Source organism: Callospermophilus lateralis, chromosome 8 (genome assembly GCF_048772815.1).
Source record: "Callospermophilus lateralis isolate mCalLat2 chromosome 8, mCalLat2.hap1, whole genome shotgun sequence".
NCBI lineage: Eukaryota > Metazoa > Chordata > Mammalia > Rodentia > Sciuridae > Callospermophilus > Callospermophilus lateralis.
The window spans coordinates 804,737-874,920 of record NC_135312.1 but is presented as its reverse complement, the minus strand read 5'-3'; the positions used below and the strand labels follow the sequence as shown (position 1 = coordinate 874,920).

General features: G+C 50.1%; 2 protein-coding genes across 2 annotated transcripts; both read left to right on the top strand.

The window, feature by feature from the left end:
- The first annotated feature begins 2,441 nt into the window (after positions 1-2,441).
- On the top strand, positions 2,442-19,211 carry LOC143406426 (transmembrane emp24 domain-containing protein 11-like). The gene is made up of 5 exons (XM_076865141.2): positions 2,442-2,565; positions 9,187-9,287; positions 17,427-17,552; positions 18,142-18,288; positions 19,062-19,211. The coding sequence occupies exons 1-5, from the start codon at positions 2,442-2,444 to the stop codon at positions 19,209-19,211; spliced, it is 648 nt and encodes a 215-aa protein (XP_076721256.2).
- Positions 19,212-22,350: 3,139 nt separating this feature from the next.
- Positions 22,351-66,531, top strand: Rnf212 (ring finger protein 212). Its single transcript, XM_076865120.2, has 11 exons — positions 22,351-22,459; positions 34,423-34,484; positions 35,223-35,297; positions 39,680-39,736; positions 41,920-41,978; positions 43,202-43,254; positions 43,346-43,397; positions 44,632-44,677; positions 48,655-48,718; positions 63,953-64,025; positions 66,267-66,531. The coding sequence occupies exons 1-11, from the start codon at positions 22,351-22,353 to the stop codon at positions 66,529-66,531; spliced, it is 915 nt and encodes a 304-aa protein (XP_076721235.1).
- Positions 66,532-70,184: the final 3,653 nt, after the last annotated feature.

Below are 70,184 nucleotides of genomic sequence, written 5' to 3'. Positions count from 1 at the left end.
CTCCCCTCCCCCTCCCCTCTCCTTCCCCTCCCCTCTCCCTCCCCTCCCCCTCTGCCTCTCCCTCTGCCTCCCCTCTCCCTCCCCTCCCCTCCCCTCTCCCTCTGCCTCCCCTCCCCCTCCCCTCTCCTTCCCCTCCCCTCCCCCTCTGCCTCCCCCTCTGCCTCCCCTCCCCCCACCCCTCCCCCTCTCCTTCCTGGTTGCCATGTCTTGAGCAGTTTCCCTCCACAACAGTCTTCCACCATGATGTTCTGACTCACCCCAGGCCTAAAGCTATGGAGACAGTCAGCCATGGACTGAACCTCTGAAACTTGAGCCAAAATAAATTTCCCTTTTCTACATTATTCTTGTCAGGTCTTTTAATCACAGTGATGAAAAAAGATAACCAGAACAGAAATTGATACCAAAAAGTGGGGTCATTGCTGTGACTAACCTGACCATGTAATCCAGAAAAGCCTTTGGAGATGGTTGTTGGTGGTGGGGGTTTGAGAAGTCTAGAGATGCAAGCTGGAATGGCTTCAGAATGTTGTGAATGAAGGTGAATTGGCGATTCTGAGGGGTGCTCCTGAGACCAGAATGCCACAAGGTCAGTGGATAATAAAGACTGGTCTCATGAGGTTTCAGAAGAGGAGGATTATCGGGAATGAACTAGAGGTCATTTGTGTTATATTCTGACAAAGATGTTGTCTACGTCTTACCTGTGCCCTGAGATTTTCTGTGAGACTTAATTTAAAGATAATAGACTAATTAGTCTGGCAGTGGAAATGTCAAGGCAGCATAGCATTCAGACAGTGGAAGGGATATTGTAGTGCTTTTAGAAAAATTAACTGTGATTATAAGGAGCAAAAGCAGAGCAAAAAGATTTGAAAAACTTGCAGTTTGGCCAGAAAAGTAAGTGGAAAACTGGGGCTAAAAAAAAGTTGTGGTTCTTAAAGAGACTCTCGCCACTCTTAGTGATCCTAGTACTTTACTCAGAAACAATAGGAAATAGTTTGAAGGCATCTGAGGAATTGGCAAGACTCAATTCAGTCTCAAGAGTGTAAAAATAAAAATTCTTTTGAGTTGGGGAGTGATACAGGCCAAATTATATTGTTATGTTTTGAGCATGTATTGAATATGTAACAATAAATTCCATCATTATGTATAACTATAATGCATGCATTAAAATGTGTAAAGAAGAGGTTCCTTTGAGAGGAGACCAGTGGGGTACCCTACTTTCACAGTGGGGCCTAGGAAGTTGTTTCACCATGCTCAGTGACCCAGGCACTCAGGGCTACTACAGCCTGAGTTCACACATTTTCCACTTGTTTCAAGAGTGTTTGCAGTTGCTTACTGAAGCATTCTTACATAGTGCATGTACACACTAAAAAGTAGCGTGTGTAAAAGCTGGTGGCACCCACTCAGGTCTGTGGCCAGGTCACTGCCCTGTGCCAGTGCCACAACCCAGTTTCTGGATGCAGCTATGGAGTTGCCTCGTTCATGCAGGAAGTTGCGCTGGGGGAGTGGGGCAGCGGTCGCAGGCCCTCTCTGCTCTTGTGGGACTGGAAGCCAGTGGTGTGCAGTCTTCAGCTCTGCCTGGCATCATCAGGAAGGTGGTGAAGGGTGGCTGGTGGAGCTGCAGCTGGACACTCCCAGAGCAAGGCAGGGTTACAGGCACACAGGCCTGTTCTTGCAAATTTCTGAGAGTCTACAAGTATTTCAAATGCGAAGAGGAGACATAGGTGCAAAAACCAAGAGGACCTAGTTGACTGCTGAGTGATTTCACTCCTCTGCCTGTGTTTTTGCTGTTTGTTGTAGAACGCGGGCTTCACCCTTGCCAGGAGCACTCTACCCCTGAGCCCAGCCCCATCCCGATGATGTCACTCCCTTCCTTACAGGAAGCCGACAGCCTCCTCAGCGTGAGGCCTCAGTGAGGTTCTGGCCTCTTCTCCAGTGTCCACAACACTTTCATTGCAGAAGCCTGCTCCTCCTGCTGCCCGAATCACCACAGGCTCCTCCCCGCCTCCTCCCTCCTCTCACCTCCAGCCGCCCCTTCACTCTCCCTCCCCCGCCTCCGCCAGGCAGTGGAAACACCAGAAAATGACTTTTTCAGGTGGTTACCAAGGCCTGCTCCTGGCTCTCCGCCACGGGGTGCTGGGCGCCCAGACCCACCTTCTCCCAGCGCTTCTCCCTGGCCCTGGCACTGCCTCTCACCCCAAAGAACACTTCCCAACCTTTGAAGAGCAGCGGACTGAAGCTGATGGCACAGAGCTTGGAGAGGCCTGAAGTCCCAGGCGCCTTTTTATCTTGTCCCTGGGACTTGCTGGAGTCACAGACACATGTGTCCCTTCTCACAGCAATCAATCTTACTTACAAGGTCACCCAAGGAAATACACGCTTGCAAGAAGCAGTCAGGTGCCTCTGATCCAGGCACAGAACGCTCTGCTGCGGCTACGGAGAGGGCCATGCAGGTGCTCGCAGTTCTGCTGTGTCTCAGTTTCCCACCCTCAGCTGCTTTCTATCTCCACGCAGGGGAACGAGAGCAGAAATGCCTCATAGAAGACGTTCCAGGAGACACGTGGGTATCAGGTAGGTGGCTGACTCGGTCTCTTCGTGGCTGCCCCTGGGCAGTGAGTGTGATACTGAGTGGCTCCCTCCTCACCGTCTGCCAAGCGAGGCAAAGCTGATGTGGATAGACGAAGGAGGGAACTGTATGATTTTTAAAGCAGGAGACGGGACCTGGCATCAAGCTTAATCTGCTCTTCTGGTGGTCAGGTTCACTTGAGCCAAGAAAATCTGCTGCCGTTCAACATGCTAATTGTGGCTGAGCAGTCCAAACAGGAGAGGTCTTAGGACTGGTCCAGTAAAGCAGGACACACACCAGGAGTCCATGTGCCTTCTGGAGACCATGGGCAGGAGCATCCCGTGCAGACCCAGGACTGCCTGCCAGGCAGACTGTCCTTAGATCCTGTCAGTGCTGCAAGCACATCCTCACACAGGTGAGCTTGGCCCACCTTCTGAGAAAGAAAGAAGGGCTTACTAGTCTCAGAATTGTATGGGAAAATCCAGCATGCTAGCTAACGTTCAAGTCAGAATCAGTCTCCAACTCTGATTTCAATGCAAAAGGGGGGGAAAAAAGGTGAAATCTAAATCTAGAGGCATCCTAAGTCGTGTTTTGTATTTCATGATTTTGTGCCCCCTCATCCCCACCAGGGGGAGCTGAGCTCTGCCTTCAGCCTGTCTCTACCGCTGGGCCTCAGGGTTCCTTCCCAGAGTGGCCCAGCCTGCAAACATCCAACACAGCAAGCCAGGAGGGGAGGGCCAGGACGTGGGCAGTGCTGGGGACCACAGGCGGCCAGCAGACAGGCCAGGCACCGGCAGTGCTGGGGTCTTCCTGTTGTCAGGGTCAGCACCGGGAGCAGCACTGTTTCCTGCCACGGGCCACGGCCAGCACGCTCCTCAGCCTCTCTGTGATGGCAGGTGATGGTGGCGCCTGCTCCTTCCAGCTGTGGGGATGTGTGAGAGCTGCAGGCCTTTCTAGCCCACCCACACACAGAGGGCACCAGGCTCTGCCCGGTGTGTGCCCAGAGGAAGCACTGCCCGGGGGAGTCCTGGGCCCTTGGTCTCCTTCGGGGTAGCTCATGGATTTTCTGCCTTCCTTTCAAGGGGCCACGAAGGAATAAGAGTAGTCCTGCCCACCTGCTGCCCTTCAGACACTGGCTGGACAGACCTGGCCAGCAGCATTTCGTGGCAGTGGGCTGTAGTCACAGAACCTGGAGGTGCCTGATGTGGGCTCCAGCAGCTGTGTGAGCAGGGGCCTCTGTGTGGCTTGACATGCACCCTGGCCGCAGCCTCAGCCCTCAGCTGCAGTGAGAGCCTCAGGCCCTGCCCGCCCCCCACTGCTGTCAGCCTCTCCCCCTTGCCACTTGCCCTCTCCTCCCTGCCTCTGCACCTCTGAGCCAGTGACCTCACTCTGAGGTCTCCTTACCTATCACCCCTGCATAGCTCTGCGATTCAGGGCTCAGGGAGCAGGAGCACCAGGGGAGCTCTGGGCCCACGCCGAAAGTAGCCACTCAGAGGCCAGGGACAGAGCAGAGGACTCATCCCTCGCACGGACCTAGAGCAAAGGTCCAGCCCCAGCAGGGTTGGGGGAACTGTGGTGGACACCGCAGAGGGCCACCACCTAGGAGCAAGATCAGGCCCAGGGTCAGGATGGAGCTGATGGCTGGGGAAGTGGCCGCCTGGAGGAGGTGACTCCACGCAAAGCTCCCTGGTATTCAGCATGCAGTCAGCAGCTGTGAGGCCTCGAAGGACAGGAGGGCTGAGAGCAGGAGACAGCCCAGCAGGAAAAGCAGGGACCTCAGGCGCCAGCATGCTGAAGCCAAGGAGCGATGGGCGACCGCGGTGGAGGAGGAGGCTGGTGTCCAGGAGGAGGCTGGACACCAGTGGATGCACTCCCACTGCAGGGCACTGGGAGGCCTGTGGCTCGCACCTGGCACACCCGGCCCTCACCTGCTCCCTGCAGCACCCCAAGACTCAGTGTCCACTTGCTCACGAATGCAGTGCCAAGTGCCACAGGTGAGAGGTACCGAGAACGCACCTTTATCCACTCACGAGATCACTGTTAAAAACAAACCTAAAATCTTCATGGGAGTCTAGGCCAGGAAGCCCCATGCCCACTGTCCTGTCCTCCTTCCAGCTCAGGGCCATCTGGAAGTCCAAAAGGGGCGACTTTTGAACACCTTCAGGCCAAGATCTGCCTGAAGGTGCTTCTCATCAGGACTGACTGTAGGCGGCGAGGAAGGTGTCCACCTTCCCTGATGGAGGTGACTCAATGCCACAGAGGAATAAAGAACAGCTGGAGAGAGAGCTCTGGCACCCACCGGCACCCACCGGCACCCACCGGCACCGCCCCATGCTGGTGACTGTGGGTGTCCCACCTGAGCTGGAGGCGGCTAAGTCTGGCCTCCAGTGCCACAGGTGCTCCATAAAGGGAGTCCCCCACCCACACTGCCTCCAACCTCTCTGGCTCGGCCTCCAGTTATTCGCCCCGCACCTCTGGAGAAGCGGGGTGGCTTTGGACCTAACCCTCCCCAAGAAGCAAAGGCTCCCACAAGAGTCTGAGTGGGAGATGAGGAGGGGCTCGGGTGCCTGGGAGCTGCCGGCCACGGCACTGCCACCAACACCAGGGCGAACCCCAGCACCGTGTACCTGCAGGAAGCCCCAAGCAGGTGTTTTGTGTCTGTGACCTCACTTCCCTCAGTCCTGTATGACTGTCCCTCCACAGTGAGTTGCGGGCCATCTGGAGTGGGGAGGGCAGAGCACCTTCCAAGTGAGTCTAAGGCGCAGGCCAGGCAGGGTCTGCTGCTGAGAGGGAGAGCCTCATGGTCCACCCAGTTTGCTCCTGGCTGCACCTTCTGGCCCTACACGGCGAGCCCTTCAAGCACATCTTCCCCGAGACCAGGGTCAGCAGGAGAGGGCTCTGCTCAGACGAGTTCCGTCCTTCAAACTCCCACAGGGAAACAGGCCCTCCTGGAGGCCACACAGCCCTCTGAAGCAGGCCTGAGCCAAGGGTTCAAGTGCCAGGCGTCCACCACAGAAACGCCCCAGACAAGGGGAGAAGTCCAGAGGTGCTTTCAGCTGCAGGCTCATCCCGGGCCCCGGAGCTCAGGAGCACAGGACAGTCACAGATTAGAAGTCCCACTCCTAGGTCCACACCCTGGAGAACGGAACCAGGCCTCCCTCCCACACCCACGGTGTTTATGGCGGCACTTGTCATTCACAACAGCCAGGTCTACCCCCAGACCCGTGGACGGCAGCGGCTCCTGGGGGATGAGAAGTCCGTGGCTTCCTAGGGATGGATGGCACATGGAGGCCGTCCCGCATTCCTGGGTGGGGAAAACAGGCCAACCGTGAACAGACCCGCTGCCTGGAGGGTCTGCAAGACAGGGAGCCCGTCAGGCCACAGTGACCTGGGCATCCACCAGGCGAGTGCAAAGTGGGCCCGTGGGCATGCTGCTGAACGCCACCAGGTGCCCAGGCCCCCTCCTGCCACGCAGCACACGAAACGCACACCCCTGGTGCCCAGAGGCACACATTCCTGGAGCAGCCCTGCTCGGGGGCCAGCGGACAGCCCAGGCATGGCAGACGCCCCTCCCGGTCCCTGCAGGAGCTCAACAGTGGCATGGGCATGCAGCACAGGGCAGGACCACAACTGTCTTGGACATCAGTCCTGCTGGCCTCTGGGCTGCTGCTGGTGTTCTGACAGCAGCCGTCAGTCAGCACTGGTGTGAGCTCCCCAGGGAGGGCCTGTGCACAGCCCTCTGCTGATGGAGTCCCACCAGGCCCTCCAGGACCCTGGAGTGTTTCCAGAGATTAGTGTGTTCACAGCACTCTTGACACGACTGCTGTCCACGCCCAGGTGCCTGCCCTCAGGCCCTGGGAGCACCTCGGCAGAGCCAGGTGCTCCCAGGGCTGAGGGCCCCAGGCCACTGCAGTGTGTATCACCGAGAGCCACTGGGACAGGACTGTGGGTGTGCCCGGGCCCTCCTCCCGGCCTGTGGGCCTCCTCCCAGCGGCCTCCTCCCAGCGGCCTCCTCCCAGCAGCCTCCTCCTGGCTTGGAATCTCACTCTACATGCCACTTGCCCCTCCTCACAGGCCCTGGTACTTCCAAGATAGGAGCAGGCAGTGTGGCCAGTGAGGAGAAGGCCAGGTCTTGGGGGATGTGGCACGTGGCCTGTGTGGGCTTCCTCCTAAGAGCAGGGTCATCAGTGCATGTGGAGCCTCACTGTCCACTGTTGTGGCTGCAGGTCTGGATGACCGCGAGGGCCAGCCGTGCTCTCAGCTCTGCTGGCTCCTCTCCCCTGAGACCACCCCAGGAGCTGGAGCGTGACCTCCATGCCTGGCTCCCTCTGGAGGGGCAGATGGCTTGTGAGTGGGGGTCCAGGTTGGCCAGACCATGTGGCCTCCAGCCACACACCTCGGGGCTCCTGTTCCATGGTTCCCCCACCTGTCCTCAGAAGGCCACCTGCTCTCTGCCATGCTCTACGCTTGGCGCTGGGTCGTGTTCTCTGAATAGACCTCGATTTAAGGTTACAGAAGAAAATTTAAGACATTGTAAACTGATCTCAAAAAACTAGGTTGGAAAATCAAGGCACAGAGAGCATACATGTTCTAATCTCTCTCTCTTCTCCTCCCCCCCCCCCCCCCCCCGGGGGATTGAACCCAGGACACTCAACCACTGAGCCACATCCCCAGCTTTTAAAAAATATTTTATTTACAGACAGGGTCTTGCTAAGTTGCTTAGGGCCTTTCCACAATGAGGAGGCTGGCTTTGGACTCACGATCCTCCTGCCTCAGCCTCCCCAGCTGTGCTGGGCCCCAAACTCATTTTGATAAACACATACCAGGTACTTATAGGAAAAAGGCTAGACGGCTGACACAATACTAGGAACTCCTGGAGGGACTGCACCTTCCAAAATTCCTACAGTGAGTGTGTTGTTCCTATAATACACTCTAATGACCCACAGTTCCGTCTCAAGGACGTAGTCTGGAGGAATGGGATGACCATCGGTGGCTCCAGGCACCAGGAGAGGCCTGAGGCTCTCGCCCCACAGTGCTGGCCTTCACCAGGAGCCAGGAGGAAGGCTCTGGCAGTGAGTGCCGCAGAGGCCCTGTGACCGGCCCAAGTGTGACTCTGGCTTGGTGGCACGTTGGGTGGCTGTGGGCAGTCCTCTTGCTCCTCGCCTGCTGTGGTCAGCTGATAGAGAGGTGCTCTGCTCAGGCCCATGGTGGCTCAGGGAGCTGCCGATCAAGGCCTTACTGAGAGCCTTTGGTGTGCTCAGGTCCACTCTAGGGAGAACACAACCCTGACTTGCTGCTCTCACACCCAAAGGGAGGAGTACCATTAGGTTACCACTGTTGGTGTTGGCTTGGGGTCCTGGGACTGCATCCAGGGGCGCTCCACCACTGAGCTGCACCCCAGCCCTTTCTATTTTTAATTTTGAGACAGTCTCCCTAAGTTCTGAGGCTGGCCTCAATTTGTGGTCTTCCTGCCTCATCCTCTGGAGTAGCTAGGATTATAGGTTGTGTACCACTGTGCCTGGCTGATATAACATATTATCCTTGCTTTATCAGCGGGAAAACTGAGGCACCCGCAGCCCAGTGCAGTGCCCAAGATGGCCCACCTAAAGTCGCATCCCTGTTCCTAGCCAGTGAGCCCTCCAGCTCCATGGCCACGTGGTGAGAAACTCCACGGGGCTCTGTGCTGGGCAGCACGGGTGTCTCAGGACTGCTTCACCCACAGGAAGTGACCCTCTCCAGCTGACTGGCCCATGAGCGGTGCTTCTCTTCTGCCATCTGCTGGCCTCCCTGGCCATGACTCCTCCCTCTAAACCGCCCTCCTGCCTAAAGGGCACCTTGGGGAGGCCTGTGCTTGAGGCTGGAGAACCCCACAGAAGCAGGCGGGGTCACCCTGGCCTGTTCTGGGAACTTGGGCAGCATGCCAGGAAGGCTGTGTGGCAGTGGCGTCGGGATAACTGGTGCCCATTCATTCAAGTCCCTTGTTGAACCTGAATTGGGGGACCCTTTCACTTATTCCATAAACGTTTATTGAGCCCCCCCCCCACGGAGCCAAACACTTCCCTAGGCTCACTGCCAGACCCCAGAGGGCTGCAGGGAGGAATGGAAGGTCTGAGGCTCTCTAGCCCCTCGCAGTGCGGACGGGGGGCACCGGCACATGCATGCTCAAAGAACAGATCTGCAGGGCCTGTGAGGGGCCCCGGGACTCGAGTGTGCTTGGGCAGGAGTCCTGGGGACAGGCCTGGGGCAGAGCTGTGGGGGAGCATAAAGGCGGGAGGGCCACTGGGGATGCTGAACAGCAGGGCTCACCAGTAGGTGGGACCCTTCCCAGGCTTTCGGCTGGCAGCCTCAGCACCCTGGGGTTTGAGCAGGGCACAGCCTGCCCCACCTCCAGTGTGGGGGACCAAGGCTGGGTGGTGCAGCAGCTCAGCAGGCCACCCAGTCAGCACAGCCCTGCTGCCTGCCCAGAGTTGTCCTGCGGGGTCACACAGGCCCCCAGGGCGGAGGCTGTCCCAGGCAAGGGTCCTCATGACACAGACAAACAGAGAAAGACAATTGGCCTAACCTAGAGGTCATCACCTATTGATGCTTTCCGCACACACAGTCACTGCCTCCTGCTTATGACACAGGGACTTTCAAGATCCAGCAGTGGGACACAGGCAAACTTGACTTCCGAGAACCGGGCCCTGGTCTGGGGATGTTTGTGACTGTCACAACATACAATGATGAGGTGAGCATGCATCTGTGCTGAGATACTAACTGCTTGTGCAGGAACCACCTGGCCCTCGTGCCCATAGTGTTAGAACTTCTGCTTTTGCATAACTGAGCACCTGAGCACCATCAGCCAGCGTTTACACTTTTTTTGTTTTTGCACCAGGGTTTGAACTCAGAGGTGCTTTACCACTGAGCCATGTCCCCAGCCCCCACCCCTTTTTTTCTTCTGAGACAGGGTCTTGCTAAGTTGCTTAGGGCCTTACTAAATTGCAATCCTCCTGCTTCAGCCTCCTGAGTTGCTGGGGTTACAGGTGTGTACTACCACACTCACCGGCAGATTTTTATTTAGGACAGTACCTCACCCTCAAAAACCTGTGGTCTAGATGAGGAACAGAAACACTCTTCCCATAGAAAGTTTCAAGAGAAGTCACGTGGGGGCTTCTGTGGACACAGAGGCTTGCAGATTTTGCCTGGGTTGGGCCCCGTCTTTGGCAGAGCCACGGCTTCCCCAAAAACCAAAGGTCAGAAAAACCACTGCTTATCTCCTTCCTCAGATTCTGGCGGAGGCTTTCTCAAGTAATTCAGAAGCCCCAGATCATACAGAACCTTGTCGCCATGGGGCACCAGTGAAGGGGCAGAAAACTCGGCATGGTCAAAGGGACAGAGCGCAGATCCAGGAGGTCAGACAGTTTCCAGCACACACGGTCATCTCTGAGGGCAAACCCTGGTCAGGTCATTTGACTGGTTCGTCCTCGGTTTCCTCGTTTGTACAATGGGTGTAACGGTGACATCCAGATCCCACTGTACCAGAGGTGCTCTGGCATCCTGAGTCCAGGGCCACAAAAACGGAGGTCCTAGAAATCAGCTCATGGGCAGCAGGTGCTGGTGGGTAATCCCTGGAGAGTGACAAGGACAGGGTTCTATGTAGGCAGGAGAAATTAAAACCTATCTGTTGTCTTCAGAAGACACTTAAGTCCTTAGAACACACACTCGCCCACTGGGTCAGTTACACACTGCATGGCCAGCCCCATGAGAGGCAGAGGCAAGAGTGTCACCTGAGTCCACGGGTCAAGGCCAGCTAGAAAATGCAGCATATATTGTCTCTTAAGAAAACATAAATACACCATTGCCTGAGAACGTTCCCTTTTAGAAGTGAGACATGTTTTCGTCCATTCTGTAGACACCCAGCAGACACATCACGTGTGAAGCATGCCCGAGCCTCTCTTGGCCTAGGAGAAGGGCAGAATCCCTCCCACGGGCCTTATTCTCAGGAAGGGCTTCTCCACATAGAGATGGGGTGACAAGAACCAGCTCTGGGGCTGGGGATGTGGCTCAAGCGGTTGCGCGCTCACCTGGCATGCGTGCGGCCCGGGTTCGATCCTCAGCACCACATACAAACAAAGATGTTGTGTCTGCCGAAAACTAAAAATAAATAAATATTAAAAAAAAAAAAAAGAACCAGCTCTGGTGGTATCAGTTTGGATAGACCAGTCCCTGTGTACCCTGCTTCTCTTGGTCAGTGTCAGAGCTCGGGACTGTCCACATTGCCAGTCTTGATGAGCTACCCATTCCTGCGCCAGTGAGGGACAACCCGAAGGAATGAAGTGGCTGGTGGAGTGGGCAGAGCAGGTGGTGACCGTGGTGTACCACACGGACCTCTCTACCCCATCCCACTTTCCACTTCCAATATTCTGTTGGGCAGAGGCAATGTGGCTTGAAGGTTCAATGACTTACAGACTGTCATCAAGTTGAAGCACTGAGATTCAAACTCAAGTGTGCATTTTCCCCAGCTCACCATGGGAATGGCATTCAAAGCTGTTTGGTGAATTTCATGTTCAGTGAAACAAGACAACGAAGGCTTTGGAATACAAAAGTAAATCTCAGGAATGTGTTAACAGGTAGTGAGTAGTCACTGAACATTTCCTCAGAGAAGAGAAAGGTTTTGCTATTCAAACAAAAATAGGAAGTAATAATAAACCTCACCCTTGACCGCAGACTTATTGACAAACTTTCCCTTTCAGTGGTCCTCTTGAAATGAATAAGGTACGTGACAATCTTCTTCATTTTCTCTAGATCAAAACTGAAAAACATTTACAAAGCATCTTTTAAAAAAATATTTATTTTTTAGGTGTAGTTGGATTCAATACCTTTATTTAATTTATTTATTTCTATGTGGTGCTGAGGATCGAACCCAGGGCCTCATACGTGCTAGGCGAGTGCTCTACCACTGAGCTACAACCCCAGCCCTACAAAGCATCTTGACTGCATTTTTCTGTGTAATATGTTTTTAAGACTTTGCGATTGTAGAGCAGTTTTAGGGTCACAGCAAAACTGAGCAGAGCACAGCGAGTTCCCTGCTCTGACTCAGGCATGACCTCCCCAACTACCAGCAACCTCCTGGCCCCTGAGGATTTTTGCCACAACCCATGCACCCAGGGTCCGAGGTTCACAGCGTGCTTCTCTTGGTAATGCACGTTTCGCGGGTCTGGACAAATGTGGTGTCGCAGGGCAATTTCTCCACCTTGAACATGCTCGGTGCTCCAGTAGAACCTCCCTTTCATCAGCCCTTGACACCACTGGTCTTTCTGTCCCTGGGTATCATGCCGCTGGAACCACAGCTCTCCCTTTAGCGTGCTCCACTTGATAATGCGCCCTTAAGGTTCCTGGCCTGGTTGTGCTGGGGAACACTGCGTGTCCCTTGTGCCAGCTTACACATTCCCCCCGTGCAAGGACAGTGTGGTTGCTTCTAAGGTGGGGCAATCATGCCCAGAGCTGCTATGGATACCCACCTGCAAGTCTCTGTGTGGACCGACCTAGGTTTCCAGACCACTTGGCAAATGCCAAGGACATTCTTATAGACCACACATACACTTAGCTCTCCAGGGCAATGCCACACTGTCCCTGAAGTCTGGGTGACATTCGACCCCCCTCCACAGTGAACAGGTGCTCCTGCAGCTCCATACCCTTGCCAGCACTCGATACGGTCAGTGTTTTGGATCTGGGTCATTCTAATAGGTGTGTGGGGACATCTCACTGCAGTGCCCTCCACGTGCTTTGAGTCTCTTCTCATATGTCTATGTGCTACCTGCATTCTTCTTGGCCAGGTGTCTTTTCAGATATTTGCCCAATTAAAATCTGGGCTGCCTTCCCCTTGTTGACTTTTAAGAGCTCTTTGTGTAGTTTGAGCAGTCATCCCTTGTTAGATATGTCTTCCAGAGACTCTCTCCCAGTCTGTGGTTCGTCATCTCATTTTCTTCTTCACAATGTCATTTTCTTTTTTCTTTCTTCCTTCCTTCCTCCCTCCCTCCCTCCCTCCCTCTCCCTCTCTCTCTCTTTCTTTCTTTCTTTCTTTCGTACTGGGGATTAAACCAGGGGTGCTTAACTACTGAGCTACATCCCTAGCCCTTTTAAAAACTTTTTGAGACAGGGTCTCACTAAGTTGCTAATGCTGCCCTTGAATTTGCGGTCCTCCCACCTCAGCCGCCTGAGTTGCTGGGATCACAGGTGTGTGCCACTGCAACTGGCTTGAAATGTCTTTTGCAAGGCATAAACTTTGAGCTTCCCAGGTCCAGCTTATCAATGCTCCCTTTCTTGGATCAAGCCTTTAATGTTCAACTAAACAATCCTTCCTGGACCCAAGTCATCTATATTTCCATCCTGGAGGAGCTGAACAGTTCTACACTTTGCCTCCAGGTCTCTGGTCCACGTGGAGACGATCCTCACAGAGGTGTAAGGTCCACATCGAGGCCTTTGCACACACATGTCAGTGGTTCCAGCCCCTCTTTTATGAGACTGTCTTCTCTCCACTGCACTGCTTTCTTCCCTTGCCTAAGGTCAGGTCACACATCGATGTGGCTGTATGTCTGGACTTGGTTCGGTCCTGGGCCCACTGTCTGCCCACCTGCCATTATCACCATGCTGCTGTGATGATGGAGTCAGGTAGCGTCAGTCCCAACCTCGTCCTTCTCCCCCTCCCTTTCCTCCTCGGCCTCCTGGAGACTTTTACCTTTGCATGTAAACTTGAGAATCAGTTTGTCCGGCCACAACACAACTTGCTAGGTTTCATTGGGATTGGGTTGAATCTGTAGATGATATTGGAGAGAACTGACATCTTGACAACACCGAGTCTTCCTACCAGTGAATGTGGACTCGTCTCTATTTACTTGGTTCTTAGAATTCACTCATCACAGTTTTGTAGGTTTTCTCACATTGTTCTTGTACACAGTTTGTTAGATTTATAAATATTTCATTTTGGGGAGGGTGCTAATGTAGACAGTATTTTTCACATTAAATTTCCTCATTATTCTTATAGAGAAAAGTGATTTAGTTTAATATATTAATCTTATTTCTGCCAACCTTGCTATAATCACTTATTCCTTTGTTTGTCAATTCTTTTTCTTTTTCTTTTCTTTTCTTTTTTTCTTTTTTTTTTTTTTTTTTTTTTTTGGTACTGGGGATTAAACCCAGGGGTGCTTAAAATATTTTTCTTTTTCCCTTTTTTTTTTTTTTTTGGAATTGTGATTGAACCAAGATGCTCTCCCATTGAACCACATCTCCAACCCTTTTTGTTTTTATTCTGTTCTGGGGTCTTGTTAAGTTGCTGAGGCTGGCCTTGAACTTGCCATCCTCCTACCTCAGCCTCCCAACTTACTGGGAATCGGAATCCTTTTGCATTTTGTATGTCATCATATCCTCTGTGAGTCAGGAAGTTTTATTTCTTCCTTGCCAGTCTGTTTTTCTATGGTTTCCTTTTCTTGTCACATTAATTAGACCTCCTAGTAGTATGCTAAATAAAATGGTGAGAGATGACATCCTGTCTTCCTCCTGACCTTAGTGGAAAAGCCTCTGGATCCTCACCATTCAGTACACTAGCTGTGGGTTTTCTGTAGACAATTTTCTTTAAATTGAATCAGTTCCATTCAGTTCTTGATTTAATGAGTCTTTATCATGAATGAGCAGCATCTCTTGTCAAAAGGCTTTTCAGATGGTGCACACATGGTTCTTCTTCAACCTACTGATGGGATGGTTGTAGCACTTGGATGTTCAGCCAGCCTTGCGGGTGTGCAACAAGCCCCACTTGTTCACATGTATGATTCATTTCGCATGGTGTTAGATCTGCTCTGCTCCTGTGCTGGGAAGGATTTTTGCATGTATGTTCAGGAGAAAGAAGCATCCATAGATTTTTCTTATAATGTTGTCTGGTTTTGTATTAGGGTAATGTTACCTTCATAAAATGAAGTAAGACTTAGGCACAGTGGTGCATACCTGCAGTTCCAACCCTGGGGAGGCTAAGGTGTTAAAAAAAAATCAGGAGGTATTTTTTCTTTTCTTTTTTTTTTTAATATTTATTTTTATTTTGGGTGGACAAAACATCTTTGTTTGTATGTGGTGCTGAGGATCGAACCCGGGCCGCACACATGCCAGGCGAGCGCGCTACCTCTTGAGCCACATTCCCATCCAAAGGAGGTATTTTTTCTGCTTCTATTCTTTAGAAAGAGATTTTAGTTAATTGTCATAATTTATTTCTTAAGTGTTTGGTAGAATTCACCAGTGAACCCATATGAGTCTGATGCTTTCTGTTTTAAGAGGTTATTCATCCTTTTTTTTAAAAAAAAAATTTAGTTGTAGATGGACACGATACCTTTATTTTATTTATTTATTTTTATATGGTGCTGAGGATGGAACCCAGTGCCTCATATGTGCAAGGCAAGTGCTCTACCACTGAGCTATAGCCACAGACCATGTTATTCATCCTTGATTCAATCCCTAGATACAGGGTTATTCCGATCATCTATTTCTTCTTGCATGCATTTTAGAAGATTGCCAAGAAGTTGGTCCATTTCATCTATGTTAGTCAACTTTCACACTATGACAAAATAGTGAGAAAACCAACAAAGGAGGAGACATTGATTTTGGCTCATGGTCTCAGTCCATGTTTGCTGGCCCCTCCTGCAATGTCTGGGCCTGTGGTGAAATAGAATGTCACCTCTGGGATCATGTGGCAGAACAGAGCTGCTCATGCATGGCAGCTGGGAAGCAGAGATCGAAGCAAGGAAAGGGCAGGAACGAGACCCACCCAGGAACGAGATCTATCCACCAGGACACCCAGTGAGCTTCCCCAGGTAGGCCCACCTCCTACCTTTTCAAAATGGACCGTCCAATGGTCCCTTCACTTATGAACCATTATGTACTCATCCATCTACTGGTGAGGTCATGTTGGGTTCCCGGCGACTTAAACACTCAGAACTTTTGCCCAACCAGGGACGCCACTGCCGGGTTGCTCGTGACTAAAACCCTCAGGGTCACTCCAGGGGACCTGGGCTAATTGGGCTGTGCGAAATAACCACACAGAGACAGACATACCTTTTTCTTTGGGGGTGCTGTGATGGCTCCTCTGATCTTAGGGCCGTTACCTGTCAGTCAGTTAGAAATGAGAGAAGGACAGTCCCGCTACCTCGGCGTGCTCTACTCTCATGCCCTTTATGAACTGGAGCTTCTGGCTACATCATCTTCCTTCTTTCTCAGGATCTTATTCTAAACATGTCTGGAAAGGCAGTACAACTGGTAACAATCTTCCTCCGTTCGTTTTTCTAACAAAGTTTTTATTTTTAATTCTTAAAGGGTGCTTCTGCAGGACACAGGAGCCTGGCCTGGGGGTCTGTCTTTCTCTCCCAGTACAGTATTTCATCACTTCATCTCTTCCTGTTCAGTTTCTGAGAAGTTAGATGTGATTCGAGCCTTTCCCCCTTGTTAGGCAAGGTTTGCCTCGGCTCATTTCAAGGTCTTCTTTAGCTCTGACCTGCTGTGTGACATGTGTGTGTGACATGCCAAGGTATAGACTGTGGGAAGTACTGTTTGTTTTGTTTGGGTATTTATCCTGTAGGTGTTCTCTGAGCTTCCTGGTCTGACATTAACTTGGGGAAAACTCTCAGCCATTATTGCTTCAAGTGTTCCTTCGGCTTTCTCTTCCTCCTCCTGGTCTCCCCATCATGCCCAGGTCTGCTTTCTGCCATGCCCTGGTTCCTGGGTTTCCCTCCCTTCCTCCTGCTTGGCATTTCAGTTTTGCGAGTTTCCATTCACAGAGACTCGAGCTCAGAAACTCCTTCCTTGGCTGTGCCCAGTCTACTAAGGAACCTACTGTCAAAGACATTCTTCATTGCTTCTACAGTATTTTAAAATTTCTATAATGTCTTTCTTAGAATTTCCATTTCTTTGCTTATATTACCCATTTTTTCTGGCATGTTGTTTACTTTTCCCATTAGAGCCTTTAGTATGTTAATCAGAGTTGCTTTTATTCCTGACCTGATAGTTCCAACATCTCTACCATATTTGTATCTGGTTCTGATGCTTGCTCTGTCTCTTCAAACTGTGTTTCCTGCTGTCCAGCATGCCCTGTAACTTTCTATGGAAATCCTGAAATATTTATTTCACTATAAAATATTCTAAGTAGGAAACTAAAGTTTCCTAGCAGATGTAACCACTGTTTACAGCTTGGTGAGTATTCTCCGGCATTCTTTTCTATGCATATAGGAACATATGCGTGCAGGTATACTTTTATAAAAAAATATTTTTTATAAAACAGCATCCTATATAGCTGTGTGAGGGACACCTCTGGTGGAGATATGGGTTTAGTATCCTTTTCACTGACACACAGTGCTCCTTTAGGGGCTTTCCTAAATTTACCTAATCAATTCCCTACTGAAAGGTATTCGTTATTTCAAGAATACAATTTTGTTATTACAAACATCACAGTGAATATCCTTTTACATGTAACTTTGTTTTTTATGTATTTTACTAGAATAAGTTTATATAGGCAGAATTTATGAGTCTATGATTTAAACTTTTAAATTTGTAATACATATCACCTAACTACTCTCTACAACTGTTGTTCTGTTTACATTCCAAATATGGAGAGTTCTTATGTCTCCATATTACCTGAGTAGTTTTAAATCCTTATCAACCTGATAATACACAAGGAATGCTTTATTCTAGTTTGGATTTTTTATTACTTGCAAGGCTGAATATTTTTCATGTTTATTAGCTATTTGGTCTCTTCTCTGGGAACTGCATTATTTTGAACAGATTTATGTAGGGAGATTTGTTTTTTAAAATGTAGAGAATGATAATCTTAAACTATGGAAATCCTTAACCCTAGGTATTACTATCAAAATTATTTGGTCCAGAAGGAACATTCTATTTTACTTCATATTCACCTGGTGAACACATCATTTGCTTAGAATCTAATTCAACAAGGTTCGTGTCCGTTGGAGAGAGAAGGCTGGTGAGTGTGCACCTCTGGAGGCCTTGCTGACACCTTAGAGAACCTCGTGAAGTCCCTTCCGGTCTCTAGGAAGGCTTTCAAAAGGGAGCCATGAAGCTGACTGAGGGGGAAGTGAGAGCTGAGGGAAGGTGAACAGAACCGTGGTCCCTCAGACTTGACAGCAGGGGAAGGCTGAGGGGGAGTTAGTAATGGATTCCAATAAATGAAACTCGTGCAGGAGGATGGTGGGTGGCTCTTCTCTAAATGTGTTGAGGACAGATGAAGAGAATTTGTACTTTAGTATAAAAAATTCTGTTATACATAAAGAAAAGTTTCCTGAGAGCAGCCATCAAATTTTCTCAGCACCTCACAGTAAATCTGATTTGCAGGAAGCTATTAATACACCCTCAGGTCATTAGGCTGGCACTTACTGCATCATTGTTAAAAAAGGCAACTGAGTAGAACAGGGACAAAAGGGAGACCAGGCACGAAGCGGCACCCCACTCCCCCACTCATCAAGAAGGGAAGGGAGGTGGAAGGGGGGAGCGAGGATGCAGGAAGCACTGAGCTGTCTTCAATGCCCGTTTCCTCCTCTTCACTGTTTAAGCAGCGCATCCACTTGGATATTCGAGTTGGAGAACATGACCTTGATACTGCAATTGCTCAGGCAAAGGACAAAGTTAATGAAGTTACCTTCAAGCTTGAACATCTAATGGAACAAATTGAGCAAATACTCAAAGAACAAAACTATCAAAGGGTCAGTCTGCCTTCTCAGCTTATTTGATCTCTTCCTGCCGGGAATTCATTTCTCAACACAAAGCCCCTGGACCAGGGAAAGAAGGAACTGCCAGTTGTTTCCTGGTGTCCTGAGTAGAACCCGTGGGCAGGCAGTGTGGAGAGAGGTGTTGGCTGGGCTCTGCTGGGAAAGGCACTGCTCTCTTCCTATCCCTGTACCAGCAAAGCACCCGCAGCAGAAGGTGGGAACTTACGGAGGGAATGAACGATGCTCCCAACACACTCCATATGTCCAGGGCCAAGTGGGCCCACTTTCTAGATCAGTCTGTCATTCGACCCTGCTTCCTGAGTCACTGGGTTCAGTGGGCTCAAATCTGCTCTACCACTCACCAGCTTGTGTCCTCACTAAGCTTGGGTGTCATGATCTGGAAAATAAGGACTGGAGTGAACTTAAGTAAGGCAAGCATGTGGCACAAAGGAAGAGCTCCAACAGGGGAATCACCCCAATTGGGTAGGCAGTGTTTGCTCTGCTTGATGGTAGCAAATAAAATGTATGAAGTCGTAGATAAAATTCCTGTATTTCACACCAAAATGCAGTGTGTTTTATAAGGTTGATTTTTACTCTTTTAAAACCAGTTAAACAACAGATTCAAGCTCAGGAAATCACAGTACACCTTAGTATAATATATTAACTGGGTAATATCAAATATCTTGAACACATACAGCAACCTTCCCCTCCAAATCACACATTAAGTTCTTTAAGAAACTAAATCCATCCATCTCTCTTCTGCATAGGACCGTGAAGAAATTTTTCGAATGACCAGTGAAGATACAAACAGCAATGTTTTATGGTGGGCTTTTGCACAAACGTTGATCTTCATCTCAGTTGGAGTTTTCCAAATGAAGTATCTTAAAGACTTTTTTATAGCTAAGAAGCTTGTTTAAAACATTAGAGGTAAAGGTAAATAATCTGCACAATGTTTGAATGAATAAACCAAATACATGCATAAATGTGTATAACTTTTTTTTTTTTAATGATGCTGGGGCTTGAATGGGGCTTTGTGCATGTGAGGCAAACATTCTACCCACTGAGATAATGTGTATTACTTATGATTTCAAAGATACCAGTGGTTGAAATTAATGTTATAGATTGCAACATTGATAAAATATTACTTTAACAATGTAGCTTCTGAAATTTATAAAGTAAACACATTATCTTATTTTTTTAAACTTGGTTTAAATCAGCACTGTCTAGTAGGATTACAATGTGAGCTACAGATGTGACTTTAAGTTTTCTGGTCACCACAATAAAAAGAGTGTTTAAGAAAAGTAACATCAACTCTAGTGACATATATTTAACCCAATATATAAAAATATTACCAATTTAAAACATACTCAACATAGTTACTAATGAGATATTTTATCTTCTTTCAACCATACAACCAGCTTATAGGCTGCACTCTTAGTATCACTGATTTGGACCAGCCACCTTCCAAGCACTTAGTGGTCACTTGAGGCTCACAGCTACAGCACTACCGAGAGCAAATACACCCTGTCCCCAGGCCACATCCAAGAAATAGTCACCCTTCCCTTCCATTCTGCTAGTTCCTAACTCCCTGAGAGGCACCTTCCCCACACAAACAAGGCAATTTTCCTGAGCCACGTTTTCTCACTAGGTCTCCACCAGTTCTTGCAGACAGCATAAGCCAAGGCAGGTCCAGCATTAGTCAAGGAATGGACCTCTTATTTTAAAAGTAATGTTTGGGGGCTGGGCCTGCAGCTCAGTGGAGAGTGCTGGCTTAGCATGTCTGAGACACTGAGAATGGGATATGGGTTCAATTCTCAGCACTGCATATATAGTTAAAAAAAAAGTCTATCAACAACTCAAAAAATTTTTTTAAAAATTACTTTTGTGGGGCAGGGGTTGTGGCTCAGGGGTAGAGGGCTAACCTAGCACATGTAAGGCCCTGGGTTCTATCCTCAGCACCACATAAAATAAATATATAAAATAAAGATATTGTGGGACTTGGGTTGTAGCTCAGTGGTAGATCACTTGCCTTGCATGCATGAGGCGCTGGATTCAAATCTCAGCACCACATAAAAATAAATAAGCAAATATATTGTGTCCATCTACAACTAAAAAAATTTAAAAAAAAAGGTATTTTGTCCAAATACAACTAAAAATATTTAAAATAAATAACTTTTTTGTGTTTTTAACTTTTAATTTTGAAATAATTATAATCTCATTAGAAATTGCAAATACAGTTGAGTCCCTTCCCCCAAATACTATTTTAAAAGGGAAACAATCTTCTCAAGCCCCTTCATATGCATATGCTGGAGGCAAGCTGAGCTTCTGCCCCATCCCAATCTGCTTCTGTCCCACAGCCCAGACAGTGGGCCTGTCACTCCCAGATCCTGGTTCACTCAGTCCTCCTAAGACCAGACCTCCTGGTCCCCTGGCCTGACTCACTTTCCTTCCTCTTTGTCCTGGTAATCTTCAGGTCTCCCACCATTTCAAGGCTAGGACCCTGTAGCTCCCTCAGTCTCTCTGGTCCCCTAATCTCCTGCCCCTTCCCATTAGGATGGGTGTGGGAACAGGTACATGGAGTACTGCAAACATGGCATACCTTAAGGGCGTCTGAGTGGCAGGCCATTCCCCTTGAGCTAGGAACATGAGACCCAGGCTGGTTACCTCATAGGGATAGCCCTGTGCCTGAGGCCATGTGTTGCAGTCCCTGCACTTGGTCCATGGCCCACTCCTTGATTGGTTGCTGCAAGGACAGTTAGCAGAAATTGCACTGGTGGCTGCTTGTAATCTGCTTAGCTACTGCCTGAGTATATATACAGGTGCAATAAAATCAGATCTGCTTCCTGCTTGGTCTCCAGAGGTCTTGATTAGACACTCCGCAGCCATACTCTCCTCTACCCTGTTCCCATGGACCTCCTCCCTGGGCGAGAGAGCCTCTATCCAGATGGGTATAGCTAATTCTGGTCCCTGATCAGCCTGATATCCACCCCTCATGTACCACCCTCAACGGGATACAGATACCCCCCCCCCCCAACTCCCCAACTTGGCCAACCACTCTTCCTCATCCACTCTCTCACTGTGGGCATGGAGGGCTGGCCCACTGTGCCACCGCCATGACCATCTACCCCAGGTCACAGTAGGCATGGAGCTCACGTGTGCTCTGCCTTCTGGCCAGTCTCTGTGGTTGTCACCCTGTCCACTTGTTCCCAGTGGGCATGGAGACAAGGCTCCATGCCCCATCTTCTGGCCATCCACCTATGGCTATCCTCCAGTCATGGTGACCATGGAGACCAGGCCCCTTGCTGCTTACCCCGCAATGGGACAGGCTGATGGCCAGAAACAGAGCACTCAGGCCCCGTTGGCGCACACTGGGGGCCACCCCGGGAGGACGCAGGGCTGCAGGGGGCACGCTCCACCGCAGTGGCTCATTCTGAAACCGAGGGTTTTTCCAGGAAAGCGAGACGCACATGTCCCCTCCCAGCCTAAGCCACCTGTCCTTCGCTGCCCGGAAGAGCCCCAGCACCCACGGAGGGAAGACACCCGACTGAGGACGGGCGCGGGCCGCGCAGGTGCTGGGTAGTAGACCCAGGACTTGGGCCTGCGGCCCTCTCTGAGCCTGCACCGCGGGCAGGGAGCACCAGCCTTGGGACAGGGGCCCTGTACTAGCAGATCAATAAAACGCTTTCTTTCCTCCCCAAAACCCTTGCTCCTGGGCCAAGGCTCAATGGCAGAGCGCTCGCCAGCACGAGCGAGGCCCGGGTTCGAGCCTCAGCGCTGCACAAAATAAACAAGTAAAGCCATGCTGTCCATCTACAACTACAAAACATAACCAAGAAACGAAGCGAAAACTTTCCTCCTCATTGGCTTGGCAAAGGAGGCGCGGATTGAAACCGTGAAGAGGGCCGCAGCGCGGGTTTTGGCGGGACGCGCTTGGTGCGCAGGCGCAGGGCCATGTGTGCGCAGGCGCAGAGCTGCCTGCCGGCCCGGAAGCACATCCCAACCTCGAGGACCTCGCGCAGTTTTGGGCCTCGCCACCAGCTGTGCAGTTGCAACAGCATGGCCAGCTGGGTGTTCTGTAACTACTGCTTCCAGTCGCCTAGAAGGACATCGTCCTTCAGCCTGACCAGCTGTGGGCACGTGTACTGTGACGCCTGCCTCGGCAAAGGTCTCGGTGGGGCCGGGCGTGCCTGAGGGCAGGGCGGGGGAGTGTGGGGCGGGGGTCCCCAGGAGCAGAAGTCCCTGAGGGACTGGATGGAGTGAGGAGTGTGGGGTGGAGGTTCCAAGGGCAGAGCCGGGAGTATGGGGACTTCAAAGCCCCCGCGGAAGGAGGAAACCCCACAGCGGACGGGAACTCCTGGTTTGGAGCAGGCTAGATGGTTGCACAACCAGGGACGAGCTAAATTCTTTCTGAGAATGTTTTTTTTGATGAGGTAGAGTTTATACAAGGAAAAAGAGCAATTGTGAAAATTCACAAAGCAGCACAATCTGAGAAATGGGGTCATGGTCAAGGATATAGTCCAGCACCAACCCTGGAAGGCCCTTGGACACTGCTGCCCTGACTCCCTCCGTGGATGACCGTAGGCTGGAATACCACCAGTGGGATCATACAGCATGCATGCTTTCCTTGCAAGATTCCTCTCCGTTTGCGTGTTGTGGTTCATCTGCTGTCCTTGCTGTATGCTACACCACACCTTACTCATCGGATGGACTAATGGGCATGTAGGTTGCCTCCAGATTTGTCTGGCAGATGGTACTACTGTGAACACTCTTGCTCATGTCTGATTTCTGTTGGGTGTAGGTAGGACCAGGAGTAGAATTGCTGAATTTCAGGTATGTATTTAAATCCAAAGTTTCTGTGGCAGCTTGGGGAAAAGTATTTTGGAGTGAGAAAATTTTCAGGAAAAACTGTACAATGGAACATGTGAGAGTGATTGAGGATAGGATGGGACAGTGAGATGGAGAGAAGTGATGGGTTTGGAAGAGATTAAGTGGATTTTCAGCAGACTTGAATTAAGCAAGGCAGGGAACTAAGCAGGGGCTTCCCTGCTGAACTCTGGAGAAGGGACTAGCTGGGTGGAATGAGGCTCACAGGTTCATATGTGAACACTATCCTGTGAGCACTGTCCTGGGAGGAGACGGAGGCAATTGTACATGTGGATTTGGAATTAGACAGCCTGGAGCATATTCTTGGAGCTGTGTCGGTTAGCTTTCCTTTGTTGCCATCCTGAGTAAAACAAAAAGAGGAGGTTTCAGTCTATGGTCACCTGACTCTTTTGTTTCTAAGCCTGTGGTGAGACAACATCATGGTGAGGAGCACATGGTACAGAATAGAAGCTCACCCTTGGTTTTAGGAAACAGACTGGGGACAAGATATACCCTTCAAGGACATGCTCCCAGTTACCCACTTCCTCCACCTAAGGCCCAAGTCCTAAAGTTTTCACCACCTCCCAAACCTTCAACACATGAGCCTTTGGGGAATATTCCAGGTCCAACTCTAACATTTTGCTTCTAGTCCCCAAAGGCTCATGTCCTCCTCACAATACAAAATGCGTTCAGTCCATCTCCAAGAATTCCCATAGTCAACAGTTCCATCATTACTCCAAAGTCCAGTCCAGAGTCTCCTCTGAGACTCTTAGCTTTAAGCCCTGTGAAAATCAAAAGCATTATTCCAACAAGCAATGACACTGGATAATCATTCCCATTCCAAAAGAAAGGAATAGGAGAATGCCAAGGAAGGATCGGAACAAAACAAGACCAAAACATAACAGGGCAAACATTAAATCCAGTAGCTCCATGTCCAGCATATGTCCGTGTGGTAATGGGATGTGGGCCCCAAAGGTGTTGGGCAGCCCTGCCCCTGTGGCCTTGCTAGCTGCATCCATCCTACGTGGCCATTCTTTTGCACTGGCTCTGCTCCTTATCTGTGGCTTTGCTCTGGAGATGGTCTATTTCTGGAATCTCTTTCTGGGCTCTCCATAGCATCTTTAGCTTTATTCTTAAAGCTCCACGTACTACCTTTTCTGAGACTGCCTTCAGGCATTGTAAGCCTGCCTCACTGCCTAAAACCTGAGTAGAAACTTTTGCAACCCCACAACTCCTACATTCTGCATGCCTGCAAAACCAGCAACTCGTGAACAATGGCAGGGTCTGTTTGAACAGCAGCTGGGCCCCCTCAGACTGTGGCTGCAGTGGCCTTTGAGTGCTGGAATGGCTGAACACAGTGAAACAAATCCCAGGGAAACAACTTCCTACCTGGCCCGGGGGAGCAGGGCATTCAGACACTCACAAAAAAAAAAAAAAAAAAAAAAAAAGTCTTTCAAACAAGTTTTATTCTTCTCATACTCTTGGGTTACTATAGGTAGGGTCTGGCCAGTTCTTGAGATGTCCTCAGGCATCTTGCCTATTATCCTAGTGTAAAGCATTTGGTTTCTTTTTGTTGGTGCTAAGCCCTTTAGCAATTGTACGCTTCTTGTCTGCAACTTTATGTGTGCTCCTTTTCTGGCCAAATTGCAAGTTTTTCAGATCTTTCCACTCAGCTTTTTGCTTCCAATTCTTACTATAAATTTGACTAAAAGAAGCCAGTAATGCCCATTCCACAGCCTGAATGCTGCCTTGAAATTTCTTCCACCAGATTAATTAGTCCATCACCTTTAAACTCAGCTTCACACACAGTCTCAGGCCATGAACAAAATGTAGACAAGTTCTTTGCCAGAATGCATGGGTGGCCTCTAGTTCAGTTCCAGTAGAATCCTGATTTCCATCCAAAACTTCATGAGCATAGTCTTTACTATCTATTCCTACCAGCATTCTGGTCTTCTGAGATCCTACTAGTTGCCCATTAAGTTGTGCTTATGGCGTTCTAAGTTTTTTCTAGCCTGCATTTTCAGACTTTTCTGAATCTCCTCACAAACCACCTCCAAAGACTTCTGTACAGTCACAGCAACAACCCTACTTCTTGGTACCAGTTTTCTTTTCTTTTTTTTTTTTTATTGGTTATTCAAAACATTACAAAGATTGCAGAATCACATTGGTTACACATCCACATTTTTACATAATGCCATAATAGTAACTGTTGTATTCTGCTACCTTTCCTATCCTCTACTATCCCCCCTCCCCTCCCCTCCCATCTTCTCTCTCTACCCCATCTACTGTAATTCATTTCTCTCCTTATTTTTTCCCATTCCCCTCACAACCTCTTATATGTAATTTTGTATAACAATGAGGGTCTCCTTCCATTTCCATGCAATTTCCCTTTTCTCTCCCTTTCCCTCCCACCTCTCGCCCCTATCTTTTCCTCCTGTTCTTCCTCCCTGCTCTGTTCTTAGTTGCTCTCATTATATCAAAGAAGACATTTGGCATTTGTTTTTTAGGGATTGGCTAGCTTCACTTAGCATAATCTGCTCTAATGCCATCCATTTCCCTGCAAATTCCATGATTTTGTCATTTCTTAGTGCTGCGTAGCACTCCATTGTGTATAAATGCCACATTTTTTTAATCCATTCATCTATTGAGGGGCATCGGGGTTGGTTCCACAGTCTAGCTATTGTGAATTGTGCTGCTGTGAACATCAATGTGGCAGTATCCCTGTAGTACGCTCTTTTAAGGTCTTCAGGGAATAGTCCGAGAAGGGCAATAGCTGGGTCAAATGGTGGTTCCATTCCCAGCTTTCCCAGGAATCTCCATACTGCTTTCCATATTAGCTGCACCAATTTTCAGTCCCACCAGCAATGCACAAGAGTACCCTTTTCCCCACATCCTCTCCAGCACTTGTTGTTGTTTGACTTCATAATGGCTGCCAATCTTACTGGAGTGAGATGGTATCTTAGGGTGGTTTTGATTTGCATTTCTCTGGCTGCTAGAGATGGTGAGCATTTTTTCATGTACTTGTTGATTGATTGTATATCCTCCTCTGAGAAGTGTCTGTTCAGGTCTTTGGCCCATTTGTTGATTGGGTTATTTGTTTTCTTATTGTTTAATTTTTTGAGTTCTTTGTATACTCTGGATATTAGGGCTCTATCTGAAGTGTGAGGAGTAAAAATTTGTTCCCATGATGTAGGCTCCCTGTTTACCTCTCTTATTGTTTCTCTTGCTGAGAAAAAACTTTTTAGTGTAAGTAAGTGCCATTTGTTGATTCTAGTTATTAACTCTTGTGCTATGGGTGTCCTATTAAGGAATTTGGAGCCCGACCCCACAATATGTAGATCGGAGCCAACTTTTTCTTCTATCAGACGCAGAGTCTCTGATTTGATATCAAGGTCCTTGATCCATTTTGAGTTAACTTTTGTGCATGGCGAGAGAAGGGGATTCAGTTTCATTTTGTTGCATATGGATTTCCAGTTTTCCCAGCACCATTTGTTGAAGATGCTATCCTTCCTCCATTGCATGCTTTTAGCCCCTTTAGTAAATATAAGATAATTGTAATTTTGTGGATTGGTTTCTGTGTCCTCTATTCTATACCATTGGTCCACCCGCCTGTTTTGGTACCAGTACCATGCTGTTTTTGTTACTATTGCTTTGTAGTACAGTTTGAAATCTGGTATCACTACACCTCCTGATTCACACTTCGTGCTTAGAATTGCTTTTGCTATTCTGGGTCTTTTATTTTTCCATATGAATTTCATGATTGCTTTATCTATTTCCACAAGAAATGCTGTTGGGATTTTGATTGGCATTGCATTGAACCTATAGAGAACTTTTGGTAATATCGCCATTTTGATGATGTTAGTTCTGCCTATCCATGAACAGGGTATATTTTTCCATCTTCTAAGATCTTCTTCTATTTCTCTCTTTAGGGTTCTATAGTTTTCATTGTATAAATCTTTCACCTCTTTTGTTAGGTTAATTCCCAAGTATTTTTTTTTTTGAGGATATTGTGAATGGAGTGGTTTTCCTCATTTCCAGTTCAGAAGATTTGTTGCTGATATACAGGAATGCCTTTGATTTATGCATGTTGATTTTATATCCTGCCACTTTGCTGAATTCATTTATTAGCTCTAGTAGTTTCTTTGTAGACCCTTTTGTGTCTTCTAGGTATAGGATCATATCATCCGCAAATAGTGATAATTTAAGTTCTTCTTTTCCTATCTTAATGCCTTTAATTTCTTTTGTCTGTCTAATTGCTCTGGCCAGTATTTCGAGAACTATATTGAATAGAAGTGGTGAGAGAGGGCATCCCTGTCTTGTTCCAGAATTTAGAGGGAATACCTTCAGTTTTTTTCCATTTAGGATGATGCTAGCCTGAGGCTTTGCATATATAGCTTTTACAATGTTGAGGTAAGTTCCTGTTATCCCTAGTTTTTCTAATGTTTTGAACATAAAGGGATGCTGTACTTTGTCGAATGCTTTTTCTGCATCTATCGAGATGATCATATGGTTCTTATCTTTAAGTCTATTGATGTGGTGAATAATGTTTATTGATTTCTGTATATTGAACCTTGCATCCCAGGGATGAATCCTACTTGATCATGGTGCACGATCTTTTTGATATGTTTTTGTATACGATTTGCCAGAATTTTATTGAGGATTTTTGCATCTAAATTCATTAGGGATATTGGTCTGAAGTTTTCTTTCTTTGAGGTGTCCTTATCTGGTTTGGGAATCAGGGTGATATTGGCCTCATAGAATGAATTTGGAAGTTCTCCCCCTTTTTCTATCTCCTGAAATAGATTGTGGAATATTGGTATTAGTTCTTCTTTAAAGTTCTTGTAAAACTCTGCTGTATATCCATCCGGTCCTGGGCTTTTCTTGGTTGGTAGTCTTTTGATGGCTGCTTCTATTTCCTCACTTGATATTGGTCTGTTTAGGTTGTTTATATCCTCCTGACTCAATCTGGGTAGTTCATATGTCTTAAGGAATTTATCGATGCCTTCACTATCTTCTATTTTATTAGAGTATAGGGTTTCAAAATAATTTCTAATTATCTTCTGTATTTCTGAATTGTCTGTTGTGATGTTGCCTTTTTCATCCCGTATGCTAGTAATTTGGGTTCTCTCTCTTCTTCTCTTTGTTAGCGTGGCTAGTGGTCTATAAATCTTATTTATTTTTTCAAAGAACCAACTTTTAGTTTTGTCAATTTTTTCAATTGTTTCTTTTGTTTCGATTTCATTGATTTCAGCTCTGATTTTAATTATTTCTTGCCTTCTATTGTATTTGCTGCTGATTTGTTCTTCTTTTTCTAGGGCTTCGAGGTGTAGTGTGATGTCATTTATTTGTTGGCTTTTCTTTCTTTTAAGGAATGAACTCCATGAAATGAATTTTCCTCTTAGTACTGCTTTCATAGTGTCCCAGAGATTTCGATATGTTGTGTCTGAGTTTTTGTTTACCTCTAAAAATTTTTTAATTTCCTCTTTGATGTCTTCTGTAACCCTTTGTTCATTCAGTAGCATATTGTTTAATCTCCATGTGATGTAGGATTTTTCCTTTCTCATTTTATTATTGATTTCCAATTTCATTCCATTATGATCAGATAAAATGCATGGTAGTATCTCAACTCCTTTGTAATTGCTAAGATTTGCCCTGTGACATATATATGGTCTATTTTTGAGAAGGATCCATGTACTGCTGAGAAGAAAGTGTATCCGCTTGATGTTGGGTGGTATATTCTGTATATATCAATTAAGTCTAAGTTATTAATTGTATTATTGAGCTCTATGGTTTCTTTATTCAACTTTTGTTTGGAAGATCTGTCCAGTGGTGAGAGAGGTGTGTTAAAATCTCCCATGATTATTGTGTTGTGGTCTATTAGACTCTTGAACTTGAGAAGAGTTTGTTTGATGAACGTAGCTGCACCATTGTTTGGGGCATATATATTAATGATCGTCAAGTCTTGTTGGTGTATGGTTCCCTTGAGCAGTATGTAGTGTCCTTGTTTATCCCTTTTGATTAGCTTTGGCTTGAAGTCTATTTTATTTGATACAAGTATGGACACCCCTGCTTGCTTCCGGGGTCCGTATGAGTGATATGATTTTTCCCAACCTTTCACCTTCAGTCTGTGTATGTCTTTTCCTATCAGATGCGTCTCCTGTAGGCAGCATATTGTTGGATCTTTTTTTTTAATCCATTCTACTAGCCTATGTCTTTTGATTGGTGCATTTAAGCCATTAACATTTAGGGTTACTATTGAGATATGGTTTGTATTTAAAGCCATATTTGGTTATGTACAATACTTAACATAATTTGTTTTTCCTCTATGCTTAGTTTTTCCTTTACTGTACTACCTCCTGCTGTTGGTTTTCATTGTTATTTTTCATTTCCTCTTCCTGTAATGTTTTGCCAAGGATGTTTTGAAGAGTTGGTTTTCTAGCTGCAAATTCTTTTAACTTTTGTTTATCGTGGAAGATTTTTATTTCATCTTCAATCCTGAAGCTTAATTTCGCTGGATACATGATTCTTGGTTGGAACCCTTTTTCTTTCAGCGTTTGAAATATGTTGTTCCAGGATCTTCTAGCTTTCAGAGTCTGTGTTGAAAGATCAACAATTATCCTGATTGGTTTACCCCTATATGTAATCTGCTTCCTCTCTCTTGTGGCTTTTAAGATTCTCTCCTTATTCTGTATGTTGGGCATCTTCATTATTATGTGTCTTGGTGTGGATCTCTTATGATTTTGTATATTCGGTGTCCTGTAGGCTTCTAGTATTTGGATTTCTTTTTCATTCTTTAAGTCTGGGAAGTTTTCTAGTATTATTTCATTGAATAGATTGCTCATTCCCTTGGTTTGGACCTCTGTACCCTCTTGTATCCCAATAACTCTTAGGTTTGGTCTCTTTATGTTATCCCATAATTCTTGGATGTTCTGCTCATGGTTTCTTAACATTCTCGCTGAGCTGTCTATGTTCTTTTCAAGTTGAAAAACTTTGTCTTCATTGTCTGAAGTTCTATCTTCTAAGTGTTCTACTCTGCTGCTAATACTCTCATTTGAGCTTTTAATTTGGTTTATTGTTTCCTGCATTTCCAGGATTTCTGTTTGTTTGTTTTTTATATTCTCTATCTCCCTATAGAGTTGATCTTTTGCTTCTTGGATTTGTTTATGTAATTCATTGTCAAAGTGATTTTTCATTGTCTGAATTTGATGTATAATGTCTTCCTTGAGACTCCAGATCATCTGAAGCATGTATATCCTGAACTCTTTGTCTGACATTCCATCAGCTGCAGATATTACTTCATCTAATGTTGAATTGACCTGTATTGTTTGTGGTCCTTTCTTTCCTTGTCTTTTCATACTGCTCATGATTCTTTCTAGCTTTGTGAAACTGTTGTGCTAATGTTTTTCCCCTTATATATTTGTATTGTTCTTGTATAGCTCCAAAATCCCTCTTTTGTGGAGAAAGACAATGTTAACAGATCCCAATATCAACAGTACATTATCTAGGCACAAGTTTTCATTATTGATACATTTATAGTTAGATTCTAAGTCTATAGATATTGGTTTTAATTATTACTTAAGAATATATTCCTTAGTTTCATAAAAGGCATACCATATCTGGTGGCATATAGAAAACTTAATTTCAGACGAAGGATGTTATACTTAGAGGGAAAGGAGTGAGGGTATGAGGTTAAACTAACTTAGCACCTTTGGAGAACTCTAACCACTAGACTGGTAAATTATGGAAGAATGTATAGACTCAACTTCCTATCTAGTTAGATAGTTACCCTATGTATAGATAGCAAAAGTTAGGAGATTGAAAGTGGGATAGAGAAAATACGAATTAAAAAAAAGAAAAAAAAAATAACAAGGAAGAAAAGAGAAATAAGAGAAGGGAAAGGGAAGTAAGATAGAAATAAAGAAAAAAATGGGGGGGAGGTGGGGTATATGCAATTCCTCTATATTATATTACTTTGGTAATTCGTTTGTTCATGTACAGTTCTTGATTTCACATATGCTGAAGTTGTGGAAGAGAGAGAAGAAAAGAGAAAGAGAGCAAAAAAAAAAAAAAAAAAAAAGTCTCTCAGAACACTGTTTTCCTTGCTTCCAGTAGGTGGAGTTGTCTATTCCTAGCTTGAGCCTCTGTATTCAGGGTGGTGGGTATAGCCAGTGTGAAAGGAAATGAGCTTCCACTTGTATCTTCCCTACTCTAGCCTCTGAGGTAGAAACCAGGTGCCTGTACAGTTGTTGTTTTGCGTTGATAGCTACAGCCCCCAAAAGCTTGTGGGAAATAATTTGAGTTATTGCAGCTAAGGGTGGGGGAGTTGGAAACCGGGTACCTGGATCAGCCGCAGAACTGCTGGTAGCCACACCCCCTTTGATGGGTTTTAAGGATTGATGGGCTTCCTCCGGACTAGCACTGGGAGGAGGGCCCGACTTCCTCCTCCGGTCTGGCTGTGCACCTGGCGCGTCTTCCTCCTCCGGTCTGGCTGGGCGCCTGGCGCGTCTTCCTCCTCTGGTCTGGTTGGGCGCCTGGTGCATCTTCCTCCTCCGGTCTGGCTGGGCGCCTCGGTACCAGTTTTCTGTGTTAGCTTTCCATTGCTGTGACAATATGCCAGACATACTTGAAAGGATAAAATGTTAATTTTGACTAATGGTTTTAGAGGTTTCAGTTCATGATCATCTGTCTCCCATTGTATCTGGGCCTATGGTAAAGCAGAACATCATGTCAGGGAGCACTTGGAAGCACAAGGTGGCCCACCTCATGGCAGATGGGAAGCTGGGGGCTGGGGAAATGATATACCCTTCACAAACACACCCTCAGCTGCCTGCTTCCTCCAAAGGTTGTGTGGGGGGGTAGAAAGTAGAGGTGTCAATGAACTGGACTTCCCAGTGAAGACAAATATCAGTGTTTGGATGTATCTGCTGGACTTGTGGCATCCATCATTGATGGTCTAAGGTGACATTAGAATGACAAAGACACTTGCCTTTGTGGTATTGGGAGGTTCAGAGACAGGACTCAGTGTCAACTCTTAAGGCCGCAGTACCCTGATAGCAGTTGCTTGGTAGAGGTCCTAGGACATAGGGAAATTCCCAGGGACTTCTGGCTCTCAGAGCCTGAGGCTAAAGCAGGTTCCAGTTGGCTGAGGTCATAGACACAGTGCTGGGGGCACAACAAGTTCAGGGACACAATAAAAGGTGAAAAGAGGTGGGAGTTCTGGGCAGAGCCATGCCGTGGCTGTCCACGATCCACTGCTCACAAACCCTCTTTAAGCTCTTGGTGTACCTCCTCCCAGACTTTTTCCTATAGATGCAAAATTTTAAATAAAGAGTGATACATGTGTGTATGCCATTTAGTAATTTGCTTTCATTAATTACTAGGGCATCTTTCCCTTTAAAATAAGTCTGTATCATAATTTTTTAAGGTTTTAAAAGATCTTTAGTCACTGTGCCCTGAGTTATTTGATTCCCTACTAGAAATTTAGATCTCCTGAAATGTTGCTACACACTACTTGCTCACCTACTTGGTTTTTTCCTTTGAAATATATACATCCTAGTGGAATTTCCAGCCTTGGTATGTACACATTAAGGTAGGCCAGCTGTCCTCCAGAGAAGGTGTATCCATTTAGATCCCCAGTAATGACATGTGGGTGCCTGTCACATGTCATGACGTGTCATGCTGGCTTTCGCAGTTCATTAGTGGCTTGGATTTTCTTTCTGTCCACCTACCGGCTATTTGCACTTCTGCTGATTGCTCATCAGGGTCCTCTTCTTGGACTGCTTCTTTTTAGTTGCCTCAGAAGCCCTGTGTATCAGATGTCAACCACTTGTCTGAGCTGTGGATGATTCCCACTGTTGAGCCTCAGCCCTCCTCCCATTCCAGAACACTTGGGTTTTATGAGACAGCTCTGTAATCTTAATTGAGCAGCTTCTGGTTTGGGGGTTGCACAAGAGGAATTTCCTAACTCCAGAATCTGCAGAGAAAGAAAGTGGGGAGGGACATGCTGTCGAAGTTGGATGTTCTTAGGAGGGGGTGCCTTGAGTGTGAAAAGAGAGGGAAGGAGGCCATTCCTGAGGCTGTGGGAAGGGACCATTTAATGCACACCCTGCTCCCTTCAGTGCAGGGGACTGGGGAAGAGTGATGACCACACAGACTTGCAAGATGGAGAGGAAAGAGGCAGTGAGCTGGGAGTTTCTTCTGGTGAGTCCAGAGTAGAAGGCAGGGAAACAGTGGGTTGCAAGTGGGGTCTGCTTTTGCCCCTCATTGAACATCCCCACAGACGCTGTTTAAAACCACAAGAAAAGCAGATGGATTGCAGCACAGTGTGGCAGACCCAGGAGACTGGAGTCTGCAGATCTGTCACACCACCTTTCCAGTGGAGTGTCCCGTTCCCAGCTACACTGACCAGCTGGGCTCGTCCAGTTGGGTGCAGTGTGCTCCCTAGAAGGGCAAGGCGCTTGTGAACTGGTGATGGCTGTCAGCCCCAGGCTCCATGCTGACCAGTGGAGAACTGAAACCAGAGGGTCTGAGGAGGTGGCCGGTGGGGTTTTCCACCATGCTTGGGAGGGGCTGACTTCTTAATGATGCTGAGTGCTGTGGGGGTCCAAGGTGTGACCAGGCAACATGCTGACCTGGGCATGGGTCTCTCCATGGAGAGCCAGTGCTGAGGGCCAGCTACTGGAGCCCCACTTTCCAGAATGACAGTGAGTGTCATGGACAGGAGGTGGTGAACCAGGGCTGGGTTGGAGCTGGAGCTGGAGCTGGGCAGCTGGGTGAGCTGGGTGTGGGCAGGCGAGGCATGGTGACCTTTTCTCCTCAGGCCCTAGGACTGGCTTACGGCAGTGAGATGGTGCCCAGTGAGTGGGGATGTGGCCCTCCATGGGGTGGAGGCCTCATGTGATGTCATGTGGGGAGGCTCAGTGGGGAAGAACAAAACCCATTTCATCTTTTGGGTGGGTTGTAGGAGCCATTTTCATTATAAATAGTTGGAATTTTAAATTAGGACATCACTGTATGATCTAGTTGCAAGGAGCGACTGTGGTGGATTTAATTTAAGTGTTCTCTCTTAATGGGCTCTGTGTTGGCATATTTGCAAAGCAGGAGGAAAGGGATGGTTGTGTAAAGTGTTTAGCTCTCCACAGCCACCCTCATCCGAGTCTGGACTTGTGGTGCTGCAAGTCTCTTAAAGGAGCATTAGCATGTCCGCATTTGTATGTCTTTAGAAACACTGCAATGTAATGCAATAAAGTCTGTTTTATTTTATAGGTAAAAAGGATGAATGCTTGATTTGTAAAGTTGCTTGTCGTACAGTTTTGCTCTCAAAACATGTAAGTTGAAATCTGTGGAATTCAAGTATTAATCACTGTAGTACTTTTGAGATTTTTAGTCATGTGTGGTACTAAAATTTTCATTTGTTCTATTAACTTAACTGGATTTTCTATCTGGGTAATCAGAGTTCAGTTAGGATCCTGTTTCTAAAACCTCAGCACAGCTTCCTTTCTTGGGCCCAGATCAGCCTTGTGCAGGTTGTTGGATTGTGCTGTGCCCCTGGAAGTGGAAGTGGGTGGGAACGATGGCTCCAGCCCAGGCCGGCTCCCTGAGAGGAGAAGGCTGTCCCTGAGGTCCTGTAGGTGAAGGAGTCCAAACCCTGCTGGGGATGGCCTGAAATGATGCCTTTGGTCCTGTCTACAGAAGACACCAGTTTAACTTGTTTTTAGTTGTTGTTGGACATAATATCATCTTTATTTTATTTATTTATTTTTATGTGGTGCTGAGGATCAAACCCAGGGCCTTACACATGCTAGGCAAGTGCTCTACTGCTGAGCCACAACCCCCCGTTCCCCTCCTTTTCTTCCCCTTGTCTTGGAGCATATTCTCCCTGGGCATAGAAGGAGTGTGGCCCTGAGGCTCAGGGGTTGCCAGTTGGCTCTGACTTGAGTCCTTCCCACTGCCCTGCACAGTCCTAGAGGGGCAGCCACCTTCCTTGTGCACCTGGAGGCCAGGGCTGGTCATCTGTGGTTAATTCTAGAAGCAGTAAGCCTACAGTCATTTGCTTTCTCTTTCAGACCGACTCGGACATACAGGCTTTCTTCATGGGCATTGACGGACTCTGCAGGAAGTACTCCCAGGAGACCGCCCAGGTGAGCCGTGGTGCTGCTCACCTCCGAGACAGGGCCAGTCCCTGGTAGGGCAGCAGGTACTTACATCTGTGATGCCTTTCATCTTGTTGGAGGTGCAGCCTTTCCAGCACAAAACTTTAGATTTTGACACAGTGTTTGATCCATTTTGCTGCTGTTTGTGTTTGGGTGGCACATTGAGACTCCCCACCTCTGTTGTGTCCTGAGAAGCTCCTGGGCTGGGTTCTCTGGGTTCAGGCAGTAGGTTTCTTCTTGAAACAGTCCTTTGCTGATGCTCACCCAGAACCCACGTCCCCACCTCATCTGAGTCTTGGTGGCATTTGGCTCCAGGGCCCCTCCCTTCCAGACACCCCTTCTCTAGCTCCTCTGAGGAGTGCCTCCCGGGAGCTCCTCCACCTGTTTATTTCAGACCCTCCTCCCACCAACACACACTGTGCTGCAGTCCATGCCCTCCTACCTCAGTATGGACTAATGTGTGTCATTGTCCTCTGTGCCAGCCCTGGATGTCACTGAACAGCTTGCAGTCTTCTGTCTGCAGGGGAACTATCCAGGAAGGAGGGTCATCCTCTGCCCCAGCTCATCCCTCCTGCACCCATTCTGTTAAAGATATGGTGCACACCGACATTGTCTACCCCACCTGGGGCCAGATTGAGTGGAGGACAGACAGGAACTGCCTCCAGCAGTGCAGGAGGCCAAGGGAGAGCAGGCGACCGCCTCAGTAGACCCCAGCAGCGTCCTCCTTGGCTGTTAGCCCTGTGTTCAGGCTGTGGCCAGCCAGGCCTCCACACTACCTCTCCCTCTCCAGGAACCCATTCCAAAGTGATGCCTGAACTTCCCACAGGACAGAGCTGTCCCAATGCGACTCCCCTCTCAAATTGTGCCAAAGTAATGTCCTCCAGGGAGGGACACACAAAAGCTGAGTCACAGGTAGACAGGCCCCAGAATGCAAGGTGAGCATGACCTGGACACCTAGAGCAGGACACTCCTGCCCACCTGTTCCGCTCCATCCTGCAGGCCCCACACTCAGGCTGAGTCCCTGCAGGCCAGAAGTTATGGGAGTTGGTGAAATAGAAGGTCCTCACAGACTCAGGACCACAGGCAGTATGGTTCCTGGGCACTTCCCCGAGCAGCCTCCACAGGGGCCAGTGCCTCTCAGGAGAGAAGACAGTGGACCAGAGCTGCCTGGGATGCCCACCTGGCTCCACTCTGCCTTGTGCCTCATGGGCTTCAGGCCAGCCACGGAGGCTGCGGCTCCAGCCTGGGTGGCAGAGGCTGGCCCGGTGACCTCCCCCCACCTCTGAGTGGCTGACTCATAGCTGAGCTGTGGCTGTGCTGACCTCTGCACTCACATTTCTTGTAAGCGTAGGGTGGAGTTCTCCAGAGACCCATGGTGCAGTGGTTATTTACGTGATGTAACGGGCTTACCGCCTCCAAGCAGTATTCCTAGATTTCTGTCAGCCTCCATTTCTAATAGGGTGAATATTGACAGGTAAACCCTCACAAAGCTCTCTGGGTCCTCAGCAACTTTAGACTGCTAAGCTGGCTGGAGACCAAACCGAGCGTCACCGCTGAGGTCCTGGGACCTGCACCAGGACAGCATCAAGGGATCACCTGGGTCAGGACCCTCCAGAGGCCCTTGGGCCCCCTGCCTTCCCAACCTCCTCCTCCATGGCAGCCTCTGTCTGAGGAGGGCTTGCCAGCTCTGGGTCTGCAGCCCCCAGGCACACGTGCCTCTTGCTGGATAGCAAACCAGTCAGCCCGGGCATGTGTTGACCCAGCAGCCACTGCTCTCCACCCAGAAACACCCAGCACCCGTGCCCAGGACCTTGAGGTGCCTCTGGGGATGCTGCTCTTCCTGCGGCCTGTTCTGCCTCATGGCCTTCGGTCTCCTGCAGTCTCTCGCCAGGCTGTGTGCTGTCCTGTGAAGGTGTGTGAGCCCTGGGCAGCACTCTGAGCAGGCTGGTCCAGTGTGGCGCCTCCTCAGCCCTGGGGTTGACCCAGTCCCATCCAACCCAGAAGGCATATTCTCTTCAAAATGAGACTCTCAGTTTCTTTCTTTTTTTTTTTTAATATTTATTTATTTATTTTTCAGTTTTCAGCGGACACAACATCTTTGTTTGTATGTGGTGCTGAGGATCAAACCCGGGCCGCACGCATGCCAGGCGAGCACGCTACCACTTGAGCCACATCCCCAGCCCCTTTCTTATTTTTTTTTAATATTTATTTTTTAGTTGTAGTTGGACACAATATCTTTATTTTTATTTATTTTTATGTGGTGCTGAGGATTGAACCCAGGGCCTCGCACATGCCAGGTGAGCGCTCTACCGCTGAGTCACAGCCCAGCCCTCGGTTTCTTTCTTAGCATCTTTAGTCTTTGGGGCTCAATATCCTTCCACGGTCAGGACTACAGAAACCCTGGGGACGATGTGAGATTGCAGGCCTGGGTGAGGCCTCAGAGGGATACAGATTGGTGGCCTGGATGCCTGGGGTCCAGTCTGCCCCATCTGCTCTAGAGACTCCCTGGACTCCACAGCACAGGGCAGTCCCTTTACAGCTCACCAATCTCTCTGAGGCCAGTGCTTGTCTCCTCCCTTCAGTGAGCTTTCTAGGACCCAGGGACGCCTTCCCTGTGGTCCTGTCACCACACCAGCATGTGCCTTACACAGGGCAGGCCAGCCACTGAGGCCTTGCCCTCCCCAAGTCCTTTCCTGGAAATAGCCATGACAAAGCAGGAGCAGCATTCCTCTGCCCCAGTGCCTGCTGCCCCGAGCCCACACACTTGGTCCCTAAGGGTTCCCCAAAGCTAACAGCACTGTGTGGTTTAGGTCATCACATGAAGCTCCCGTCCTGTGCAGGCGCAGGACCTGTTATGGATGGATGGGAGACAGGCAGCTGTGTGTGGTCATCAGTCTGCTGCCAGGACTTCCCAGCTCCACCTGGCCCCAGTCAGGACTAGAACCTGGAGGGCTCTATTTGGCCTTCCCTGAACAAGTCTGAGGCAGAGAAGACAGGAAAAGCAAATCCCCTGTGGTCAAGTCTTGCCAGTGTGGACGTGACACCAGTAGGCCCTCCACAGTCAGGCAGGTGTGTCTGCCATGGAGCCCCCCGCCCCGTGAGCCTGGGCAGCCAGAGGAGCAGGGCCCACCCTGCAGGGTTGGAGTGGCTTCATGAGACAAGCCGCAGGAGCTGGACTGTGAGGAGTGAGTTTGATACAGGTAGGAACCTCCACCAGAGAACTAGAGACCTCCCAGCGCGCTCACGGATGGCCCTCAGGGTCATGGCCTGCGGCATCATGAGGATTCCTCACCACCCTTGGTGGGCAGCACCTGGTCGTCTTCTGCAGTTGGTCTTCTAGAGCCATGGGCTCTCTTAGATCCTGAGTCCTAAGCTCAGAGGCTTTGAGGAGGATGCTGACCCCACTGACCTGGAGGTGGCTCCCAGCACAGCTTGTTCCTAGGACGCAGGCGCAGTGTCAGGGCAATATCTGTTCACAGCAGAGTTGGCAACCTGTTTGTACCAAATTAAGGATCATGGGAGATGCAGAGCACTCCAGTGTATCTGTTGTCACCAGCAGATGGTCGAGGTTGGTGACATGAGAGATTTATAGGAAGCCGACTTGACCCCACTTCAGCCCCCAGGCAGCCATGGTCCCTGGGGAGGTGCGCCAAATGGTGGTAGAATTTGGGCACATGGTGGCGGATGCATGTGTCGGGTGTGACCCGTGGTCTGAAGCCTTGCTTGCAGGTCACAGCTTCACTCCTCAGTGTCACAGAGCACTGTTCAGCTCCCACATGGGTGCTCGGAAGCCTGTGAAGCAGCAGTGTTGGCTCCAGTCGGAGCTGGTTCCAGTCCAGACAGCCACAGGCTCCTGTGCTCACAGCCTACCAGGCTCCCTGGGCTACTGCTCCTGCTCTTCTATCCACCCACCCCAGTCCACGCACCAAGTTCAGGTTGTCCTCTGGCTATGCTGGTTGGCCAGGAGGCCGGCCCTCCAGCTAGTCACCTTGTCAGAGTGACGACATGCTGAGGTCCAGTAAGTGGGTCTTGTGCTTTTTCACATCAGGGCGACAGGAACATCACCAGGGAGACACAGCCCTTGGCAGGGAACAGACTCATCTGTGTTTGCATTTGGCCTCCTGCTGGCCTTCCCTATGGAGGGACATCTGTGCCAAGCATCCATTCTGGATAGCAGCTGGCCATGGGCAGCAGGCAGGACCCTCCCTACCAAGTGGAACCTGCCTGTGGGTAAAGAAGGGGGTCTGCTGGGGAAGGGCAAGTTGGAGTGTGTTGGTCCCCACACTCGCAGTCCTTTGCAGCCGTGTGTTTCCTCGGGAAGTGTAGGGTGAGCCTGAGCAGCACCTACAGTGAGCTTGTTGTCTCCTCAGGTTTCAGAATTTCAAGAAAAACACAGGAAGAGATTGTTAGCCTTCTATAGAGCAAAGGTAAATCAAATGACCTGTTGCCACTGGAGCACCTTTAATGTTTGATTAAAATTTCATTTTGTTTTCTAGGACCGTGAAGATGAGCTATCAGGCAACGTAATATTGTCGCTATCTCCTCCTAATCATCACCACCTGCACAGACATGACCAAGGGACTTACTTTCTCAGTCCTCTTACACACCTAGAGGACAGGTGCTGTTAGCCACCAGCACAGACATAACCAGGGGACTTACCTTCTCAATCCTCTTACACACCTAGAGGACAGGTGCTGTTAGCCACCAGCACAGACATAACCAGGGGACATACCTTCTCGGTCCTCTTACACACCTAGAGGACAGGTGCTGTTAGCCACCTACACAGACATAACCAGGGGACTTACCTTCTCAATCCTCTTACACACCTAGAGGACAGGTGCTGTCGGCCACCTGCACAGACATAACCAGGGGACTTACCTTCTCGGTCCTCTTACACACCTAGAGGACAGGTGCTGTCGGCCACCAGCACAGACATAACCAGGGGACTTACCTTCTCAATCCTCTTACACACCTAGAGGACAGGTGCTGTTAGCCACCAGCACAGACATAACCAGGGGACTTACCTTCTCGGTCCTTTTACACACCTAGAGGACAGGTACTGTCAGCCACCTGCACAGACATGACCTTGGGACTCACCTTCTCAATCCTCTTACACACCTAGAGGACAGGTGCTGTTAGCCACCAGCACAGACATAACCAGGGGACTTACCTTCTCGGTCCTCTTACACACCTAGAGGACAGGTGCTGTCGGCCACCAGCACAGACATAACCAGGGGACTTACCTTCTCAATCCTCTTACACACCTAGAGGACAGGTGCTGTTAGCCACCAGCACAGACATAACCAGGGGACTTACCTTCTCGGTCCTTTTACACACCTAGAGGACAGGTACTGTCAGCCACCTGCACAGACATGACCTTGGGACTCACCTTCTCAATCCTCTTACACACCTAGAGGACAGGTGCTGTCAGCCACCAGCACAGACATAACCAGGGGACTTACCTTCTCAGTCCTCTTACACACCTAGAGGACACAGGTGCTGTCAGCCACCTGCACAGACATAACCAGGGGACATACCTTCTCAGTCCTCTTACACACCTAGAGGACAGGTGCTGTCAGCCACCTACACAGACATAACCAGGGGACTTACCTTCTCGGTCCTCTTACACACCTAGAGGACAGGTGCTGTTAGCCACCAGCACAGACATAACCAAGGGACTTACCTTCTCGGTTTTTTTACACTCCTAGAGGACAGGTGCTGTCAGCCACCTGCACAGACATAACCAGGGGACATACCTTCTCAGTCCTCTTACACACCTAGAGGACAGGTGCTGTCAGCCACCTACACAGACATAACCAGGGGACTTACCTTCTCGGTCCTCTTACACACCTAGAGGACAGGTGCTGTTAGCCACCAGCACAGACATAACCAAGGGACTTACCTTCTCGGTTTTTTTACACTCCTAGAGGACAGGTGCTGTCAGCCACCTGCACAGACATAACCAGGGGACATACCTTCTCAGTCCTCTTACACACCTAGAGGACAGGTGCTGTCAGCCACCTGCACAGACATGACCTTGGGACTCACCTTCTCAATCCTCTTACACACCTAGAGGACAGGTGCTGTCAGCCACCTGCACAGACATAATCTGGGGACATACCTTCTCAGTCCTCTTACACACCTAGAGGACAGGTGCTGTCAGCCACCTGCACAGACATGACCTTGGGACTCACCTTCTCAATCCTCTTACACACCTAGAGGACAGGTGTTGTCAGCCACCTGCACAGACATGACCATGGGACCTGATCATTAAGTCTCTTTCTATAGTTTAGCAGGTGACAGGTCCAGATCTTGACATTTTGCTTTCTGAGCCATTTAATAACCTGTGTGTAGAAGGTACACCTAATGTGGGCTGAGTCCCCAGGAGGAACCCCACAGTGGGGGTGCTCCTGGTCTCCGCCCACTCCCTCAGCACTAGTGGTGTCCAGGGCTTTGCTGAGTCTGTAGCCTGTACCTGGCTCAGCTGTGCTGGTGACCCAAGTCTTGCTAGCTAATGTGGATGATGTCATGCTTACTTAAGAAGCAGCCAGATGGGTTCTTCACACTGTTGCTGGTGCGTCTGGCTGAGATGTCCTCTCATTGTGTCTAGATCTCTCAGTTGGAAGAGTCCCTCAGGAAGTCGGCACTGCAGGTGGAGCAGCTGCAAAGGTAAGGCCCTCCCTAGGACCAGTGGGCAGCCAGCTGCTTCTGACCTCTGAGACCGAGAAAAAGGGAGCCAAGGAAAGAGCATTTCATTTACTAGAAACTTCTGTCAAGGTAAAAAAAAATCCATGCAAAAGCTAGAGGAAAAATAGGGAGACAAAAAGAAGAAAGTAGAATAAAAAGGAACAAAAAAAGCAGGGCCCTGGAGGCATCCGGTGATTCCTGAGGCAGCCGGTAGGGGCTTGCTCACTTAGCAGTTCAGGGAGTGCCTGGTGCATTCTTCAGTCCTGGGGTTCAGCAGTTCTCCTGTGAATCAGGCCTGTACCCTGAGCTCTGCTTCAGGGTGGCACAGGGAATGAGCTTACGTGTCCGGCAGGAGTTGGGCACAGATGCCTGGGAGGGCCCTGGGAGGCCACCCTTGAGCAGAAGCTGTGTCACTGTTGTTGCACAATTGCCTGTCCTGGCTCATTCGGCCCAAACAGAATTTGTTGTGGGCACAGGCAGTCCAGAACATTGAGTGGGGTGCCTAGGCCATGGTGCTTCTTGTCTGCGCTGGGTGTACCTCCTCTGTCTGTGGAAACCCATGCTCAGGACATCCGCCAGGCTCAGGGGGCAGACAGGCCAGCCTAGGGTGCACATCACACACATGCCCAGTACATCCGCCAGGCTCAGGGGGCAGACAGGCCAGCCTAGGGTGCACATCACACACATGCCCAGTACATCCGCCAGGCTCAGGGGGCAGACAGGCCAGCCTGGGATGCACAGCCTCCCTGGGTAGAAAGTGTAGCATGCAGTAGGCCTGAACTGGAGGGCCAGGTGTCAGGCCTCAGGCAGTGCCTGTCAGAAATCCAGGGCTTGGCTGGACCAGAAAAAGCAACCCATTAACTTTCCCACATTTCTCTACTAGCCTCTGAAGCCTGGTGTGTTCATGGCTCCTGCCGTCTGTCATGATCATGATTGGCACCTACCTTCCAGTGGCTGTTCGTCACACAGTTGCAGCAGCAGGAGTCTGTTACATGCATGGCTGGAGCTTGATTTCCTCCTGCTTCCAGGATAGGGGCAGCCGGATAGGCAGACCAGCAGTGTGTGGGAGATGTTAGATTTGTCCAGAGCCCTTTTGCAAGCACCAAGTGCCGTTTCAAAGTCTTCTCACACTCTTAGCTGGGTTGAATTAGTAGGGGTGCATTTTTGTCATTTAAAATTTCAGTACCTTTTCTCCATCTGTTCAGTATGAGATCGTCACAGCATACGGCTTTCAGCACAATAAAGAATTCCATTTCAAGTGAGTAACATAACGCCGGGGGCAGTCAGAAAATGCATGCTGCCGACCACACTAACACGCACTAACCTGAGTGCGTTTGTCACCCCTCCAGCAAAGCCACGTGGATGCCAGCTGCTGCCACCTCACTCCTCAGCCCCTGACAGGTGTGTGGCTGTGGGGTGGTGTGAAAGCAGACAGACTCTGGGCCCCCCTGGAAATGAAGGAGCTGACTATCCTCTGACCTTGACCAGGGTCCTTCCAGGAGAATTTGTTTACGCTGGCAGACACCTTTGTGACACTTGGCTGATCCATGCTCCATTTATGCCTGCCTGACCATTCGTCTAGCACCAGGAATCAAACTGTGCTCCCTCTGGTGTCTTAGGGAAAACCTAGCCTGGGAAGCCCCCATTCTTCCAAGGGTACACTATCACAATAGAAGACAAGAACAAAGGTTTTACTTACAGATCCTGGGCCTCCATCCTTGGGCTCCAGGAGGCAGAAATGAAGGCACAGAGGGAGGCACCCATGGCCATGCCTTTATGGGGATCAGGGCACTGTCCAGACAGGTCTCTTGTGGGAGTTATAGCTGGTGGGTCTAGAGCAAGCAGGCACAAGCTCCAGGAGGTCACACTGTGACTGAGGGGTGGTCACTGTGGCATATCCATCAGTCTATGTGGGGTGCAGAGTCAGCAGGCTGGTACCTCATAGTCCCATAGGAAGGTGTCACCACGAGCAAGTCATGCAGAGCAGGTATCTAGGACCAGCACCCTGGAGCTGGGGAAGGTGGAGAACTGTGAACTGTCCAGGAAGAGAGTTCTGCGTATGGTGTGGGAAAGTTGAACTTGTGTTCGGAATACATGCCAGAGCAAAGTGAAATTAGGAGAATTTACTACCCAGGCCAGACCAATGGGATTCACCCCTGGACTCCCACTGAGGCTGTCAGAAAAGAGTTGGTTTTTTTGCTCTGGAGTCACTGGCTGTCAGATGGCCGGGCTAGGGGAGGGCCAGTCCCAAACAAATCCAAGTGATGTTTCCTGTCCACCTTTCTCCTGGTGAAGGGTGAGCACATACTGGGCTCAAATGCTGGGAAATGGGCCAGGCAGTGGGTGGTGGACCAGTCCTGCAGGTCCAGGAAGAGTTGGGAGAGCTAAGAGGTGGGCAGCAGGAGCAGGAGCAGAGAAGAACCTGCCAAGGTCCCTGTGTCCTGGAGAGGCTGCACTGGTTTTACAGACAGTGGGCAGCCAGAGGGAGTGCAAGGGGTGGTGGGATCGAGGCATCATGGGCGGAAGGGTCAGACCTACTCACGGGGTCTGTACATGCAAGTGTGCTTAAACTGGTGTCTTTTAAATTATAGATAAGTCCTGGGCTCCACTAATGCATTTCACTGTTGTTAAACAGAGTGGAGTTGATGGAAGTTGACCTTTCTCCTTCCCCAATGAGAAAAGTAAGTCCAGCAGGCCACCTTGTCTCTCCTGTCCCAAGCCCACATGATCCTGTCTTCCCTTGTCCTCGGTACTTGTGAATTGGCCATGCTTTGAACAGTAGCCTGACTTCTATCAGATTGTTGCCATTTGCTGGCCCCCGGGAGGCGGGGTGAGTGAACTGGGTCCTGAAAGACTTGTGAATGCATCTTGTCTGAATGGCCAGGCCTGTGGTCACCGAGGGGGCGGCGGCTGCAGGGGCTGGGGCTTCACCTGTTTCACACTGCTGGAGAAAAGCGAACCCTGTCAGCCTGGAAGGGAAGCAGGTCAGAAATCTGAGGACTGAGAAACCGACACGACTGCGGGTTGGACAGGAACCGAAGGGGAGGTGCCAGGTGGGCGGCACTGCCCCTCGGGCAGAACTGGGTCTCCTGCGCAGCCAGCCAAGTCAGCCAGGCACTAGGCAGTTCAGAGGAGGTGGAAGAGGGCACTAGAGCTGGTGGGGCAGTCAGGTCGAAGGTCGAAGGCAGGACACCGTGGGCTGGGGACAGGGAGGGTGCCACTCTAATGTGTGCTTGTCAGCATGTGCAGCTTCCTGAGCCCTTTGGGGTGCTGCTTATCAGCAGGCACCGTCCTACATACTCTGTGGGTGTGACAGTCCTGGGGGCTTGTTGGTGGGAAATCACGCCACTTCCAAGGGAGTCACTTGGACCTGCTATGGAAGAGCCTGGATTCCAGTAAGGGGAGCCTTCGCTTAGCAGGGCATGCGGAGCCACCTGCAGCTCTGGAGAGGAGAGACCCCAGTTCCTTGGCAGTTAGTGTGGGCGACGGCTGCCCGTCTCTGCCCAGCTCACCTCCTGCAGTTTTGTCCATGCCTGCTTCCTGTGGTGCACCCCATGTGCTCTAGGCATCTGCCGCCCACCTGCTTCAGCACACCTTGGCTCCTCAGAGACTAGACGCTTGCTTCCATCTGTGCCTGCTTCAGAGATGACCCCATGCCCAAGGCTTCCTAGACCCACAGGGTAATGAAGGGTTTTCTCCTGTTGGGTCAGCTTCCGGTTTTCCTCAAGACCAGGAAATTAGTCCAGGCTGGACACTGAAGACTGACAGGCTCCATTGAGCAGCATGTCACCAGGTGTCACAGGGTAGCTGAAGGGCCAAGACACAGTGAATGGAACTCCAGAGCCAGGTGCCCAGCCAGATGTTGACAGATGTTTACTAGAGAGGACCAGATGGTGAAAGTGAAGGGCTTTGCAGTCTGTTGCAGCTTCTCGGCTCTGCCACTGGTACCCCAGTAGCCGCAGGCCATGTGCAAATGAATGGGCACGGCCATTCCTAAAAGGCTTTGTCAACGCAAACCAGATGTGGGCCATGGCTTGCCAGCAAGATACAAAGTTTCAAGGAAAACATCTAAGACCAGTTTTTCTCCCTTGAAGTCCCCGTGGCGCTGGAGTGGGTGTGCGGAGGTTTCTGGGTGCGGTGGGTGCTCTCCTGTAGTGGGTACAGGCAAAGTACTTCTGGGAGCCCTGCTGCAGCAGGCTCTGCAGAGCCCTCAAGTGCTGCCTGAAGCCAGGTCTTTCTCACTGCCCTCAGCACAGTCATGCCTCTCTCCAGGAGTGGAGGCGGCCAGGTGACTTCTCCATCCAGGCCTCACCTTAGTGAGCACAGGACTTCCTCCCGTGCAGTCAGCAGTGGTAGTGACCGTGAAGATATAAAGATATAAAGCAGACACTCCTCACATGCCTCATCTACCCATCAGTGAGGGGAGGCAGTAGAATGAGGACTCTGACATGGAGGAGCCCAAAGAGCAAGTCGGTGTGGGGAGCCGAGCACCGCAGAGGCCGAGAGCCCCTGAGGCCGTGGACGGGAAGCTCCAGCTGGAGGGGCTTCCCCTGCTCTCTGGCCTCAGGAGTGCCCAGCAGAGACCTGCTCCAAGCACGCTGGGAACAGGGAGGGAGGTCAGTCTGCTGGATCACCCATGAGTCAAGACTCCCAGGTGCTTGATAGGGCCAAGTGGGCACTGCGGGAAGCTGGTCCTGAGGTGGGCACGCAGGCTGGGGGGATGCTGGCCTGCTGGGCCACCTGTTTGTGCTCTGGGTGGGTTGAGTTGTCCCATGTTTCCTGGGGATGCCTAGCTTCCTATAGAGAGGCCTCCGTCTCAAAGACCTGCTCCCCAGAAGGTGTCCCCAATGTGGGACCCCTCCCTGGGCTCTCAGCTCTCTGTTCCCAGAACCATTCGGAGGGATCTGGTCCTGCACTCTGCCTTGGCCTGGCTGCCCAACAGGCAGTAGGAACATGCTCTGGCTGGGTTCTAGTGACAGCTGAGACTGCTGCAGCTGAAAGCAGAGCCAGTGCCCCAGACCAGGATGGCAGTTGCCAGAGACACCCCAGACACCTGGGCCTCCTGGCACCATCTTCCCTGGCCCTACCCTACAGATGCTGTGATCCAGGTACTTCCAAGCCACCAGAGAGTTGTCTGTGTCCCCATGACCTCTCCACTGGCTCAGGGATGACCCCGCCCTGGAGGGACCAGCCACCCTACTTGAGCCCTGACTTGGGCAGCGGATGGGGATGTCATTGGCCTCTGGCCTGCTCAGCAGTCCACTTGTCCACTGGATGGCCCCTGGCATGTTCCCTACCCTGTCTCTACTCCCACCTGCATCTTCTCCCCATTTACTGGGAGTTGGTGACCTCGTCCACGCCCAACAAGACCAAAACATGGGGTAATGATAGCTTCTCTCCCTGAACTGCAGCTGCAGCCTGCATACTGTGGACATGGCAGACATGCTCTGGCCTCATGGGGCAGCTCTGGACACTCCCTGTCACCTGTCAGGAGCGCCCGCCCTCATCCCACCACTGCTACACCCATCTGCCGGCTGACTTTAACATGGTTTGCTGAAGAAGCCCTGACACCACCTCCTCTTGAATCGGATTCCTTTCACTGCTCCACTGGGAGTCATCCTTGAGTGCTGCAGCCAGTCCTTCCCTTCTCTGTGGGCTCCCCAACTGTGGCCACTCAGTGGGTCCAAGTGTCCAGGTGCCTGTGGGTGACGGTGTACCAAGGCATCTCCAGCAGGCCTGGGCATGCGATGGGGAGTGAGGCAAAGAGCCACAGCTCATATCCAGCAGCACTCAGGTGCTACTCATACGGCCCCTCTAGTTCCTGCGCCTTACCTTCTGCCCTCCACAGGTCACAGCCAGGCACGTACAGGCCGTTCAATTTGAAACTTCACAGAGAAAAGCTAAGACAGGGTGGGGGAGTCGTTTTTCCTCATCTTGCACCTAGCGAGAAAGAGCTCTTACTTGTGGACCAGCTCTTGAGCCTTGTCTGGGAGACAGCCTGGTAACAGTTGAAGCAGAAGGATTCAGAGAGGTTCGAGTGCCCAGGGTGGCGGACACACTGAGGGAGTGTGGAGGGTGGGTGGCCCCAGGGCATGGCCTGCTCAGATGCTGATGTGCATCCTTATTGTTTCTGGCCTTTTGTCTCTGGCCTGGGCTCTTGTAATAAGATGTGCCAAGACCAGGTGTCTAGGACTGGCATCTGGGTCACACCAAGCATGAAGGGTCTCAGTCACAGCTGTGTGACCTGGGCAGTCTCGAAGGTCAAGCAGGGAAGCTGAAGTGCTTGGCTCATGTTGCTACAGGGGGACAGGGGGCACTGAGCAGGGTTCAGCATAGGAGGCTCCTCCCAAGATAAGTCCCTAGCATTGTCAGAACTTGTTGACTTTGTCTCTCCTGAAACGCTTCCACTCGGAGTGTGGTCCTGCTTCCACTCACCACCTCTGGCCCCGGTGAGGCAGAGAGAGTGAAGCTGGGAATCCCTCACCCCTTGCCAGCCTGGGCCAGGGCCAGAGGCAAATGCCCAGCCACGTCAGACAGGAACCTGTCCTGGAAGGACTGAGGAGGCAGAGCTCCAGGGAACAGGTTCCTCGTCAGCAGATTCTAAACCTCACAAGTGGCATTTGGAATTTTAATAGTTGTTTTCTTTTTTCATACTTAGCCTGAAGTAGCAGCTGGTCCCACAAGAATCTCTTTGATTAGTCCACCTCAGGATGGACGCATGGGTAAGTAAAAGTTCCAAATCCACACACCAACTAAACCGCTCCTCCAAAGCCCCATGTTGGCAGAGTCGTAAGAAGGTCCCCAGGTGAGGGCTGTCCTGGCAGAGAGAGCAGAAGGCTGCACAGGTGCAGGGTGTGGCTCCAGAGCCCTGTGGGAGAAGCTCTTGGGTTGCCTTGGAAGATGCTGGTCCTGTGGCACTCTGTCCCCATTGGCCTCACTTGGAAGTTTGATGCCAGGTTGCTTGCAGGGAGGCTTTGTGGCTGCTCCGTTTCCTTGCTGGTGAGGACTGCTGAGCCTCCAGGCCCTGGTGGGCTCTGCATGGTCCCTGGCCTCCTGTGCAGGCTGCCTCCCCCACCATGCTACTTCTCACGGTGCCTCCCAGGGGCAGTAGTGGCTGACTCATCGTGGTGTGGTGCTGCCAGGGCCTGGCCATGTTGGGGCACAGACCCTTGTCTTCACAGGATCCTGCTTAGCACATAAGCCTCTGGATGCTCGGTGATGTCCTGAGAAGTCATACGAGGGCTGCCCCCACTGGCTGCCACTGCTCCAGGCTGAGCACCACCCAGGTGCCCTCAGACATACCTGATGCCCTTGTTGCTTCTGTGCCAACCTGAGAGAGAAAAACATTATTTTGATGTTCATTTCCCTGGGTGTTGATGGTTCTGAGTGTCTTGGTATTATTCACCTCTCGTTTTTTTCTCTGAATTATCTGTTTTCATGTTTTGAACGTTATGAATATGAAATCCTTGATATGAATGATATTGACCTTTTTGCCCAATTTGCTTTGCAATTCTGTATTTGACTTTTGGGTTTTAGAAACTTAACATTTTTGCATACTCAAATTTGTTGCCCTTTTCATTTGATAAGGTGGTCAAGTGCATAACTAAATCATTCTCCTAGTTGGCTTTTTTTAAGACTACTTTTTATAGTGGTTTTGAGCTAAAGGTAGAGGGCTGCCGTCTGCCTGTGGCCGCAGTGCACAGCATGCCACCAGAGTGCTGTGAGAGCAGAGCCAGCCTGGATGGGAGCCCCCAGTTGGGACTCTCTCTGCTCTGGTCTGGACAGGGCTGTAATGAATGCATGTCCCCACTGTGGCAGCAGCCCTCTGTGCCCTGCTGCCCCTCGTCTCTCCTGGTCTTTTTACTGTCCCCAGTTTTGCCTTGTACAGTGCGGCCTGCAGGTGGAGTTGAGTGTGGCCTTTCAGTTTGTCCTCTTGGCTTAGTCTGTGCTCTTGAGTGCTGCGCCTCTCCTTCCGAGGCTCGATGCTCTTTTCTTTCTAGGCTTGCATCGTATTTGCCCGTGGGGATACCCTGCAGCCATCCCAGCTGCTTCCCAGTCGAGGCACTATGTATACTGCCGCAGTAATGTGCTGCCAGTGTTCAACTCGTGTGGTCGACACCAAGTAGGATGGCTGCTGCTGGGCCTTGCTGGAGAGCACGCTGGTTCTGAAAGAAACTGCCATGCTGCAGGTTGCCCACGGTGCCCTCCACCAGCAGTGCCGCTCTGCAGCATGAGCTGGCCTCCGCGCTTGATAGGTGATTCCTGGAGTCCTGCCATGGCGGTTGGCGTTTCCTGGTGATGCACAGTGAGCATCTTCTCATTGACGTTTACCGTCTGGACAACTTTGTTGACATGTGTCAGGTCTTTGGCCACTTTTTGATGGGGCTGTTTGTTTTCTATTGAGGAATTCTGTGTATGTTTCAGGTAACACTCCTTTATCAGATGTGTCTTTTGCGAATATCTTCTCCTGTCTGTGGCTTGTCTGTTTACTCCCTTGACATTGTCTTTTGTGTAGAAGGATTCTTTGAGTTTTTAATGTTTACCCTTGTCCAGATTCTTAGGCCTCTGTCTGGAAGCACACTGTAAGATGAGAATCCACCTTGCTTCTTTAATAATTTACTGGAAACTACTCCAGACACACAGAAATTTTATAAAAACATAAACGATTCTCACATCCCCTCCAGGTTCCCTGACCATTAACCTCTGTCAGAGCTGGTCCCTGTTGTCACTGGTGTCTCGCATGTCACAAACCTGATGCCTGAGGCCCCTGAAGAAAACAGAGCACCGAGCACTCTGGCCCAGCCTTGGCCTCCACAAGGCCCTGCTCTCCCTCCAGCCAGAGCCCTCAACAGAGTGTCTTTCCATCACCCTCCACACTTTCCCCCAGGCTCTCCATTTCTTGACCTTAAATTCTGAAGATGACCTGAAGCCTGGGCTGTCTGGAGTTTCCCCCTGTGACCCCATGTGCTGTTGTGGCAGGAGTGTGCCAGTTCCTCCTGGTAACTCACACCATGTCTGTGCCCCAACATGGCCAGGCCCTGGCAGCACCACACCTGTCCCCTCCCTGGGGACACTGACCACACTGCCATCTATTGGTCACTTCACTGCAGTTCCATCTGCCCACAATGAGTGGATCTCAGAGTCTCCCTGACAGTGATGCCTGTTCGGCCTCCAACCACACTCAACCTTAGTTCCCAGGACCAGCTCCCAGGACCGCCTCGCGGCACTTTTCTCTGTCCATAATTTCTTCTCCACATTCCACTGCAAATTCCCAAGTCAGGCTTTATTGATTCATTACACTTTGGAATCAGATTTCTGTTTTCTTCAGTGCGTTAGTTTCTCCACTCAGATTCTCCCAGATACAGCCTGGCATGGTGGTGCACACCTGCTATCCTAGCCACTCAGGAGGCTGAGGCAGGAGGATCACAGATTCAATGCCAGTAGGACTGTGGACAGTAAAGACCCGGATCGTGAAGTTTCTGAGGAGGAGGACTCTATTGGAGTACGACTATAGGCCATTTGTGTTATGTTCTGGCAAAGCAGTTCTCTACTTTTGCCCTGAGACTTTCTGTGAGGCTCAATTTAAAGGTGATGGAGTGATTAATCTGGCAGAGGAAATATCAAGGGAGCGAAGCATTCAGGCAGTGGAACGAACATTGCTGGTGATTTTTAGCCAAGTATACTGTGATAATCAGAAGCAGAAAGCAGAGAGCAAAGATTTTAAAAACTTCAAGTTTGGCCAGACAGTGGGAGTAAAATTGGGACTAAGAAAATTGTGGTTGTTAAAAGAGATTACAACCACTAAAGAAATGCTAAATAGGGGCTGGGGATGTGGCTCAAGCGGTAGCACGCTCGTCTGGCTTGTGTGCGGCCCGGGTTCGATCCTCAGCACCACATACAAACAAAGATGTTGTGTCCGCTGAGAACTAAAAAAAATAAAAATATTAAAATTCTCTCTCTCTCTCTCTCTCTCTCTCTCTCTCTTTCTCTCTCTCACTCTTTTAAAAAAAAAAAAAGAAAAGAAATGCTAAATACTCTACATAGAAGTGATAAGAAGCGGGGCTGCGGCTCAGCGGTAGAGCACTCGCCTACCGTATGTGAGGCCCTGGGTTTTATCTTCGGCACCACCTAAAAATAAATAAATAAAATAAAGATATTGTGTCCAACTACAACTAAAAAATAAATACTTAAAAAAAGAAATAATAAGAAGGATGGTTTGAGTACAACTCAGGAATTGGTAAAACCATGCCCATCTCAGGCTCATGGTCATAAAAGTAAACACTCCTTTGAGAAGAGACCACTGGGGCACTCTGCTTGCACAGGGGGCTTAAGAAGTTGTTTTACCGTGTTCAGCTGCCCAGGCACTCAGAGGCCACTGCAGTCAGGGTCCCAGGAGGCTTAGCTACTCTTGATATGGCGGCAGACGCTGATTTCATTGATACGGTCCTGATTCTGGAGGACTATAGGATGCTGAATTAGGGGGTCATGGAGGCTTCCACAGAGATTTTTCAAAACAAGGCCTAGGAGGCCAGGCAGAGTGCAGCAGGGTCAGAGTCCCTGGGGGCTTCCCTGAGAGGGTGATGTGTGGAGACGTGGAAAGGAAGCCAGTGCTGCAGTGCAGACCCCCATGGTTCAGAGACCCCCATACCATGGACTGTCTGCCAAGGAAAGCTGCAGGAATCAAGCAGAGACAAGCCCAGAGAGAAGCTTGTGGCGGTAACCAACAAGGTCATTGGGGTGGAGCGACACAAGTCCTTTGGAGAGAACATCATTGCTATGATTCAGATGTGGTGTCCCCAGAAAGCTCACATGTGAGACCAGGCAGGGTTTGAGGGAGAAATGATAGGGTTATAGGCTGACCTAATCAGTGAGTTAATCCCTGAGCAGGTAGGGTGTGGCTGGTGGAATGCCAATAGGACTGTGGGGCATGGCTGTGGGGTGTGTGCTTTGTGTCTGGTGAGTAGAGTCTCTCTGCTTCCTGGCCATCATGTGAGCTGCTTCCTCTGCCAGTCTTCTGCCATGGTGCTCCGCCTCACCGCGAGCACTGAGGAATGCAGCCGGCCTTCTGTGGACGAAGAACTTCCAAACTGTGAGCCCTCAAATAAACTATTCCTTCTCTACAATTGTTCGGGTCAGATATTTTAGTCAGAGCGGCAAAAAAGCTCATTAAACCAATCCCAATGCCGTAGGCCCCAGAGGCTGGACCAAGAGCTACAGGACTTACTCGCCCAGCCGGATTTTGGTCTTGCTTTGTTCCTATCTCTTCATTCTGTAGACCTCTGTGTCTTCCTTTAGGGATGGAAATGCTCATCCTTTGCCATTATACATTGGATATGTGTAACTTCTTTTGATCTTTACGAGAGAAAATAGCTAAGAATCTGCCCTGAGTCTCAGGTGAGACTTTGGATTTGGACTTTTAGGCAGTGCTGGAACTTTCAAGACTATGGCGGCTGCTGGAGATGGACCGATTGTATCTTGCATTGTGAGATGGTCATGAGCTGTTGGGGACCAGGTTGGAATGGATAGTTTAGACATGATGTGTCCCCCAGAAGCTCATGTGTGAGACGATGAAGAGTCGTCACAGGTGAATTATTAGATGAGGAGAGCTATCTGTGGGCTGATCCACTGATATGGTAGAGGGCTGGTCTCTAGGGCGTTGTCCCTGGTAAGTGGAGCTCTCCTGCTCCCTGACTGCCATGTCCTAAGCGGCTTTCTCTACCAGGTCCCCCGTGCCAGGACACTCTGTCTCACCTTGGACCAGAGTTCTGGAGTTGGCTAACTATAGACTGAGATCTCTGAAACCAGGAGCCGAAATAAACTTTTCCTCCTCTAATATAGAAAGAAGGACCCATTGGTAAGTTGTCTCTGAGAAAGACACTCCATTCAAAGTCACAAATAGGTCTAAAGACAAACTATACCCCAGGTGTATCAAGCGACAGATCCAGAAGAGAACTGGAGTAGCTATTGTTTATATCAGGCAAAATAAGTTTTAAGATGGAAATATTACTACGGATAAAGAGTCCATTTATTTTTTTCGATATTTTTTAAGTTTTACGTGGTTACAATATCTTTATTTCATTTTTATGTGGTGCTGAGGATTGAACCCAGTGCCTCACATGTGTTAGGTGAGCGCTCTACCGCTGAGCCCCAGCCCAGCCCAACGAGGCCGTTTCATGATGACAAAAAGGATCTAAATGTATTAGGATAGAATAATCATTGTATACACACCAAAAAAGAGAGTTCTGAAATATGAGACAAAACTGACAGAATTTTAAAAATCACTGATTCAACAGTTATGATTTGGGTATTTCACTAACCTATTCCCAATACCTGATAAAACAACTGGACGAGTAATCAGTGAGATAAAAGACTCAACGCCATCAACCACTGACTCGCGGGCAAGCAGCAGCAGAGTCCATGTTCTTTTTGAGTGAAAGTAGGGTATTCTAGAATAAATCATGTATCAGAACCTAAGACAACTTCTAGTTATTTTAAATGATTTTGATCATGCAGTGTGTACCCTGACTGCAGAGAATTAAGATGCAAATCAACAAAATAATCTGAGATTAAAACAAATATTTCAAAATTAAACAATTCAACTCAAACTACTCCGTGGATCAAAGAAAAAAATCACAAGGGACATTAGAAAGTATCTTGAAATACATAAAATACAGCATATTTTATGTCATTATGGTTTGGACTTGGAACATCCCTCAGGAGCTCCTGGGCTGAAGGTTGGCCCCTGAAGCTGCAGCATCCAGAGGTGGGCTCTTGTGAAGGGACTGGACCTCGAGGCTCCGACCTCCACAGTGAGTCAGTCCATGGATGGTTTCCTAGTACGACGGTGTTGTGGGAGGTGGTGGAGGCTGTGGGAGGTGGTGGAGGCTGCAGGAGGCATGGCACGGTGGGAGGAAGGATTCCTGGGGTCTAGCTTGTCTAGTCCCTCCCCATCCTGGCTTTGGGTTTGCCATGGGGTGAGCATCGTTCCTGAAGTTTCTCCCTGGAGCCGGCTGACCATGGACTGAATCCTCTGAACCCACAGTCAAAATAAATCTTTCCTCCTAGATTGTTTTTCTCTGGTATTTGTCCCAGGGACAGAAAGCTGACTCCCCTGGAGATGATGCAGGAAAAGCCCAGAGGAGAGACTCATAGCTTTAAACGCTTGAATTAGAAAGAACACCTGCACTCCGTCACCCAGCCTCACGCCCAGGACAGTGGAGTAGAAGTGCATGAAGCAGCAAACAGGAACATAGAAATGGCCCGTGGAGCCCAAAGCTGGTTCTTCAAAAAGAGACCAGATTATCAAAACTGACTCAAGAAGAAGCCGTTAAACTGGACAGGGAAAATCCTGTTTCTTAATGGTTTCATGGGTAGAATCTATCAAGCATTTAAGGAAGAAATAATACCAGTCCTACATGACTCTTTCAGAAAATGAAAGACCAAACACTTTGCAGTTCATTTTATACGGTCAGCAATACTCTGTACCAAAGGCAACACAAGAGGGAAAAAATTTGAGCCAAAGTTCCTCACAAAGATACAGAACCATTATACCATTCCCAAGTGGAGATTATCCCAGGTGTTCAAGGTTTATTTGACATCTGAACATAGATTAACACGTATTAGCAAAATTTAAAAATGAATAACATTTTCAATTGGATAAAATTCTATAATTACTTATGGCAGAAACTCTCAATCAACATTTAATAAAGGGGAACATCCTCAACCTGATAAAAGGACATCTTTAGAAAACCTACAGCCAACATCAAAATTAATATTGAAGCCCATGCCTATAATCCCAGCTGCTTGGGAGTCTGAGGCAGGAGGATGGCAAGTTTGAGGCCAGCCTGGACAACATAGCCAGATCCCATCTCAAAACAGTTCTTTAAAAAGTGATGTTAAAGATGGACTGTTTTTCCTCCGAGATCAGGAATGAATCAAGGACTGGTCCAGAGGTTCCAGCGAGTGCAGTGAGGCAAAGAAAGAAATGGCAAGCGTGCACACGGGCTGTGCCTGCAGCCCGGGGCCCAGGCTGAGCAGGCTGCAAGTTCAAGGCCAGCCTGAAGCAGGGAGGGAGTCATGGAGGTAAAGACAGGTGGCTGTTGACAGCGTATTATAAACAGGACGTTAGGAGGACTCTCTGTGGGCACTGTTAGAATTCATGGAGGTGGTTAGGTCACAGGCTTCAAGGTCAGCATACAAAAGTCAACTCTATTCACAGGAAGCAATCTGGATCATAGTTCTGAGGGGTTCCTTCCTGTTGTGGTTTGGATGTGAGGTGTCTCCCAAAAGCTCACGTTTGAGACAATGCAAGAAGGTTTGGAGGAGAAATGATTGGGTTCTAGATTTAACCTAATCAATGAATTGATCCCTGATGGGATTAGCTGGGTGGTGGCTGGAGGCAGGTGGGGTGTGCCTGGAGGAGGTGGGCATTGGGGTATGGCTATGGAGTGTGGAGTATCTCTGCCTGCTTTCTAATCACCATGTGAACTGCTTCCCTCTGCCACTCTCTTCCGCCATGATGTTCTGCCTTCTATGGACTGAGACCTCTGAAACCATAAGCCCTCAAGCAAACTTTTCCTCCCCATACAGTGGTGCTGGTTGGGTCCCTTAGTCACAGCAATGAAAAAGCTGACTAAACACTTCTGGACTACGTTCTGTTGAGCAATGATGTCTGCTTCTCATGAACACCACGTGATCTTGATTATTTTTGTTTTACAGTAAGTTTTGAAATCAGATGGTGTAAGTCTTCCTGACTCTGTTATTACCTTATCAAAGTAATTCTTGGCTATTCTAAGTCCTTTGCATTTCCATATAATTTTTAAGATTCTTTTTTCAAATTGTACAAAGCCTGCCGATATTTTGATAGGAATTTTATTCAGTCTGTCCATCAGTTTGGGGACAATTGCCATCTTAAAGAATTTTGAGTAATTCAGTCTGTAGACATGCTGTAACTGTCTCTCCATCTATTTTATCTCAAGAACCTTTTTGTAGTTTTCAGTGTACAGTGTCTTATACTTTACTGATGAATTCATATCTAAGTGTTTCTTATTCTGGAGTTTTCTTCATTTAGTTTTTAGATTGGTAGTAGTTTGCATGGTTATTGTGCTAGTTTTTGTCATTGTGACAGAAAACTTGACAAAATCAACTTAGAGGAGGAAAGAGGTTCCTTGGCTCCTGGTTTCACAGACAGCTGAGTCCTGTGTTCTTGGGCCTATGGTGAAGCAAAGCATCACGTGAGGAGCATGTGGTAGAGCGGAGCTGGTCAGTTATGGCAGAAAGGTCCAGGATGAGACCTGCCTCCTCCAACCTTCCTCCCGCCAGTCTCCACCGCCTCTCGTAACACCATCAATGGGTTCATCCACCTGAGGTCAGAGTCCCCGAGATCCCCACCTCTGACTGCTGCCTTCAACATGTGAGCCTTTCAGGGACACTGCAGATCCAAACCACACAGTCAGCCTCACCCATGCTTCAGATTTCAGCTTCTTTGTACCCTTGCATCCAAGGAGTGCTCTGGTAGGTTGTGGCAGTGATAATCCTGGTTTCTCGTGTCTTGTTTCGGTGGTACTGGGGATTGAACCCATTGGTCTTGCACATATTAAGTGAGTGTTCCATCCCTGAGCTACATACTCAGCCCTTTCTTTAAATTTGATCTTGAGACAGGGCCTTGATAGGTTGCCAAGGTTGGCCTTGAACTTGTGATCCTTCTGCCTCAGCCTCCCAAGCCACTGGGATGACAGGTGTGCACTTCTTTGTGTGCTCTGGTCTTGTTTTTTGATCCGTTCTTTTAATCTGTGCCCTCTGATTAAGTGGTTGGGACTACTATTTAATGTAACTATTTAGATATTTAATGTAACTATTAACCTGGTCTTACCCATGCCTGTGGTCTTACCCATGCCTGTGGTCTTGCAAGGTGTGTTATGTAAGACAGATTTTATTTGTGTATCCTTACTGCCCTTATTTGCATCCAATATTTTTAGAGTACCATTTTGTTATGGACTCAATAATATTCCCCCAAAATTAATATTTTAAAGCTCTAACCCTCAATGTGGCTATCTTTGGAGATTGGACCTATAGGAGATTATTAAGATAAAATGAGGTCATAAAAGTTGACCCCTTATTCAGTAGAATCAACGTCTGTATAAGAAAAGACACTTTTTCGGGGCTGGAGTTGTGGCTCAGCGGTGCAACGCTCACCTCGCACATGTGAGACCCTGGGTTCCATCCTCAGCACCACATAAAAAAATAAACAAGTGAAATAAAGGTGTTGTGTCCAACTATAACTAAAAAAAAATATTTAAAGAAATTTAAAAAAAGAAAAGACACTTTTCAATGGGATAAGAAATCTTTTCAACCATCAGTGCTGGGAAACTGGATACCATTATGTGCAGAATAATGAATAAGCTAAGTTTGACCCTTACCTAGCATTATACAAGAAATTAACTCAAAATGGGCCAAACACCCCAACCATAAAACTCTTAGAAGAAAACAGGACAAAAGCTTCATGACACTTAGACTTGGCAATGACCTCTGGGATGTGGCATCAAAGGCACAGATGACAAAAGAGCAAGTAGGCAGATGGGACCTCGTGGAAATCTAAAACTTTGTGCAACAAAATTCACTATTAATAGAGTTAAAAAGGCAACCCTCAGGGATGGGATTGGGGCTCAGTGATGGAGTATTTGCCTGGCATGTGTGAGGCACTGGGTTCTATTCTCAGCACCGCATATGAATAAAGAAAATAAAGGTCCATCAACAACTAAAAATAGATTTTTTTAAAAAGGCAACCCACAAAATGGGAGAAAATATTTGTACATCATAGTTAGTAAGAGATTAAGACCCAGAATATATAAAGGACAACAGCAACAAAAGTATTCAAAAGTGAGCAAAGGACTTAGTGGGCTAATAAGAAATACAGACAGCCAGTAGCACATAAGAGGCCTATCGCTGACTCGTAGGGAATGCAAACCAAATTATAGTGAGAGAGACCTCCCGCCTCCTGGACTGCTGTTTCAGAAACATGTGTACCAAGTGCTGGAGAAGGTGTGGAGAGAAGCCAGGCACTTGTCCACGCTGGCGGGAAGAAGAGGTGATGCCACAGAATGGAACTCTACGCAGTTGTGGTGGCTGCGTCCACTCCTGTGCCTGGGTCTTGCTGAGATGCCGCCCACTCGGGTTTCCAGCACGTATGCACAGCCTAATGCCTGGAAGCAGCCTGTGTGTCCGCCAACAGAAGATGGATGAACAGACTTGACATTGCATAGGGTGGAGTACCACCCAGCCTTAAGAGGAAGCCAGTTCTGACGCATGCTCCTGTGTGGATGGACCCCAAGGGCACTGTGCCAAGTGCAGGAGCAGTCACAGGACAGACTGCACAGAGTGGTGGGCACGAGGGGCTCGGCAGATGAGAGAGTCAGTGCCTTATGGGGATGGAGTTTCAGCTTTGCAAGAGGAAGAGTCTTGGAGACAGTGGTGGAGATGCTGCACCAGGGAGTGAAGGGGCTTCAGGCCCTAGATGGTGCACTGAAATGCTCACCAGACAGCTCACTCTGTTTACAAGCACTCAAGGGGCTAAGGCGGTGGTGGTGTGGCTCAGTGAAGTGCTTGCCTAGCCTGTCTGCAGCACATCTGCCACTTCTGAGGTTCACTTTCCATCCTCCAGATTTGGCTGAAGCACTTTTTCATTTCACATGAGGCCCTGAAGTTGACTCCCAGCTCAGAAAAACAAAACCTCACCTGAGAGCAGAGAAGGCTGTGAACCAGACAGTTTTAGCCACCTGAAACCAAATCATCCAGCACCTTCACCTTGGACTTCTTAGTCTCTAGAACTGTGAAAAACAAATCATGGTTGTTGAAGCACCCAGGCTTAGTGTTCTGTCATGCCGCCCAGGCAGACAAGTGCACATTTTGATTCCTCCTCTGCTCTTTTAACTGTGGATTGTATTACTTTCTTGGTGATTTTCCCAGGGATTGTATCATGCATCTTAAATTTACCACAGTATGTGCAAGGTCAATGCTGGGCTAACTCAGGTGGAGCAGCGGGGTGCTCCAGCGCAGCATCGCCCGCTTCCTCTTCCCTCCTTCCTAAGACATGTATGTGCATGTGTATGTGTGATTTATGTGTTCCAAGCTCAACAGGGCAGTGCTGCAATCATTCTCTAATTAAACAAACTTACATTCCTTAAAACTTTGGAAACACATGCAAATACACACACATGTATGTGTGCGCATGTGCACACACGCATGCACGTGCGCACACATGCATGCCTCACATCTGCAGCACATCTGCCAGTTCTGAGGTTCTACCTTGTGTCCTGCAGATTTGGCTGAAGCACTTTTTCATTTCTCATAGGTAAGATTGGCTAGCATTAGGTCTTTCAGTTTCTGTTCATCTTGAATAGCTTCCATTTGTCTCCACCTTGAGGATGCTTTCACTGAGTGGACCAAGTGGCAGTTGTGTGAGGTGCTTTGTGAGCATCACCTCCACTTCTGCTCCTTCTGAAGAGGGGCCGGCCACCACTCATTTACACTCCTGTGCATGATGACTTGCTTTCCTCTTACTGCTTTAACGTTTGTGGGTGCTCTTGGTTCTGTTTATCGTCATTTAATTGGGTCTTTTGCTTACTGTAACTCTGTCATAATTTTTTGAAACAGTGTTCTTTTTCAAGATTGCTCTGGCTATTCTGAGTTCCTTGCACTTCCTTGTGAGTTTTAGGATCAGCCTACTCGTTTCTGCTAAGAAGGGGTGGGTGCCTGGGTGAGAGATTTATGGACTCTGAACACGGACTTTAAGAGTATTGCCATCCTAAGATATTAGATCTTCCGGTCCATGAACATTGGCTGTCTTCCCCTTTTGGGGTCCTTTGATTTTAGCTGTTTTGTAGTTTTCAGTGAAGAAAACTGACACTTATTTGGCAAGAATCATTCCTAAGTATTTCTTTTTTGTTGTTGTTGATGGACACAATACTTTTATTTTATTTATTTTTGTATGGTGCCAAGGATCGAACCCAGTGCCTCACACATGGTAAACAAGTGCTCTACCATTGAGCTGCAACCCCAACCCTATTTTAACTATTGTAAATGGAATTGTTTTCTCAGTTTCATTTTTCAGATTTTCATTGCTGGTGTGTGGAAGTACAACTGACTTTTGTAGATTTATCTTGTGTCCTACAAATTTGCTGAGCTCATTTGTTATCTAGGGACATTCTGTGGACTCCCTAGGATTTCCTATATACTATGTCATGTTATTCACAAGTAGAGATTGCTTTATTTCTTCCTTTTTAACCCGAATAATTTTTTTTTCTTGCCTAAATACTCAGCAACAACCTCCAGTACAATGTTAGATAAAAGTGGCAAGAGCAAGTCCAGGCATAGTGGGTATGCCTGTGACCCCAGCTCCTTGGAGCTGAGGCAGGAGGGTCACAAGTGCAAGGCCAGCCTGGGCAACTGAGTGAGGACCACCTCCTACTAAACAAACAAACAAAACAATGGTAAGAGAAACAGTTCTTGCCTGTCCTGTTGCTGGCCTTAGGAGAGAAACTTCCCATTTTCAGCACTGAAGTATGATGTTGGGTTTCTTGGAGATGCCTGTACAAGGGTGGTCCTTGATCTCCCAGATGTTTTCTCTGCACCTGTTGAGATGAGTGTGAGGGCCATGCACTTGCTCTGCACTGAGCCGCAGATGTGGACCTGCCATGGTCCTGTATCCTCCGGGTTTCCCCTGCCTTAGAAGTTAGGGACCAGGAGGGGCTTGTCTGAGACTTGCTTCAGCAGCTGTGTCCCTAAGGCTGCACCCTGATGAGATGTGGGGATGGAGGCCCAGTTCACACCTGCTGGCCCTGCCCACTGCTGTGGCGTGGGGAGCATCTCCTCTGATCTTCACGGTTTCCCAGGCTGGCCCTGCCCTCCTCAGCTAAGGCCATGTCCCAAGAAGTGCTTCCTCCTGCCTTGAGCCCACGGCCTCTGGCACCCTGCCCAGGACTGCTGTCCTCTCCACAGCCCCCCTGCTCACCCAAAACTGTAGGAGGCTTTCAAGAATAACTGCTTTTCGGGCTGGGGAAGTGGCAAGCGGTAGCGTGCTCGCCTGGCACGCGTGCGGCCCGGGTTCGATCCTCAGCACCACATACAAAAAACAAAAAGATGTTGTGTCCGCCGATAACTAAAAAATAAATATTAAAATTCTCTCTCTCTCTCTCTCTCTCTCTCTCCCTCTCTCACTCTCTCTTTAAAAAAAAAAAAAAAAAGAATAACTGCTTTTCCATCTGTCATCTGCCTTTAGTTGAACCCCAAATTGATTGCTTTACAGTTTTTTTTCCAGTTTCACACTTGGTTTTCTAGATAGGTTGCTGGTTCCTACTGTAACACACCAGCAGCCCCACCCCAGAAAATGCCTAGCAAATGGATTGGCTAACTGGATGTGCACACTCTCCCGTCTCCAGATGACCACAGGCTGCCAGGCGCGTCTGTCCAGGGTCCCATTGTGCTGCCAAGCCCTGAGCACTGGTCTGGGGACGCCGAGTGTAGCACTTGGTCCTGCCCAAGATGGCAGAGGCTTGCTCTGGGAGCAGCAGCCAAACCTGCCTCTGGGAACACTAGTGCTTCTCGCTTCAGCTCCCCAACACACCCCTTCCAACTGCCCGCGACAGTGCTTCCCACACCTAACTTGAGGGTGTCTTGGGGAGGGTGGTTACCCTGATCTCCCAGCATGCCCCTCAGGCCTGGGAGGCTCACCCCATCCTGGGGCCCTGACCTTGCTGTGCCCTGGGTATGTGGTGACACGCCAGCCGCCAGCTTCCTCCACAGCTCCTGGCTGTGCCGTCTGTGCTGCTGCCCTCTGGGGTGTATCTAGAGGGCTATGCTGGTGCCCTCCCCTGGCCTGGGGGCTGCTGTCTGTGAGACACACAGAGATGGGGCTGCTCCTCAGTCCCAAGGCCCCGTGACCCAGGGCGGTTGTCCACTTGGGCCTGTGTGGATGAGTTGTCTCAGCAGGGTCCCTGCTAGCCAGTGCAGTTGTGTGGCATGCAGTTACCTGCCATTGTTACTATGTGTGGTTGAATGTACCTGGGATCTATTTTAATCACGGTAGTGAGACCAGCAGATCAAGGGGGCAGCTGCCATGAGGGACAGTGGCTGTCAGATGGCTTTCTTTGTGGTTCCTTGGAGAGGGACTGAGTGGGGCAGGCAGAACAGGCCGACCGCTGGGATGGCCAGGTTTGATGACTGAGCAGCTCCAGGGCGTGGGCTGCCCTGGATGTCCGATGAATGGCCTGGAGTGGTCAGGGCTGGGGAACGTGGACAGGCTGGCTTCCACAAGAGGGGAGCCCACAGACAAGCAGTTCCCGAGTCAGAGCAGGCTCTCCCAGGAGGGGCAGGCCCTGCAGACCAGTCAGGCCCTGACACATGAGAATGGAAGGGTGGGTGCAGCCCACCAGGGTCCTGGCTTCCTGGTCCCTGGCTGTGCTGCAGGGTCTTCTGAGGGAGTGTCACCATGCTGCCTCAGGGTCCAGGGAACAGAGACAAAGCCGTCCCAGTGCAGAGCTGTCTCGTGCCCCATGGGCCAGCATCCTCTGTCCACCCTGCAGCACACAGGGCCACCATGCTCAGGGTGTCCCGAGGCTCAGGCGCCCCATGGAGGGAGAGTTGCCGTGTTCCCCTTGCCCACTTCCAGGGGAACGGAAGGCAGGCACGACTCCCTCGGGCTTAGGAGCACAGAGTCCCAGGCACACAAGCTTCACTTGCTGCTTCTGTGGTCAGGAGGAACTCCGGCTGCTGCACACTCAGGGTGGGGGCGGGCAGGAAGGGGGTGTGTGGTGCTGCCTGTCATCAACCTCGCAACAGCTGGAGAAGCCTGGCCTCCAGGGACCTGATGTATCCCGGCTCCCTGGCAAGGCACAAAGCCTGCCCACCCAGGAGGCAGCCTGCAGCACCGCCCTCCAGCACCTTGTGTCTTTCCCCCACAGGCAGCATCTCCTACCCAGGCCCTCCACATCCCAGCCTGACACCCAGACAAGTGGGCATGGCAGCGGCTCTCAGGTAGCGTCCCGAGCACGGCTTGTGCATGATGTTTGGAGGGGAAATAGGGACAAAAGAAGGTCACTGGTGACCCACTTGGGAGGAGTGGCTACTGCTAGAGTCAGCACTCTGCGGTTGGCTCCTGCTCGCATGTGCTTCCAGCCAGGTAACCTGTCTGCACTGCTTTGTGGCTGGCGTGTTGAAGCCGAGGTGTGACGGAGGCATTGGCCATTGCTGAGAACCCCACAAGAACCACTAGTGGCCACACAGGGCTTCCTTGCGGGAGGGGGCTGGGGTCACAGGTGTTCTCTGCAGAGGTCAGGAAGTGAATGCTCTGCTTCTCTGGAGCCTTCTCATCCCTGCCTTTCTGTGGAGAAACTGGCCACAGGTGGCATGGCAGTAAGTGGACAATGTTCCACAGGAATGTCCCACAGCTAGCCTGGGAGCTACCTAGGTCCCCTTGGCAGCTCGGCCCTTGCCTGCATAGAAATAGGCAAACCACATCAAGAGGAAACCCATCAGGCTGGGAGAGGTGGCTGGTCCCACAGAGGGGGCAGTGTGTGGGACTAAAGGCCAGTGAAGTGCGCTCACGATTCGGCCGGGACGTGCTGGCCCAAGGCAGGTCCTCAGCCAGGAGGTTTAGGAGCTCTGTCTCAGTAGGCTTCATCTAGAGACAGGGGCAGGCTTTTGCCCAGGGCTCAGGTTGCTGACCCTGAGTAGACAGGACGCCCACCATGCCCTGCTTCTTGACAGGTGGGTCTCCTGCTTGCCCCGCTCTCTCGGCACATGGATGTCTTCTGAGTGTGGGAAGGGTAGCCAACCTCCAAAGGCACACACTGTCCTGCCAGCCCCTTGGTTGGGCCCAAGTGCCCCCTCACTGCCCACTGGCTTGCCCGCCTTGCAGAGAGCATGTGGCCTGGCGCATGCAGCTACTCCTGGGTGCTCTGCCCCCTCGGACCCTGAGGCTGTCCACGCCAGGCTGCCTGACAAGATGCAAAGCTTTGCCCACCCAGGAGGCAGCCCCGCAGCACTGTCTTCGGCACTCGCTGCCTGCCACTGCGTCCCCAGTGGGACTGTGTGGTGCTGTCACTGCACCCTGGGACCCCGTGTTCTCTGTCTGTCCTCTGGACACAGAAGGTGAGCACAGTGGGCCCTGGCAAGAGAGAAGCTGGGGATTTAGGCTTCATGTGAATTGGGTATAGCAGGTGACCACAGAGGCCACTGCTTTAGAGGAGGAGGCCATTGCTCACAACTCCAAGGCAAGGGCACGCAGGGATTCTCAAGGAGGTGGAAGGGACAGGGGCTGTGGTAGAGACCTGCACTGTGCCTTCTGGGAAAGGCTCAGGGCAAGCACATCGGAGTGGCCTGAGATCTCTGGGACGAACATGTAGGCAGGACGCTGGACAGCGGTGGTTAGACAAGGCGGGTGATGGGCTGCCTGTGAAAGGTCTGCTGGTTCCGGAAAAGCCGCCCCGAGGAGCCGGGCTTGCAGGACCAGCAAGGGCCGGAGGTCAGCCCACAGCAGGGCAGGGCAGAGTGGAGCAGGAGGCCCAGTCACGGGCAGCACCAGCAGGCTGCGGGGCCTGCAGGCGGGGACCCATGGTTTGGGGTTCACCACCCTGGAGAGTACAGACGAAGTGTGAGACGGATGAGCTTCCAGAGCCTTCTGCATGCTGAGGGTGGAGCTGGAGGCCTTTGGCAGCTGAGGGGTGAGCAGAGGGTGAGCTGCCAACAGGACTGAGGTGGCAGGGACAGTGGGGGGGCCCGTGGAGAGAAGGGGCCAGAATTGTCATTAGGTAGGCCCGATAAGAATGTAGGCAGGAGGGGCTGGGGCACAGGCTTCAAGTTGGCCTCAGTGAGAGAGCGGGTCCAGGGGGTAGTGGTCACAGGGTCCCAGAGGTCCTGGGCCCCCTGCTGTTCCTGCTCAGCTGCTTATTAGTAGTGACCTTAGGGAAAGCTATGGAGCATAGCTCTTGACTTTGGTCAGCATGGTACAGTGGAGGGTTGTGTAGGGGGCTGTCAGTGGCTCCAACAGCCTCCTCTCCAGATCCTCCTTGATCACCTGAGCCCAGAGAAGTCCTCCCCTGAGGGGCTGCCCAGTGGGCACCACGTGTGCCACCACTGCCCCTCACCTGCAGGTCCTGGGTACTCAGGTCATGCTGCGAATCACGGTGGCCTCTAAAGCCACATGCAGTCAGTGCTCAAACGATGGTGGCACTAGAGGCTTCAGGTGCTCATGACTACTTGTGACTGTGTTGCTAGGGTCCCACCAGTGCAGATGCCCTGCAAGGGAGCTTCGCCAACTCCAGCGTCCTGGCGACCAGGCAGAGCAGTGCGAGGCAGCTCCCCCGTTGGCGGTGTCGCCCAGGCCCGGCCCCCCCGGCCGCCCATCAGCATCTCTGGCCTGCTGCAGAGACAGTGCCTAGGCAAGTGCTCAGCCGCCTGTGGTGCTTCTCAAGCTAAGTATGCACGTGACGAGGGCAGCGGGAACAGCGTCCTCCAGAAGTGCGTCTGTGCTTCTCCTTAGCACCTGAGGAACCCAGTGGTCCCTGCTCCTCGCTCTGGTTTTAGACGATGCCCAGGCACACCAGTGTCATGCCCAAGGCCTGAGGTCTGGCACTCCATCTGGACATTTGCATTCTTGTCTCCTTCAGCAGGGGGAATCGGGAAGGGAAGGATCTTCAAAGGTAGCATTCTGTTGCAACTCTCATGCTTCCTGCAGGGTCTGCTCCCTTCGGGGGATTGACACATGGACGGTGAGCACATCCCTGCCCTGTACCTGCCCAGCTCTGTTCTTCAGCCGCCCCAGCACGTGCGCTCCACGGTGACTGTCTGTGCAGTTCTTTCTGGATGCGGTGATTAAGTAGCATAACTGAATAAAGCTCCACCTGATCGTCTGGCCTCCTATGTGACGTGTCTTGGCTTCACTCTTCCTGAGCCCAGGCTCCTCCCTGAGTGTGGTGTGGAGGCACAGTGGGCACCCTTGTCCATGGCTCCCTTCCAGGGGCCTTGCACCTGAGCCCCATCGCGGCTCGCGTTCCACAGGGGAGAGTGGCCACTCTCAGCACCGCCAGCCCTGCAGCTCTGCTCTTGGCATGCTTGACCCCTGTGCCTCTGTGGGACACGTACAGTCCCTGTCTGCAGAGGCGAGCCTTGTGCAGGCGAAGCCTGGGTGTGGGAGCCTCCAGGTCTACCGTGCAGCTGCCTCACACCTGGTGTTGCCCGCCGAGGGCGAGAAAGGCCTGTGGCATCAACTCTGGTCCTCTGTTTTGCATTTACCTAAAAACTGCCAAGGACATGGGTTGGTCCCACAGCAGCTGTGGAGCGGGAAGGAGCAGTGCCTCTGCCATGGGCGAGGCACAGGCAGGCTGCACACTGACTGTCCAGGGAACAGGGGCCACCTGCAGCCACCAGTGTCTCCCCTGGGCCTCGAGACTCTGTGACACCTGGGCTGCTGGGCAGGAAGGAGCCCTCTTGGTTGGGTCCTGTGCATGGCCCAAGGCTGGCTGTCCCCCTGGAGCGCACTTTGTCCTGAGGTCTTAGACAGTGTGTGTTGTAGGTTGGTTCCCTGCTCAGAGACTTTAAGTGTTACAGAATCCCTGATGATGGAGTTTTCTCTGTGCGTCTTATAAAATGAATATGATTATTTGATCTGCCTCTTCCTCAAGCTCCTGGGCACGGGCACAGTGATGCAGAGTTGGCCTCGGACCTGGAGGACTGGCGGGGGCCGTTCTGCAGGGGAGCAGAAGGGCTCTTGTGCTCGAGCTCAGTGCTTCTAGGGACTTCTTAAAAACCTCCCAGGAGACCCATACTCTGCCCTCTGGCCAACAGGGTCCCTGTTGGGGCTGGTGGCTGACCATGTTCTCCAGTGACCTCTCCCACTGCCTTCCAGACATGAACTTGAATGCCATGCTTTCAGCACTTCACACTTATCTTTTTGGTCATCTGTACAGTGGACTAGGCCAGCTGCTGAGGTCCAGCAGGCGTCTGGTGGAGGCGGAATGCTTGTCAGGTTGGCCTTTCCACCCCTGCTTATCAGCACCAACTCTAGCACCTTTTCTTTTCCAGTAACTCACTGGAAAAGGCCAAGTTAGTAAAACACCCAGATAGTTGCACAGCCATGCTGTGGGCACAGAGGGGCTTCTCAGCTGGGGCAGCAAAGGTGCCTGGATGCCAAGGGCCAGCTATGGGCACAGAAGCAGCCTGTGTAGGGTCTGACTGTCCCAGGCTGGAGGAGGCAGCACCTTTCCTGCTGTCCTGCAGTCCCACCTATTGGTGCCTTAGCCACTAAGCTCTGCTCCCAGGCACAATGGCCGTCCTATGGTCACACACTGGCCACCAGATGCCACCACTGTGCAGAAGGTTTAGAGGGGATGCATGGACCCCCTTGCCAGCTGTGGCTCCCCAGTTCCCGTCCCCTCTGCACCAGGGCTCATCTTCTGGCTGGACTGAGGTGGCCTGGGAGCAGGGGTCAGGGAAGGGCTCTGAAGGCCAGGGGGCTGACATGACTGCCCCATGCTTGTTCTTTGTTTGCTGCACTTCCAAGTTCTGGGATGAAGAAGCCTTTCAGACCAAAGCTCTGGCTTGACAGATGTCACTGATACCACATGGGATTGGGGAGACGCGCCAGGAGAGGCCCTGCCAGGAGTGAACCAGAATCAGGGAGTGAACAGGAGGCTTATCAGGGCAATAACGTGACTCTTGCTCAAGTTGAGCAGGCTGCTCCCTTCCGAGGGTCCACTCACCAGTGCTGCCTGACACACAGGTGAAGACCACCATCGCCAGTGCTTGTGAGAGGGCTCATCTTCTTGAGCAGGTGGCGTGCTTCCTGGCCAGCAGTGGCCACTTACACACCTCCTCTGGGGCCCCTGATGCAGTGCGGCTTTTGGGCACTAGGTGGCGCTGGCCTGAGCGCTTACAGCCACAAGTCCAGTGGGCTTTTTCCACAGGAGAAAAAACCCTCTCTCCAGTGCTGCTCTTTAAAATATCCAGGAGGAAATGGAAATATGTGGGAAGGCTCCACATGTCCCTGCCCACTGCTGCTGAGTCATCAGTGACTCCGGGGAGCCACAGGGTGTCCCTTCAGGTGTACCTTGAGAGCATCCCCTGGAGGGGCTGGGCAGGAAACTCAAGTGAAGGCTGGTACTCAGCATCCAGAGAGAGGAGGAGAGGCAGTGGCCATCATGTGCCCAGACGCATGCGGTATCACGGAGGAGTCCCAGCTGAACCTCGGGTCACCACTAGACCAACTCTAGACAGAGTTCTCACAGGAGCCCTTCCTTAGGAAGCCCGCACAAGGCCCGGACATGGAGTCCTGTCAGGCAGCTGGGCCCCGTGCTGCTGTTCACGATGTGGTCTCTTCAGACTGCCCACTGCTGCGAGCTTGCACCTGATGCTCTTGCTGCAGGTGCTCAGTAGACACGACCATTGGTCTGTCGTGGTCTCTTCTTTGTCTTGATGTTGTTGCGGTTGTGAGTAGCAGTCCATCCTCCTGGACTCCAGCTCAGCCCCCCGGGCACGGGCATCATTCTCCTGGGGCAGAGCCTCCTCAGGCCCACTCCTCCTCTCTCATGGTTCCTGTTTGTGTGGGGTCTGGCTGCATGTCTTCTTAATACAAACGGAGCCCCGCCCTCCACTGGGCTCCTGCCAGGGCTCACAGAGGGAGCATGGTTGCATGTCCCCTCACCCTTCCCTGTCCCAAGCATGCACTGCCTGTCACAGAACATCCTCTCCTTCAGGCACCCATGGGGTGTGGGTGCGAGGTGTGGGCACGGTGCTGAACCTTGGTCTTCCTCCAGGTGCTGCCTCGTTCACCCGTGTGGGGTGCTTGGCAACTGGTGCAGGATGTGCCCCAAGAGCAGATAGGTGGCCCCTCAGCCTGCAGCCTGTGGTCCCACCAGCCACAAGTGACACCTGAGGAGAGCAAAGGCCTGAGGACACAAGAGGTACAGCTGGGGGCAGGCTGAGACCCAGCAGGTCATGAGCAGGTGCCCCAAGCCCCACCTCAGGAAAGCCAGGCCTGGGGCTTGCTGTCAGGGTCCAACCTGAGGAGGCAGGGTGCCTGCTTGGCACTGGTGAAGACTGGCAGAACCCCGCAGACAGGACCACGTCACGGTGCTCAGCCAGGAGGGTGGCAGAGGATTTAGACAGTCTAGAGGTACCGAGGGTGATCAGGGACTC

Excerpts from the sequence above, each read along its gene's own strand:
- Rnf212 (XM_076865120.2), top strand. The coding sequence starts at position 22,351 with ATGGCCAGCTGGGTGTTCTGTAACTACTGCTTCCAGTCGCCTAGAAGG. Across the intron at positions 43,255-43,345 it reads AATAAAGAATTCCATTTCAA|CAAAGCCACGTGGATGCCAG; the intron begins GTGAGTAACATA and ends TCACCCCTCCAG. Across the intron at positions 44,678-48,654 it reads CTCCTTCCCCAATGAGAAAA|CCTGAAGTAGCAGCTGGTCC; the intron begins GTAAGTCCAGCA and ends TTTCATACTTAG.
- LOC143406426 (XM_076865141.2), top strand. The coding sequence starts at position 2,442 with ATGCAGGTGCTCGCAGTTCTGCTGTGTCTCAGTTTCCCACCCTCAGCT. Across the intron at positions 2,566-9,186 it reads AGGAGACACGTGGGTATCAG|GGACTTTCAAGATCCAGCAG; the intron begins GTAGGTGGCTGA and ends CTTATGACACAG. Across the intron at positions 17,553-18,141 it reads CCGTTGGAGAGAGAAGGCTG|CGCATCCACTTGGATATTCG; the intron begins GTGAGTGTGCAC and ends CTGTTTAAGCAG.